The sequence below is a fragment of the Arvicanthis niloticus genome, chromosome X (genome assembly GCF_011762505.2).
Source record: "Arvicanthis niloticus isolate mArvNil1 chromosome X, mArvNil1.pat.X, whole genome shotgun sequence".
NCBI lineage: Eukaryota > Metazoa > Chordata > Mammalia > Rodentia > Muridae > Arvicanthis > Arvicanthis niloticus.
Genome location: NC_047679.1, coordinates 119,709,921 through 119,782,009, shown reverse-complemented (window position 1 = coordinate 119,782,009; position 72,089 = coordinate 119,709,921). Strand labels below are relative to the sequence as shown.

General features: G+C 35.5%; 1 pseudogene; it reads left to right on the top strand.

The window, feature by feature from the left end:
• Positions 1–29,014: 29,014 nt before the first annotated feature.
• LOC117695166 (heat shock cognate 71 kDa protein pseudogene) lies at positions 29,015–62,661 on the top strand (annotated as a pseudogene).
• Positions 62,662–72,089: the final 9,428 nt, after the last annotated feature.

The following is a 72,089-nucleotide window of genomic DNA, read 5'->3' as shown; positions in this document are numbered from 1 at the left end:
GTTTCCCTGTCATACATAAAAGAAACTGTAACAGCAGCAGTCTTGTTACTGTTTCTTAGAGTTTTTCCATTTGTGTGTGTGTGTGTGTGTGTGTGTGTGTGTGTGTGTGATAGTCCCTGAACTGGATATGAAGGGTTTGTTTTGTATGAGTACCAGTCGTGTCCAGAAAGTCCATGGTCACATATTTTCTACATATTGATGAGTTGTATATCTCTATAGTACCTTCCATCTAAGAAGGAGGAAGATGAAGAGGAAAATGAACAGGAAGAGGAGGAGGAGAAGGAAAAGAAGAAGGAAAAGATGGAGAAGAAGGAGAAGGAGGAGGGGGAAAGGAAGAAGATGAAGAGGATGTGGAGGAAGAGGAAACAGAAAAAGAGCAGGGGGAGCAGGAGCAGGAGCCTTATTTGATGAGAGGTGAAAGCTACACTGATTTGTCAGTATAATAATAACTATTTAGACAAAAATTGAGACAAAAAGATCATTTCCCTGATAGTAACTTAAAAGATGATGTGGAGAATGAGCATAGGTATAAGGACAAAATACAGCTTCCACTCAATATATTCTAAATGATCTACACCTTCCAACTCTGCTCAACCTCCAAAATTTTATTAACAATAGCGATATCAAAAATGAATCTATCATTGTATTAATTAATATGGGAAGCAGATATTTATGGTTAAATCACTTTTCAAAAATCCACCTTTAAACTATTTAATAATGATTTAAGCTTTATTGTACAGTCCTTTTGAGAATTACTTCATTTCTAAACCGTTATTTCATTACTCAAGATTGGCAATGTTTTTTACCAATAGTAAATGTTTTTTCCTTACATACACATGAAAATGGTGAATTATATAGTTTTGTTGTTTATTTATTTTTTCTTGTTTTGGGAGTATATTACTAAGTTAAAATAAGTTTATCGCAATTTCCCCCTTCCCTTTCTTCACTCTAGCACCTATGACATATCCTTCTCCCTTCCTGTTATCATATTTCTGTGAATATATATATATATATATATATATATATATATATATATATATATATCATATTTGGATTTGTGTTTTCACATTTTCAAGGCTGGTCATTTGCATTAGCCAGCCAATAATGGGGCTCATCCCTGGGAGAGTCAAATTCTCCCTCTCTCAGCAGTCATTAGATGCTCATAATTTTTTTCTGAGTGTTCAATTTAGTGAAAATTTTCCCCTTCCACAGTAGTATGTTTATGTATATGGCCACTTTCCCCACTTTTTGTAGTTATAACTTAGAGGAAGTTTTTTTCACAGCAGACTTCTTGGTACATGAGCTCTTACTATATTTATATACTCTCTGCCATGATTTCCCATGAATTCTAGATTCAGGAGCTATGATATGTATGTATCCATTGGACCTGGGCATCACCGTATTCAGTTTATTTCTATTTTGTAGCCACTTGTGGGTTTTGTTGATGGCCTCCATTTGCTACAAAGAGATTTTTTTTTGATAAGGAACAGAAGCTACAGCATTTGTCTTTGGGTATAAGAATAAGATTTAGAATGTACTAACAAATTATGATGGTCTAGCAATGTGGCAATAATAGATTATTTTCTAAGGTATACAACTTTACTAGCTTTAAGTAAAGATAAGATTTTACTCTCATTGAGTAGATTTAATTCCAAATAGACAGTTGGTTACTACCAAAATGTGAGGGACACTTGTTGCACCTTTATGAACATCCTGGCATGTTCATAATTTTTGTGGCTACAGGTTTGTTTTTGTTTCTTTGTTTGTTTGATTGTTTTTCCCAGATAAGACTATAAATTGCTTCCTTCCCTTGACAACTTGCATAGATTTTTTTCTGGTGCCATGAAAGCTAGATTGCAGGGTGAAGGCTTTCCAGTTAGGTTTAGGTTGTTCTAATCACTCAAGTCCTGTGTCCTAAGTGTGTGGTTTCTTTGGCATCAGGCACTTACCTCCAACCTCTGATAGTCAGTGAATGGCTCTATCAATAGTATCTATTGTTTTGAGATTCACATTGAGTAGCATGCTCAAGTATTTGAAAGGAAATTTCTCATGACTAGTACTAGGTTTTTTGTTAGTAAGTGTTTCTTGTGGGGAACACTCTCAGCTCTAGTTCCATGACTTCAATGTGTATTTGTGTATGTGTGTGGGGGGTGGGTATGCATGTGCTAGTGTATATTTTATTTGTCTTGTATATAGTTTGGGGTAAATATAAAATAATATGATTTCTTAATTTAGCAAGTAAATTATTTGCCCTTTCGCTGCCTTCTCCTTCAGAATTGACTTCCATCCTTCTTCCTTTAGGGAAAGGCCAGAGCATTAACATAGCTGAGAGCAGAAAAAAATTATAGTGTTTATGTTAATCATGGCACAATCAGATATGTCCTTTAAATAAATTTCTTACAAAAAGGAAAAAGTCAAGATATATATTCATGTAGAAAATCCAATAGATATTATCACTATCATTTGTAATTACTTCCCATATGTAATCTAACACCATATAAACTAAGAATATAGAGAAGTCTTTCAATACTGTGGATATTCAAAGTTCTGACAGTCATAGCGGGTATTCAGAAATTATGTGCAAGAAAATTCAACAGAAGAGACTGTGTTACTACAGGAAACTGTTGTTTGAGATGAAATCAACTCAATTGACAGTAAACAATGGTTAATTTAAGAAATCAAATTTGAAGGACACTATTGATTTTACATGATGGTTTGCATTAAGTTCATAGAGGGATCCAATGGGACTTCAAATAGAAAGGAACAATATTGTATTACTAGTAGATATTCACACATTGAACTACATCATTTTTGACAACCATTAATTTTTCCACAAAAAAGTAATGAGGCTTGGAATTCTAGATTAGACATCTAAATTTAATATCTAAAGAAGAAGGTGAAAAATATCTTTTAAAAGAATTTCATTAAGTATATATTTCAGTTCATAGTTGTATTTATTCTGAAAATGTAGTTTAAGTCTAACACAAAAGAGTTCTTGAAACAAAGCAAAGTAAAATTATAGAACAAAGCAACAATGAACAAAATACAACATTATACAACTTTTTAAGAAATTTTTATACAAGCTTACAAAGAGATGTGGCAATTATAGTCATTTCTTTCTCTTGTTTATTTGGCAAATTGCTTTCAGAAGGAGAGTAAAGCATTTTATCTTGAAACAATTAAAATTTGGAAAATGACCCAAAGTGGGAATATTTTTATATCTTAAAACAACATTTCTTTGCGGCATCTTGTTGCCATTATTATATAGAAAGAATATTCAAGCAGAATTTGAAGAAATGACTTACACAGTAAATTAGTGCTTTATTGCTGTTAATGGATACCATGACCAAGACAACTCTTATAAGAACAAGGTTTAATTGGGTCTGGCTTACAGGTTCAGAGGTTTAGTCCAGTATCATCAAAGCAGGAACATGGTAGCAAACAGGCAGTCATGATACAGGAAGAGCTGAGAGTTTTACATATTCATCTGAAGGCCTCTAGAAGAAGACTTGCATCCAGGCAGCTGGGATTAGGGTATTGAACCCATTCTCACAGTGACACACCTAGTCCATAAAGGCCATACATAAACTATCAAGGAAACACCTCTGAATGGTGTCACTCCCTAAGCAAAGCAAACTACCGTGTACAGCATTACACATTTTCAGACACAGTTTTCAAAATTGCTACAATGTATTTTGAATATTTTTCAAGTATTGTCCTGAAAATGAATTGCCACAAATCATGATGAAAACTTGAAGATAGCTAAACTTACAAAGTTAATAATAGAGGAATTAGAATTTAAACTTGAATTTGGCTACTTTCAGGGATTATGATTTTATTCATAATGATAAAACCTTAACCTATGCTGCACTAACAGGTTCCTGTCATTATCTTCCCTGTTTTATTACTAATTTATTTCAAGACTTTTAGTTATTTCATCATTAATTCAAAAAGTAATTATATTTACATATATAAGCTTTAAAGAATACAAAGAACATATGCAATAACATGTGCCTATAAAATGCATGGGAGAAATATATCAAATACCTCCTCCTCTGTCTTTTTGTAAAACCTATCTACCATCAAGAATGCTTATAGTTTGTCTTCAAACACAATTTGTACAGAAAACATGACATCATATGATACATTGTTTATAGTTAGGTATATGATCTAATTGGAATGGAAATAGAACTAGTTTATTAAATGTACAAAGCATAATATTTCTTGTCTGTAGAATATTATAAGCACATCTCATTACTTTTCATTAGTTTTATAAAAATCTAAATCAACTGAAGATAAATCAAATACACTACACTGACTCTGGGCCTAATCTTTATATATATTTTATTATCTTTTTCTTTACTTACATAACTTTTTGTCTATAATGTAACTAGAAATGTCCTTTAAGATACAGGTCTGATTTAAATTTGGAACCAGGTATCTGTCTAGAAAATTGTCCATTTCATCCAGAATTTCCAGATTTGTTGACTATATGCTTTTATAGAAGGATCTGATGATCTTTTGAAACTCCTCAGTTTCTGTTGTTATGTCACCATTTTCAGTTCTGATTTTGTTAATATGGATACTGTCTCTGTGCTCTCTGGTTAACATGGCTAAGGATTTAACTATCTTGTTGATTTTCTCAAAGAACCAGCCCCTGGTTTTGTTGATACTTTGTATTGTTCTTTTTGTTTCTACTTGGTTGATTTCAGACTTGAGTTTGATTATTTCTGCTTCTCTTGGGTGTATTTGCTTCTTTTTGTTCTAGATCTTAGGTGTTCTGTCAAGTAGCTAGTGTATGCTCTCTCCAGTTTCTTTTTGTAGGCACTTATAGCTATGACTTTTCTTCTTAACACTGCTTTCAATGTGTCCCATAATTCTTGGTATGATGAGTCTTCATTTTCATTAAATTCTAAAAAGTCTTCAATTTCTTTATTTCTTCCTTGACCAAGTCATCATTGAGTAAAGAATTGTTCAGTTTCTATGTGTTTGTGGGTTTTCTACTGTTTTTTTTTTTTTTGTTGTTGTTGTTGTTATTGAAGACCAGCCTTAGTCCATGGTGATCTGATAGGATGCAAGGGATTATTTCAATCTTTTTGTATATGTTGAGGCCTGTTTTGTTAGCAATTATATGGTCTGTTTTGGAGAAGGTACCATGAGTAGCTGAGAAAAAGGTATATTCTTTCATTTTAGGATGAAATGTTCTATAGATATCTGTTAAATCCATTTAGTTCATAACTTCTGTTACTTTCACGGTATCTTTGTTTCTTTTTTATGTATATATCACTTATTTTATTGATTCATTTTTGTGTGAAAATATACTTGAATTGTTCTGCCTGTCTAGCGATTGTCAAGAATACAATATATTGTTTTTTTTTTAATTTTTTATTTGGTGTTTTATTTACATTTCAGATGTAATCCCCTTTCCCCTCCACCCAGGAACCCCCTATCCCACCCCCACTCTTGCTTCTATGAGGATATGGAACCCCCCACCCACAATTTTTCCCATACTGGGGCCTTCAGCCTTCACTGGACCAAAGACTTTCTCACCCACCTATGCCTCACACTGTCATCCTCCCCTACATATACAAGTGGAGCCATGGGCCCCTTTCTATATGCTCCCAGGCTGGTGGTTTAGACCCTGAGAGCTCTGGTTGGTTGTCTATTTTCATGATTTGTCCATTTCTGAGAGTGGGGTGTTGAAGTCCCCCACTATTATTGTATGAGGTTCAATTTGTGCTTTGAGCTTTAGTAAGGTTTTGTTTATGAATGTGGGTGTGCTTGCATTTGGAGCATAGATATTCTGAATTGAGATTTCATCAGGAGCAGATAAACAATCTAAGCAATCCTATATGCCTCAGATAAATAGCAGCAGTCATTAAAAGTCTTCCCATCAAAATGAGACAGAACCAGGTGGTAGTGCAAAATTCTATCAGACCTTCAAGGAAGACCTAATACTAACTGTCTTCAAACTATTCACAAAATAGAAAAAGAAGGAACACTACCCAATTTTTTCTATGAAGCCACAATTACGCTCATACCTAAACTACACAAAGACACAAAGAAGAAAGAAAACTTCAGACCAATCTCCTTTATGAATATAGATGCAAAAATACTCAATAAAATTCTTGTAAGCCATATCTAAGGACACATCAAAACAACATCCATCATGATCAAGTAGGCTTTATCACAAGAATGCAGGGATGGTCCGATATATGAAAATCCATCAACATAATCCATTCTATAAACAAGCTCAATTGAAAAAAATCACATGCTCATCTCACTAGATGCTGACAAAGCATTTGACAAAATTCAACCTCCCTTCATGGTAAAAGTCCTGGAAATATCAGGAATTCACTGCCCATACATAAGCATAGCAAAAGCAATATACAACAAACCAGTAGCCAACATCAAATTAAATAGAGAGAAACCTGAAGCAATTCCACTAAAATCGGGGACTAGACAAGGCTGCCCACTCTCTTCCTACCTATTCAATATAGTACTCAAAGTTCTAGCAAGAGCTATTAGACAATAAAAGGAGGTTAAAGGGATACAAATTTGAAAAGAAGAAGTCAAAATATCACTTTTTGCAGATGATATGATAATATACTTAAGTGACCCTAAAACTTTCACCAGAGAACTTCTAAACCTGAAAAACAGCATCAGCAAAGTTGCTGGATATAAAATTAAGTCAAACAAATCAATAACCTTCTTATACTCAAAAGATAAACAGGCTGAGTAAGAAATTAGAAAAATGACACCCTTCACAATAGTCACAAACAATATACAATGCCTTGGTGTGAATCTAACCAAGCAACTGAAAGATCCACATGATAAGAACATCAAGCCTCTGAAGAAAGAAATCAAAGATCTCAGAAGATGGAAAGATCTCCCATGCTCATGGATTGGAAGGATTAATATAGTAAAAATTACCATCTTGCCAAAAGCAATCTACAGGTTCAATGCAATCTCCCATCAAAATTCTATCTAAATTATTTATAGAGCTAGAAAGTGAAAATAGCAAATTCAATTGGAATAACAAAAAAACCAGGATAGTGAAAACTATTCTCAACAATAAAGAACTTCTGGGGGAATCACAATCTCTAACCTAAAGCTGTACTACAGAGCAATAGTGATAAAAACTGCATGGTATTATTACAGAGACAGACAGGAAGATCAATGGAGTAGAATTGAAGACCCAGAAATGAACCCACACACCTATGGTCACTTGATCTTTGACAAAGGATCTAAAATAATCCAGTAGAAAAAGGACAGCATTTTCAACAAATAGTGCTGGTTCAACTGGAGGTCTGCATGTAGAAGAATACAAATAGATTCATTCTAATCTAGTACAAAGCTTAAGTCCAAGTGGATGAAGGACCTTCACATAAAACCAGATACTCTGAAACTAATAGAAGAGAAGTTGGGGAAGACCCTCAAATACTTGAGCACAGGGGGAAATTTCTTGATCACAACACCAATGACTTATGTTCTAAGATCATGAATCGACAGATGGAACCTCATAAAATTGCAAAGCTTCTGTAAAGCAAAAGACACTGTCAACAGTACAAAACAGCAACCAACAGATTGGGAAAAGATCTTTACCAATTCTACATCCAATAGAGGGCTAATATCCAATATGTACAAAGTGCTCAAGAAGTTAGATTCAAGACAACCAAATAAGCATATTAAAAATGGGGTGCAGAGCTAAACAAAGTATTCTCAACTGAGGAAACTCGAATGGCTGAGAAGCACCTAAAGAAATGTTCAATATCCTTAGTCATCAGGGAAATGCAAATCAAAACAACCCTGAGATTCCACCTCACACCAGTCAGAATGGCTAAGAACAAAAACTCAGGTGACAGCAGATGCTGGTGAGGATGTGGAGAAAAGGAACACTCCACCATTTTTGTTGGAATTGCAAGCTAATATACAGCCATTTTAGAAATCAGTCTGGCTCTTCCTCAGAAAATTGGACATAGCATTATCTGAGTACCCAGCTATAGCACCCCTGGGCATATACCCAGAAGACTCTCCAACTTCTTACCAGGACACATGCTCTACTATGTTCACAGCAGGCTTATTTATAATAGCCAGAAGCTAGAAAGAACCCAGGTGTCCTTCAACAGAGGAATGGATACAGAAAATGTGGTACATTTACACAATGGAATATTACTCAGCTATTAAAAACAATGAGTTCATGAAATTCTTAGGCAAATGGATGGAACTAGAAAGTATCATATTGAGTGAGGTAAACCAATCACAAAAGAATACACATGGTATGCACTCACTGATAAGTGGATATTAGCTCAGAAGCTCACAATACACTAGATACAACTCATAGAGGACATGAAGCTCATGAAGAAGGAAGACAAAAGTATGGGTAATTCGCTACTTCTTAGAAGGAATAACAAAATTCTTATGGGAGCAAATTTGGAGGCAACATGTGGGACAGGAACTAAAGGAGGGGTCCTTCAGAGACTGTTCTACTTGGGTATCCTCCCATGTGCAGTCACCAAAAGCAGACACTGATGTGGATGCCAAGAAGTGCATATATACTGTCAGGAGCCTGATATAGATATCTCCTTAGAGGTCTGCCAGAGCCTGACATATACAGAGGTGGATACTTACAGGTAGCCATTGAACTGATCATAGAGTTCCCAATGGAGAAGTTAGAGAGAAGACTGAAGGAGGTGAAGGAGTTTGTGGCCCCATGGGGAGAGCAACAGTACCAACCAACCATAGCTCCCAGGGTTTAAACAACCAGCCCGAGAGCACTTAGGGAGGGACCCGTGGCTCAAGCTATAAATGTAGGGGAGGATGGCCTTGTTGGTATAAGTGGGGGAGGAGGTCCTTGGTCTGTTGAAGGATGAATGCTCCACTGTGGGGGAATTTGTGGGTGGGGAGGTGGGAGTGGGTGGGTGTTTGGGGGCACATACTCATAGAAGCAGGCTGAGGGGGGATAGGATAGAGGGTTCTGGGTTCAAGGGGGGCAAATGGGGAAAGGGGATAACATCTGAAATATAAATAAAATAGCCAATAATAATTAATTTCCAAAAAATAATAAAATACAGGTCTGATCACTCTATTTAGAAAAAAAATTTCATGTAGTATGCAGTTGCTTTGAATATATTAATAGTAAACTCAAAATTTCCAGTGATTCATTTGTTTCTCATTCTGGAAAGAAAACAAAGCATTAGCTCTTGGTATAATTGAACCAAGAGCAATCCTAGGTTTGAATTCTCTACATCATTTTCCCTGTGACTTCCATCCTCTGTCTATTGTATGAATCTGAAACTGTGCCTGCCTATAAGTTGTTTTGTAAATCTTTTCCTATTTATCTGGTTCTGTCACTGTGGGTCTGTCTTTATGAATGTGTATGTCCCTAACAAAGGGCTTTGTATAATTTTTATCAAGCAGTATAGAAAACATTGTATGGAAGGTAACAACGGATACTTTTGCAGAAATATTTAACATAGTTTTACAAGGTATTATGGATCTTTTTTCCTATTAGTTTGTTTTTCTAAAATCATAATCCAAGTTGAGTTTCCATCATGGTTGGGAAGAATAGTGTAAGAATCTCTGGGACCGTGAGAGGTAGCTTTGTCCGCTGTTGAACTAAAGCTCGAAGCCCTGGAGACCCTGAAGGTACAGGTAGGTACTTTGCCTGTTCTCAGACACCAAGAACCTGTCACTAGCTGCAACCCCATCCCCCCATAGATTTGTGGCTATCAGTCATGTAAGGGCAACACTCCAAACCCCTCCACATGTAGAAGACGTGACCTGTGGTCATGTATGCTCAAGACAGATCTCCATTTTAATGAGGTACCTTGAGGTCTGGAGGATATAGCCAATAGGCTTTCCTTTGCAGATATTCCTCCCTGAAAATGGTATTTATCCTTAAGCCCACTCTGAAATGTGGGGTATGGTATTACACATCCACTGTTTACCATGAAAACAAATGCCTTAAAAATTTGAACTGCCTCTTTTCAATCCTGTGTAAGATTCAGCCTTCATGCCCTCACTCTATTTTCAGCTCTTCCATAGCTTCCAGGGGTGCCTGGATGTCCAAGAGCCCAAGAACTAGATGGCCCCAGCCTTGTTGTATGTCCGGGGATCACCCGAACAAGCTGTGGCTGTCCAGTACCTCAGACTATGCTTTCTATTGGAGTGATGTTACTGGGCTTAACTACAGCCCAACACTAGCTCAGCAATGGAGTGGAGTAAGCACTGTCACTTCCTGCATCCTGCCACCCCAAGCGGCAGAGCCCTGTTGCAGAGCAGACATGGAACCCACAACCCCATAGGAATTAGACATGATAGTAGCAACATGAGGCTGAGAGTTAAGCTCTACAACTTCAAACATAAAACAGAGAAAGCAAACTGGAAATTGGATAAGGCTATAAACTCTCAAATTTCACCCTCAGTGATGTATTTCCTCCAGCAATGCTACACCTATCTATAATCTTCACAAATTGTGTAGTCAGCAAGATACCCAATGTTCGAACGTTGGTTCTTATGAAGCATTCCCACTAAGCCATCATATACCACATTGAAAATCACTGGCAAATATAGTAGCATTAAAAAGAAATTATATGGTCTACACAGCATGAATGTATGTGCTGGCTGGGGATCATGTTGATCTAATCTAGGCTCATTTCTATGGCTGAATTTGGTTGAACTTAGGCTCAACTATGAAGACTGAATTCACTTGATCTTATTTGTAGTATTGCATCTTTGAGAGTAGTACATCTAGGCAATGTCAGTACCACTAAAGCATGTTTAATACTAAATTAGCACTAGAAATTGTAATATATACTCATAGAAACAAAGATAATTATGCAATATATTTGTATTAATAACCTTTACATAGATAGGACTAAAATACTTGGAAGGGAGCAACTTTAAATTGAAAGTATTTCTATTTACTCATATTCTGAAAGGTTGGAGTTTATGGTGCTTAGCTCCATATTCTTGAGCTGAACATTATGGTAGTGGAACATGTGATAGCAAAATTTCTTCACTTCATGGAGTACAGCAAACAGAGAGCAAGCAAAGAAGCATAAGACCTCACATTTAAAGGCATGCCTTTTAATACTTTCTTCTTCCAGCTGACCCCACTTCATAAAAATTGTATGTCTTCCAAAAATAGAAGCACCAAGTGAGGACTAAATATTGAAACACATGAGCCTTTCAAATTCAAGTCATAACAACAGTAATTTGCAAATAAAAATGACTTGGAATTTCTAAGAGGACTTGGGAAACTCAAGTTTGTTGGCCAATATCTCTAAAGATGTTTATTTAGTGCCGGGCGGTGGTGGCGCACGCCTTTAATCCCAGCACTTGGGAGGCAGAGACAGGCGGATTTCTGAGTTCGAGGCCAGCTTGGTCTACAGAGTGAGTTCCAGGATAGCCAGGACTACACAGAGAAACCCTGTCTCGAAAAACAACAACAACAACAAAAAACAACAACAACAAAAAAAAAACAAAACAAAACAAGATGTTTATTTAGTGCATTTACTGTGGGGCCAAATTTTGTCTTTCTGACATGTTCCTTGGTATATCTGTTGATTCTGAGTTGTGAATTTCACTTTCAGAACTTCTGAAGTACCAAATTACATTTTTCTGAATAAATACAAAAGACTTTATTTGGTGCCCTTGTACCAACTCAAGCAACATATTTCAAGCCCTATGTACCCAAGTGAAAATTCTGCTATTCACATAATTGAAAGGACATAAATACAAAAAGAGATAAGCTAATTAGCAAAAAGGGAAATAATGTATTTTTGTGTGTGCATATATGTGTTATATGTTTTCATTCACATGTGTTTATGAGTTAGATAACAAAGATGACAAAAGTTTCACATCACCTACATTACATTGATTATTAAAATTAACTCCCTTGAGTATATCCTCTTAATAGCCAGGGAAATTGTAGTCAGTTGCCTCAATGCTTATACATTCCTTTTTGGAAGCTTCTCCATGAACAAAACCAAATCCTGTAGTTGTGGAAGAACTAGTTAACTAAAAGAAGTGTTTGGAAGAACAACTGGACAGCATACACTTAATGACTGGAGTATGCTCAGGTGGAATTTATTATAATTCAAAGTACACTTATTCTGCCTACAAGTAATAATAAAGAAAACATCTGTGAAGTCTTTCCCTGTGATAGGAAATTCTAAACTCTAGTGATTTAGAATGTAAAGTTGCCACCCAACTCATTGTAGGACAAGGAGAAGAATCCCACAATGTTTGTCCATGCTCCCTGACAAAAACTCTTTCTTCGCATACATCATTGTATACATGACTACTTATTCACTAGAATATTTATCAATTGATAAATCTAGTTTTGTAAGCACAGAGTTAGCAGAGCATATTTTTTTATAAAATGGGTTTGGAGGTAGAGTGGACAGTGTTCTGTTTGGATCAAATTTCTGTCACTCATTTAAACTGTCCTAGAATGTCAAATTGTTTTCTCTTCTCTCCTTTTCACTTTATTTAAGACAGTTCATATTCTTATTTCATTATTAGCATTCTGGCTGGATGAGTTCTTTCAACTGTCATTTTAAAATGCATAAAGCTAAATTAAAAGTTGCAAAGGCCTTGGGAATGATAATTAGGTAATCATCTGAGTGAGATGTGATTAAAATCCTTAATCATAACATATTTTCATTATATTTTTGCTAGATATAAAAACCAAATGAATACTATGATCTATGACATTTACTGCTACTACATTATTATCTACAAATAGCATTTTACCAAGAAAATATATACATTTATATATGAAAAATAAACATTAATTTAAAAATATTACTACTATGCACTGACCTGTTTAATGAAACATAATCTTAAAAACTTAGTCCAAAATAAAATTATGATGTGTTCAGTAGTAAACTAAAACACAGCTTAAATTAAATATTTCCTCTTTTTTTCAAAAACAGAAAGAGAAGATGCTGGGTGAAGCTTTTCTGATAGTGACTATGTGAACACAGAGTTCACAGAGCATGTTTTCTTATGAAATGGGTTTGGAGATAGAGCGGACAGTGTTCTATGTGTAAGTATATCAGAATAACATTAGAGATCATTTCACTGATGTTTTGTTTGTTTGTTTATTTGGTTGGTTGGTTCTATTCTAGATATCTAGGTTATCTAGTCTTGTTCTTAGGGAGCCTTCCAGGGTCTGACCTAAGTCCTCTGCATATATGTCATGGTTGTTTACCTTGGTCTTCTTGTGGATCTCCTACCAGCGGGAGTAGTGACTGTCTCTGACTCATTTATCTGTTTGGGGGACCCCTTGTATTCCTACTGGGTTGCCTCATTCAGCCTTAATATGAGGGGAGGTGCCTAGTCTTCTTGAAACTTGATATGACATGCTTGGTTGGTATCCCTGGGACGACTTCCCTTTCTTTAAGGGAAATATTAGATCTAAATAATATGCTTTGTACATACCTCAGATACAGTATCACTATGAAAACAACCCAACTACTTTGTTACTAGCATCTTAGTTATCGTTAATTCCTTATGAAAATTTTACAGACTCCCTGATCCATGTAATGTTCCAAGTGTAAGCAGTATGGTGTAGAAAAATACACTACATCCTTTTCTCAATTTTTTGAATTTTGTGGCTAAGAGACAATGAATCATAATGAGACAGGAAGAATAGGAAACAGATTAGAAACTTAGAATTACACTTTGTTTGTTTTAACCACTTTCCAACCATACTACAGGGAAATATTGGCTATTATAAAAATTATACAATGACACAACAGGAATCTTCGCAGAAACCCAATTAGAGTCTAATCACAAGTTTTATTTGATAACTTACATGAATTTGGTAGACATAATCGTTGACCATAGATGATACTATTTTCACAGCACTCATCCTACTAATCAAGGATTCTGTTTTAGTCTAAACTACTCAGGAATAAATGTTGAATTTGTCTATGAATATGTATTGTCCTAGATTTTTCTTTGTTTCAAGGATTTTATTATTGATTCAATCTTCTTCTTTTTTTTTTCAATAATACTGGTTTATTATATGGTCCATGGCAAAATATATAGATTATTTCAACCCAGCTCTTAATGAGTTCCAGATTTAGCTGCAGGTAGTGAGTGGGATTCAGCAGGAAAGAGGTAGTGAAAGTTGACTCAAAGTAAAAACTGACTCTAACACTGGGGTTAAAATCTCAATTTTAAAAGGCATGGAAACAGAAGGAGACACCAAACCTACTGGAAGTCATCCAACAGTGAGATTTCAAAGAAACATTGCACAGCCTTTTCATCTTAGTCCCTAGAGTGTAGGGTTAGAGATGACAAAATGGCTTAAGAGACTGAGACAGTTAGGCAACAAGATACACATGTTACTGTATAGAGAATACCATCAGTATTAGCTATTATACCATTAGTGTTAGCTACTAGTAGCATAACACTTGCACAGTAACCACAAGGTACTCTACTGACTGCCTCCATGCTATCACAGCCCCAACTCCTTAAAAGTAGGTGCCACAGTTGCCTCACAGATCAGAATACAAACAACGCAGCCAGTCTCAGGGCGTACAGTTCATTAGTGGGAAATCTGGACTTAAGCCAGAAAGCCTAGTTCTATATTCAATATGTACAACCCAAAGCAAATGCTTTAAAACCTAACAGCCAACCACATATGTAAAATGTCTATCTAAAGTAGAATGGAAATTACAAACATTCACAGTTACTTAAATCATATGAAAATAGTTTCTCTGACTTTATGGCTCAATATAACTACAGGAGTCATGACTGTTGAGATTAATGTATTTCTCTTCATCCAGTTAGAACCATAAAAATTCAGTGCTATAATTGGATAATCTGAATTTAATATTACATGAAAAAACACAAAGAAGTATAAACATCACTCATTTCTGAACATGCCATTACATTAAAATTAAATTATTAAAACTCGTATTTAAACAGAATAAATCAATATTAAAATGTTTTTCATATGTTTATTGAATTAATTTCTCTACTAATGTGTCTCACAAGAACCTACCGGATGGACACTTTCTTCCTCCGTTTATGTTTTGGGGTTATAGATTGTAGGAGACTACTTAGGATAGCAAAAAGCAAGCTGGCAAGATTGTGAAGATGATGGGAAATGAGTGCTAACACAAGACACCGAGAAACATGTCCTGTTTTTATAGTTTACAATAAAAGGCCCGCCCTTTTGACTCTTTTTTCCCACTTAGTTCTTGATTGTTTTCAGTTACTTTAAATTGGGGATTTTGTTTATAAAATTTGTGTTTAGACAGTTTTTATATTGCGGTTGAGATTTCACATTTGATTCAATCTTCTTAATATTGTTCTATCTGGAGTTTCTATTTCTTCATGATTGAATCATTAGAGGGTGTTTATTTTCAGGGATGTATGTATATTTTCTGTCATACTTATTGGCGTATACATATGTTCATCATGCATAGTTACAAATACATGCAACCTATATATGAACAGGAAACAAAATATCTCTTTTCTATATTTAGAACATTTTCTGGAACCTCAGCCAATATTATCACATTCCACACCAGTCTACATATGGCTTATCAATATTTGGAAACAGAAAATCCAATTAAATTAGAATTTCAGATAAATAATTGACTTGTTAACAAAATAGTATCTCACTGTCCAATATTATTTAAAGTTGTTGTTTCCTCTGTTGTATCAGTTAACCCAATTAATCCATAGAGACTACCTTTAAAATTTTTAGTTCATTCTTTGGGAATAATCTTCTGAAACCCTTGTTCTAAAGTTGCAGAATCAGATTCATAGGCCAATATGTACTTTCATACTAGCCTTTAAAAATACCAATCAATAATCCTGCACCATTTGCTTATAAAGAAAGGCTAATACTGGGAAAATGCAGAAAATGGGTGTGTCTGGTCATTAGTTTATTATTTTTACTGTGTTGGAAGCTTAATGCTTTTTTCACATTCTGGTTATTTGAGAAATTTTGGTGTTAATATTTTTATTTTATATGTATAGGCATTTTCCCTGCATATATGTCTGTATATCACTTTTATGCTCTTGGAAGCAAGAAAAGAGCATTGGATTTCTTAGAAGTGTATTTATAGATGGTTGTAAACTACCATGTGGATGCTGGGAATTGAACCTGGGTCTTCTAGATGAGCACCCAGTGCTCTTAAACACTGAAACATCCTGAAACATCTCTCAAGTTCTATTTGTTTGTGTCTTGTTTTTGTTTAAGTTTTGTGTGTTTGTGTGTGTGTGTGTGTGTGTTTCTTTCTTTTTGGGGGGCTACTTAATGCTTTATTTACTGGATGGACTAAAACATTGGTGTTTCTGGTCACTTCCTTAATTTCCTCCTAGCATACAAAATAAAATGGTCTATCTTGTTTTCTGTGTCTCTGACATAAAACATACTTGCTTGAATTTTCTATAAAATGAAATAAACCATGACTCAGTTTTTCTCACTTCAAAATTTACATAATAGTGGTTTGAAGGACTAAGTGTATACAAAAAGGATAGAAACTACTTTAAATTATTTTAACTCAAGTTTTAAAATAGTTTATCTTTTTATGATTTTAACTCTTTGATATTATGATCTTTCATTTTCATTGTTTTTTTATAGATTTTGGAAAGTTATTTTTATAATATCACTTAATTTAATTATAACATTAAACACCTCAGTTTACATTTAAATATTGATTCATTACCAAGATCATCACTATAGTATATAGTATATAGAATATAATTTTTATAGTATATAGTATATAGGATATAATTTTTGCTTTGTTCAGAGGTCCTAAATAATCAAGTTCATTCTATCCTCTAAATTCTGTGAAAGCTAACAGTTTTCTTTCAATGGATTGCCATTTGTTACATGGAAGCCATATCAATGTTACATCCACAGACAACATAATTTTAAAGATAGTGTTATTTCTGTGAATCATACTCAGTGTATCCTGAATCTGACACCACATAATATTGCTTAATAACTTTAACTTCCTTGTTCTGCTTCGTTTTTGATTCCTTGTGTTCTGAAAGGACATGGTTGACAATCACTTTTGCAAAAGTCTAACTATCATGCAGACTCCTTCTAGGAAATCTCAAGTGAAGACACCATTTATAGTGACAATATATTATTTACCTGATGTTGAATTCGTTGAAATGATGACAACAGGATATTAAACTTTTGGTGCACTTTTAGGGACAGGGATCTGAAAACAGCAGCTCTATAATAGTACTCATCTTCAGTCAGAAGCCAAAATTGGTTTTGGTTTTTTCATGCCAAGGTCAGTAATGTAGAAAGGACATCTTATTACTTCTGTCTCTTCTTAAATGAATAACCCTGTGCTCTACATGAAGGTGTGACTAAAACTCCAGCCCCTGGATCTGTCCCTCATGGTAGGTTTTAGATCTCATTTCTCCTGCTTATTTCATAACACTAGAAAGGTAAATCTAACATTTGCCATTCCTGATCTACTGACCAGTGAGACCTTCTGACCAAAATAAAGGATTAACTCTGTCCCAAATCAAAGATATGACATTCTGATATACTAGGAAGTATAAAATATTACATACTCATAATCCAGGTAAGCCCATCAATCACCTGGCCAAAAGATCTTAGAATTACTGATCCATCTAAAGTCATGCTAAATAGATGAGAGAATAAATTATACTCTTAGTGTGATAATACATTTATCCATCCCAGAACTTCATCTTATGGACATTCCTCTATGTTACATGATGAAACAAAACTTCTTTTCTGTCTTTCTACAAGTTTTTCTCTCATATAAGGACCAAAATCTTAAGCATGCTTTCCTTGACACTGGTCTCTCTTACTCTTTCTCTGATACACTCCCTCTATTTCTACTTTTTAGCTGTTTGTCAACACCTATGTTGAAATTTTTTGCTTTCATTGAGCTTATTGCCAAAAGCATAATTATTACTATTTTTCTTTTCTCCGTGCTCCTCCACCCTCTTAAAAGCTGCCAAAATGTGTAGCTTGCCCACTCTGTTGCTTTCCTCTTAAACTTTAAAATTGCCCTCAAGCTTCCTCGCAAATCAGTTTCTAAATTACTTTAATAACTAAACAAAGGACCTTTACTGGAGCCCCAAATTTCTTAGCAATAGTCTTTCTGGGTATGTTTTATCATCCCCATATTAAAGGAAACAGCCATGAATCTAGCTCATAGCATTTTTTGCACTACTAAATAGAAGAATTAGTTATACATCAGTTAACCCTAATATTAGAACAGAGAATGGGAGGAATGTTATTTCTACCCTTAAAAAGACTATATCCAAATAATCAAATGGCTTTTTAAATTTTTTGTCTAACTGGTAGACACAGTTGAATCACACTTTATACAGAAGAAAAATAGTTTGAAGATTTTAATTTGATTGTGTTTGACCCAATTTCTGAGTTCTCATAGTCCTATTTTGAAAGTCTATGTTCACCACTTCAACATAATCTGATCCCTAAAATTATGTTTAAATACTCATTTATATTTTCATACTACCTTTATAATCAGCTGGTTGAGAACCCTTTTTAAATGCCTGCTATGATTTTATTAGCATTTCACCTAAAGAAATACTCTAATCAGAGAGAGTTTTATTTGTTGGCTATTTTATTCTTATTTAGAATTTCTTAGCATGTAGAATTGGTTAATATTTGTAAAAATAAATACCAAAATTAGGCAGGTATCATTGCAGTTTTGTATGTATAGTTTAAGCTTTTAAATTTTCAGTTTTTATTTTTAAGTGTGTAGTCTTTCAGGTCTATATGGGGTCATACACATATGAATGCTGTTGCTTTTCTGCTGATGCCAGAAGAAAGTATCAAAATCCCTAATGCTAATGTTATGAGGAAATCTTGAGCCAAAAGTGTGTTTGTAAAACTGAACTTGGGTTTTCCCCGAGAGTAGCACAGGCTTTTAACCACTGAACTATTTCTTCAGCTCCCAATTTTTAATGTTTACTTATTTATTTTTGAACTGCTAGAGAAAGCTGAACCTAGAGCTTTGCATGTAATAGACAGTCTGTTATACTGAGATATACCTACATGCCTCTACATTTGTCATTAAAAGAAAGTCATAATTAGTCATTACTGGAAAAATCACAGTTAATATGTACATTTTGATTTTATGTTTTATGTCATTAAACTAATAAAAAACACCACTTTCCTCATTCTAAAAATGTTAAAGTTTCTGTGTTTATATTTTTTAAAATTTCCCTATTCTTTTCCTCAGTGAGGTTTAATTTAGTGGTGTTGTTCACATTTTACTTTTTCATTTTATTCTCCCCTATGGCTTGTCTTTCCTTTATTGAAATTGCGTACTTTCTACATTAGACATTTCAGCACATTAGTTATAATAATATAAAATTCTCTTTCAAATACTGTCAAAATATGTGCTTCAAGATTTAATAATTTATTGTTCTTCTGATATTATGTGTCTATTTTATGCTTTCTTTATTTTTGAGAAGCACTTTCACTCAGAAGAATGAAAACTGAGGTGACTCTTTTCTCTTCATAATGCTGGAAAATGGGAAATGCATTCTCTTTGGAGAGGCTTTTATTGTGAGTACTTGAAATCATCTAAAAGAATTTGGGGTTTATTATACTTATAGCACCACATATTTGTAATATGTTTTTCAAAAGTCATAATTGATGTCATGATTAGTTTTCCAGAGAGTTTAGTTTTTAATGTTTAATTCAATCTTTAATTCTTAACTTTTGTCTTTGATTTGTGACTTAATGACTTTTTCTTACTTTAAAGTTACTTGCCCCTTGATATTTACCTTGGAAATCCAAAAGGCATTGAATTTGGTTTAGTTTTATCTTGGTTTTCTCATAAGTATTAGGCTGGGATAGGCATTTATTTTCACTTGGTACTTAATTTTAGGTTTTGATTAGGTGAATTAGTGCTGTCTTTAACAGAAATTGAATTTTTTTTATAAAGATGCATGTTAGTAAATACTTGTCAGTTTTCTAAGCCAGGGATATCCTGTGGCAAGTACTATTTTTAAATAAAAGCAGAGAAGCAGCCACTGTCAATGAAAAATTCCATACAACATTATGAACAAATACAGATGGTTGGCTGGATTAGACACAAGGAAATTCCTTTGCCTACTCTGGCTTTAGAGGATGGTTTTTACACCTAAAGTTTAGATTTCATGGTGTCTGAACACAGCCTCCACGTACCACTGATGCTTATCTTTTTAGTGTAGGTCTGAAGTCATTACAACCAATCCTATTCTACCTCTCCATTCTTTGTTACACTAATAATCCCATTGTAGAATTGTTCCTGTAAAGCACAGAGAAACTCATCCTCTGAATCTAAAGGTCAGCTTTTGGCTGCAACATAAACAGAGAGACTTATGGACTTCTTTTTTATTGAATATTTTATTTATTTACACTTCAGATGTCATCCCCTTTCCCTGTTTCCCCTCCCTAGAACCCCTCTATCCCATCCCCCTCCTCCTTTTGCTTTTATACCATTTTAATTACCCATGCTTATGTCCTGCATATCCTTTTTCTTCCTGCTATTTTTAACTCTTTATTTTTTGTTTTGTTTTGTTTTTTCAGGACAGGGTTTCTCTGTGTAGCCCTGACTGTCCTGGAATTCACTCTGTAGACCAGGCTGGCCTCGAACTCAGAAATCCTCCTGCCTCTGCCTCCCAAGTACTGAGATTAAGGGCATGCACCACCACTGCCTGGCTTTTTCACTCTTAATACTAATTTAATTTCTTTATTTTATTTATGGTTTGTATAATTTTATTGGAGTGTATTCATTATAAACAATACTTGGTGTCACACAAATATGTTCATATAAGTAAATAAAATGATATAACTGTGTTCTGTTTATTTCTTTAAACTCCTATGAAACTTCTACATTCTGTTAGCCACATAGTTCCTCTAGATATTCTTGCTTCTATTTTCATGGCATGAATATAAATTATGTACAGCTACTAAGTAACTGTTCTAGTTAGCTTTAATTGTCAACTTGACACAGCTTAGATTTATTTGAGAGGAATGTCATAACTGAAGAATTTTCTAGATCAAATTGACATATGGGCATATTTGTAGGACGTTGTCTTCATTGTTTATTAATGTAGAGAACTCTACCTCACTGTTAGTGGTATCATTAAAAGGCATGCAATTCCTATTGTATAAGAGAGCCAGTTAAGCATGAGCTCCTAACTGAGACAGAGTGATTACCTTCTCTAAACTGATTTTTGATGTATGCATAGTACATTAAACTCCATCTTCTAAATTTTAAAGTATATTTTCTATTTACTATCTTATGCCAGTGTATGGCTGGAAGTGCTTATGAGTGGAATCAGATGTATCATGGAAAACAATATGAACAGTAGAAAAAAGATTACATAACTTAAGACTTCAAATACTGCCCACTGTTCATCTCTTAGTAACCAATTCTTCATCCTGGACTCTGTAAGAGAAAACTCCAAACCATAGCTAATGCCCTGGGTCATCATCCTCAAAGAGCCCTCTGTTTGCTGAAAGTATATTTGATCACTGTGGGGCAGTGGGCTATGAGAGGCATCTAGGAGCCTCGTTGAGCACAGGCCTCAAACCCTGGACCCTAATCAGACAGCAGGGCCCTGGTTCCTTTCATTTAGCTTCAGCCCTCCACTGCCTATCCCACAGATAGGTCTATGGCCATCAGTCATGAAGAACAGTACCTCAGGCTCTCCCACATGTAGATGAGGTATCTTCAAGCTCTCAGATGAAGCCAATAGGCGTTATCTGCTGCCAGACAGTGACCCACCCCAAAACTGTCTAAAAGAGCCCTATTTGGGAGAAGTAAAAGTGTGCGAGAATCATCCAGTTGTCTGATAATTTCTGTTGCAAGAGCTGTAACACTTGGGAAGTGATCTACTCTCCCAAAGAGCCTTCAGGGCCTTCTCCTCCTTGCTACCTAGCTGGCTTCTTACCAGCCCAGCCCAGGCCAGCTCAGCACAGAGACAAGTGAAGCACCTGGGAGTAACTGGGTAGTGACAGTAGAGAAGTGGGCAGAGGCAGCAGTGGAGGCAGCGAAGAAAATTCCCCTGCCCTACTTGCACTCTATTCCACTGGCTCAGACCTCCCCCCCTCCCCTCACCCGGCCAGGCCAGAGATCTTCCTGGGATGCCCTGTGGAACAGGGACCCATAGGTGGCAACTAACTTTAGGCTCAAACAATGACACAGCTGCAGGAACTGATATCTCTGAAAATTGAGCCCCCCAACTTTGTAGACAAACAACCTTTCCTTTCCTGCTGTGCTTTCAGTTAGAGCCATCCCATGGATTTAGATAAGCTGATGGGGCAACTGAAACCTCCTGGCCAGAGCTACTCTCTGGTGCTGGCTGAAGGTCCCTTTGGCCTCCGATTAAATCCTGACAGCCCACAATGGGCATTGGCAAAGACTCTGTATCTAGACTCTCTTTAAAGCAAAAAGAAAAACCCGGTAACACAGCAGCCACTTAAAAGCCACAGGGCAGCTGTCATTTCTTAAATCTGTGGGAAGCCGTAGTATTTTGGACCTTTGTGGAATCCACCAAAGCCAATAGGCCAAGGGAATGTTTCCATTGGTAAAATGTTTCTTTTCTTTTCTATCATGGGAAACTCAACATCACATAAAAAAATGCCCCAGGCCAGGGAAATATGTACTCTACTAAAATCCCACAGGATAAAAATAACCAAAAACAAGCCTCCTTGTTTTAGGAGGAAGTCCTTCAGATAGCACCATGCATGACTAATGACAATATTTACAGTCTAGACTCATGGAGAGGAGTAGCTTCCCTCATCAAAACCATAGATACTCAAGAAGGGAAAAAAAACCTTGTGGTTTTCTGCCAGTCTTATCTGCAAATCAGCAATGTATAGGGCTATATAAAATAGGACAGACTGAGAACAACACAGCTCCTGACCCCCTCAGTCAAACAAACCCAAAGATTAAGGTCCCAAAAATCACTCTATTTCAGACCTCATAGCCCTCACCCAAATAATAAGAGAAATAAGATCCATCTACCCACCTCTCTCACCTTATGCCTTGGAGGAAATGCCAAACAAACTTTCTGCTCCTCCTGCCCCTCCATCCCCCACCCAAAGGCAAGGCTCCATTAAAATACCCAAGGAGCTCTCACCTGCCTAGCCCCTTACTCCACCAACTCTCATCCAACCAAAGCGAGATAACCCTCCCCCTACTCCAAGCTGGAAAAGTGAGAGACCTTCAAAACTCATAGATAAAACCCTGACAAATTCCATAGTCCCTTACACTCAACCATCTACAACCCAACAACTCTGCAATTTTCAGGACTCTCTTGCCAAAACTAACCACTCCTCCATACTACTCAGGAATATGATACAGAACGCGAAACCCAAACTGCTCGAGCATTCCCAGTTAATATCAACCCTACTTGAGTTAAACCACTTAACTGGTACCCACTCCAAGCCTCAGACCTAAAAGAACTCAGGCAAGCAGTGAAGGAAGATGGCATTCATGCACCGTAGACAAAAATCTCTCCTACAGAGCCATATTGCCAACTTAAACACCCCCCAAGATTGAAGAGATATTTGTAGTTCTGCTCTTCTTGGCCTAATGTTTCTAGAGTGAGAAGATTTCTTTTGTGACTAATGTCAGGTAAAACCAGGAGAGAGGCAACAGCACCCCATGTAGTTTTAATGAACTCTTTGGCCAGGAAGATTTCTCTACTGGAGCACAGCAGAAAACTCAGCCAGCAGGATACTATGAGCAGGTCCGCCTCTGTGCAACCCAAGCTTGGGATAGGCTTACTCCACTCACAGGGTCACAAGACCCTGACTGATCTCGGCTCTCTCTCCGTCAGAAGCCTAGAGAATCCCTATCTGATTTTATTCTCAGAACTAAAATGAGCTTAATCTCCAACCACACAGCCAGGGACCTTCTTCTTAAAACTATTGTTTGGGAAAACACGACTTCTGAGTCTGGACTAGCTTGCCAGGGTCTCCAGAAAGAGCATCATGATAGGTGGATTGTGGCAACCTGAGAAATAAGAACTTCATCACACCAAATTGCATCCATAGCTCAGGCATTTGTAGCAGCAGTAAAAACAGAAGGAATCTGCTTCAAATGTGGAGAGGCAGGACATTGGAAGAATGAATGTCCACAAAACTCTTCTCCCATAACAGACTCTAATCCTCCTAAGGCAATCTGTCCCCAGTGCAGAAAAGGTTTCCACTGGAGGAGGCATTGTACCGCTCAATATGATAAGAATGGTAAGCCACTAGAGCCTTTAAACTTTAAATGGGGCAACCCTCAGCCCCAACAGTAAGAGGGACAACTACTCCCATAAAAGTCTTGTGGGTGTCCAGCATCTCAGAAGGTTCACACCCAAAGTTAACCATTAAAATAGATAATAAACCATTCAAGTGTCTTATTAATTCTGGAGCAGTTAGGACAATTTTAAGACAGCAAAAGGTCCCACAAAACTGGCAACTGATCCCTGAGCCCCAGCTCCTAGGCATAGATGGTACCTCTCACACATTCATCACCAAACAGACCTACAGGTAGGATGACCTGGATGGAGCTACCGGTCTCATATGCCCCTTGCAGCTCAAGTAGCCACCAATATTTTATGGAGAGATATCTTATAAGCCTTAGACTTGGTTCTTACCACCCAACCAGAAAGAGACCACAATAAGATAGAGGATATTAATTATGAAGAAAATAGTACCCAAGGAGACCCAAAAAGCCCTCCTCCAAATCACCCCAATTCTAGGGGCAACTGTTACATTTAGTACTCCCTGCCTTGATTGGCTCTTCAAAGAAGCCATCTGGGTCCCACAGTGGCCTCTATCAAGGGAGAAGTTGGAGCCCTCAGAGAACTAGTAAAGGAACAGCTGTCTCTACAACAAATCTACCCCTCCTGCAGTCCCTGGAACACCCCTGTGTTTGCTATGAAAAAGAGCTCAGGGGGATGGAGTCTATTGCAAGATTTGAGAGCAATTAACAAATCCATGAGAATCTTGGGCTCCCCACAAAGAGGGTTACTCCACATCTCAGCCATTCCTGCCAATGATCCCCTATTAGCAATAGACATAAAAGACAGCTTTTCTTCCCATCCCTCTCCACCCTTGGGACTGTGACTGTTTTGTATTCTCAATGTCCTCCATTAACAACTCTGGCCCAGCCTCTTGATATGAGTGGACTGTTCTTCCCCAGGGAATGGCTAACAGTCCTACCATTTGTCAGGAAGTTGAAGCCACTTCATTAAAACCCTATTTAGACAAAGGACTCAACATCTATCATTACATGGATGATATCTTAGTATAGGGAGACACTTCTACCTCTCCCTCACAACTTAAGGATGAGCTAATACCTTCCCTATCTGCCCTAGGATTCAAAATAGCCCCTCACAAAATCCAACTTATTCTTCCCATTGAATTTTTAGGAATAGAGATCTCCCTTACTTTAATACACCCCCTCAACCCTATCCTTTCCTTCCCTCAAAAATTAACTCTTGCCTTCCTCCAGAGCTTTTTGGGCAACCTCAGTTGGCTCCAACCCTGGCTCCACCTTCCTACAAGCACCCTTCAACCCCTCTTTAACCTCCTGAAAGGAGATAAAAGTCTCTCCTCCCCAAGAACTCTGTCCCCAGAAACAGTCCAAGCCCAAAATTTTGTCAATTCAGCCCTAAAAGATATGGCTCTTGCTAGGTATGACACAACCATACCTGTACATATCCTTATCTTTAACTCCTCCCCTAGGCTTGTACGAGCCCTTTACCAATCTCAGGGGGTGCTAGAATGGCTACATACCACAATGGGTAGTGCACCTCAATTTTAAATGAAGTGGATGCACTTGCTAGCATGATTAAAAATGGCAGGCATAGAGCCCTACAAACCCTAGGAAAAGAAGCTGACGTTCTTGTCACACCCTTCTCCCTCTCTGATGTTCAGTGGCTAATCAAAAATCATTCCCACTTTGCTATCAGCTTAATAGGATTCCAAGGACAAATTGACAACCATTATCCTGAGGAAAAATGGGCCTCTGCCCTCCCTCTGTTGTGATGACTACCCCCCCCCAAACTATTCTCAAGAGAGCCCAGAGCAAGACCCACCTCAATATTTACCAATGGGGGAAGAGGGAAGCTGCAGCAATAATATGCTTACTATTTTCCCGAGGATGAACCCCCTATTCTCCAACTCAAAGAGCTTCCCCACGACTCCCCCCAATATAAGAAACTATATGCCATTTATCTAGCTCTAAAAGAAGTCAAGGGCCCCCTTAACCTCTTTTAAGACATATATATGCTGTCAATTTGCTCCCCTGGTTGTCAAGATTATTTGTCAAACTAGATGACAACCCACTTTCCCCTCTACTCATATAGGTTTCCACCCTCCTACAGGAGAAAGCCTCCCTCATCTATATCCAGTACATCCTTTTTCACAGTCCCCTGCCAGGTCCTATACCTGAGGGAAATGCACTTGCTGACCAAACTGCCTCAACAGGAACGTTCATAGCCTCCACTGAGCAGGCAGATGAATTTTATTCATGCACACACACAAATATAAAGAGGCTTCATGCTCTCTTTCCTCACATTCCTCTTGCTCAGCTCTAAAGGATAACAAAAACATGTGCCCCTTGTGCATCCCTCATTACCACTCCAGCTTTACAAACCGTGGGCACCAATCCCTGAGGCCTCAAATCCAATGCCTTATGGTAAATTAATGTCACCCACATTCCCAAATTCGGTAGACAAAGATATGTTTTTGTTACCATAGATACTTACTGACATTTTATATGGGCTATAGCCCAGACAGGTAAAAATTCAAAAAGGTTAATTTACCATATGCTCTCTACTTTCGCCATCATGGGCATTTCTCAACAGATAAACACTGAGAATGGCCCTGCCTTCACTAGCTCTCAATTTAAAACTTTCTGCACAAGCTGGGAAATTGCCCATCATACCGAAATTCTCCACAACCCTCAGGACCAAGGAATAATAGAAAGAACACTTCAGACCCTGAAAGCCCAACTCTTGAAACAAAAAACAACTACTTACATTCCTAATGTACAGTTAATGATGGCCCTGACTACCCTAAACATATTTAACATCTATAAAAACTCCAAACACCCTCCTATTTTCTTCCATCGGCACACTCCAAAATTAGATCCCCGTATCCTTGAATGATGGCAAAATCCTTTGGATAAAATTTGCAAGGGAACAGACCCCCTCCTTACAATAGGGAGGGGTTTCATTTGTGTTTTTCCACAGGACCAGCCTAAGCCTATCTGGGTCTTTACCAGAAATGTCTGACACCACCCCACCAACCAAGAAAATGGTCTGCCTCTCACTAACAAATCAAGAACCACAGAGGGGGAAGGGAAGGTGGAAGAGACACCACGTCCAGAGGAATAGCAGGATCTCCTGGAAGGACATTCATGACCTGGTGACGGCTGCCCAGGCCATGTGCCCTCCACAAGTCCCACCTCCTCTATTCTCTTGGCTGTTTTTGTCATCCTTCATGCTAACTCTGCTACTACCCAGCCTCTCCCTAGCCTTCCCAACACCTACCATTGGAGATTCTATGCTAGGGAAACCTACAACGGACACAATAGAGTTATAGGAACCCAGGACTGCCCACTTGAAGGAGGTTGAACCAAGATTGAGATTCCTCTACACCAGGAATCCATCTCCACTATCTCCAGCCTTTTTCTCTGCTTTCCTTACTGAAACACAGGTGACTGTCTCCAGGAGGTCTCCACATATGGAGGTTGCAAATATTGGGTCTGCAAGATGGAATTCACCAGTCTCGGTGGCACCATGCTCATCAAACTTAAAACTCATTTCCATCAGTGATCCATGGAATGAATGTTGGTGAATTGGAGTCATGGGTAAACTCTATCCCAGTGGCTATGCCAGATACCCCGTAGCTGACCTGCATGTCTCCAGTAAACTTGTCCCTGCCCCCAAATCAGCCTTTACCCATGCTAATATTATCCAACAGAAAAACCAGTCTCAGAAGGAACTACAAGCTGACTTCTCCTGGCTACAGTACATCCAATATTCAGTGGATCTCCTTCCCTTAATGACCCACCCCAATTCCTCCCAATTCTTTTTCTGTGTTTTTCTCTCCCAACCATTATTAACAGCCATTCCCATTAGCTTTCCCTTTACAACCTCCATGGGCCCCTGTCCATGAGGAAAGCACAGGACATTCATCTCTTTGACCTACCCCCACCTCTTTGCCTTGTAAGGCCCTCCTCAAAACCCCATCTCACATGTGCCTATGACATCACCATTGTAGGACCATGAAAGGATGATTTGGTCTGTGATAGAGCACTGGTTTGAGATAGCTGGAGACCCAACAGGTGTCCATTGCCTGGGTAGGGACAGCACATATTTCACCATGCTCCCAGATTCCATACTCCTGACAAGTGGTCTATGATCTATATTTGATCTGCTCCTTGCAGTCTTGTAGGATGCAGCCTCTCCCAAAGGGCACAGGCAGAGGGCATGACTACAGGCTTCAGCCTCAAGAGATTTACATACTAATGAGATTCCTGAAGGCCAGAGGACAAAGCCTATTAAGCATTCTTCCCCAGCCCCTCCCTCCTTCCCTTTCCCCCTCCCTCCCTCCCTTCCTATTTAACTCAGGTTTGCCCTGAGTTTCACAGGGGTGCATCCAGATCCATCTACCATGCACCATGGTAGTGCCTCAGGCTCTCCTACATGTAGATGAGGTATCTCCAAGCTCTCAGATGAAGCCAATAAGTGTTATCTGCGGCCAGACCCTGACCTACCCCAAAACTGTATATAAGCTCTATTCAGGAAAAGTAAAGGTATGTGAGAATCATCCCATTGTCTGAGAGTTTCTGTTGCAAGAGCTGTAACACTTGGGAAGAGATCTGCTCTCCTGAAGAGCCTTCAGGACCCTCCCCTTCTTGATAGCTAGCCGGCTTCTTACCAGCCCAGCCCAAGCCAGCTCAGCACAGAGACAGGTGCAGCACCTGGGAGTAACTGGGTAGTGACAGTGGAGATGCGAGCAGAGGCAGCAGTGGAGGCAGAGAAGGCAATTCCCCTGCCCTGCTCTCACTCTATCCCCTTGGCCTGGAACCCTGCACCCACCTGGGCTGGAGATCTTCATGGGACACCCTCCAGTACAGGTACCCACAGATCACTACTGTCAGTCTGCTTCCTCATTGCAATCTAGGTGCGGTACAACAATCCCTGAAGAAAACAAACCAAACCAAGCAAACAAACACAAAATACCAAGAATCTGGACTTTTGCTCCACAGAAACCTCTGGGGAACAGTGATAACTCAGCATTACTCTTTATTTTTACAATTATTTTGGGAATTCAGAAGAATTTTATTTACTTGTTTCTTTTCTTATTTTCTCGGTTGTTTTCATTTGCTTGTTTTAGTATTTTTGTCCCCACCCTCATTTTTCTACTTCTGTGAATACTGTTATTGGAATTTGTATGAAGATTATCTTGAAACTGTAGATTACTTTTGGCAACATAGCCGTTGTCACACTATTTAGTCTATTGGATATTGATGTAAAAACACAGATATCACCTAAGCATGGGGTAAGAAAACATAATAGGAGTGACTAAATATGAACACAGATTTAGACTACTCCAAACACCATGTTTCAACATGAGTACAGTCTTCTGAAGTTTTTATAGTAATAATTCAGGAGAAACATGAGGTAGGAGTGGTATGCAAACACCTCTATCATGTTGCTGATATTATCTGATGAGATTTTTATTGTTTTAATAGATTAAAGCTAGGAGGTTTGTCCGTATATTTTAATGTACAAAATCTTATCATCTATAAATAAGGATATTTCTGCCTTTCCTGTTTGTATTCCCTTTATCTCCTTGAGTTATTTTGTTGCCCTAGCTGAGGCTTCAAGTACTATATTAAATAGGTACGGAGAATCTTTGCCTTATATGTGCTTTGAGTGGATGTACTTTGACTTCCTCTCCATTTTTGCATAATGTTGTTAAAGGCTTTCTGTAAACTGTGATTTGTTATGGTTAAGTATGTTCCTTGCATCCTTAGTATCTCAAAGATATTTATATCAAGGTCTGATTATTTATTTGTTGCTCTTAATAGCTTACTTTTGATAGGACTCAGACTTAGAAGAAGAAGCTCTCAGCAAGGACAGCATATGTCTCTTTGCAATGTGTCCCTGATATTTTCTTTGACATTCTTCATACATTTAACCAAAAATTTAGTGCATCTGTAGCTTATTCATTACACATCTTAGTGCATTATTCATCCAAAGTAATGCAATGGCATCTTTGTTACAGGCCATGTGGAGAAACAATATGCTGAACCTTGTGCACTTTGGTCCAGGGTTTCTTTCTTTTTTGAGGACTTTCTGACAACATACTAGCAAACATCAACATCTTTAGAAAGATTGAAAGCTGTTTGGGACTCAACTGCAGAGGCATAGTAGCAACTGTTAGTCTAGGTATATCCCTCTCTTCTAGCTCTGCTTGTTTTAATTTTTTCACAATGACCAAGATGAGGACAGTTATATTGGTATCCATAATATATTCATGAAAAGGCATTCACTCCTTTCTCTAGTTTTCCTTCAGCAACAACAAGAATGTCCCTTTATTAATAGAAAGCACTCACAAACAGGTAAGTTCTCCAAGCCCCAAACCCATATCTCCTGGGTACCCAGAAAGCCTAGCAGCCATGAGGTCTGTCCCATGCCCTCTTCTCTCCATATCATAATCTAAATTCCTTCAGCCATCAGCAACCACCAGGTATGACCCCCTGTTCCACTTCCCATTTTTCTGACCCTTCTCTGTGAACTCAGCATCAGTGATCTCTGCTTTGTTCTCTCTACACTCCAGTTCCCAGGCCAAAGTTTTGTCTGCATGCTTGGCAGCATGCTGTCTCCCAGAAAATAAAACAGGCCTGCATCATCAAGGATCATCAGCAATACCTGTATCCATGGAGGCCTGGTCCTACTAGGGAAACATAATTTTAACTGAAATTCAAGTGGCCAGATGACATCCAGAACTACCATCTCTCTCTGCAGTCCCATAGGCCTGTTCCCAATAGAGTCTCCCAGGCCTGCCAATACAGATACAACCAGATAGTTAAAGTCCAGTGTAAAAATATAATCAACAAAAGCCAAGGCAAAATGGTACCATTGTAACCCAGCTACCCTATCACAGCAATCCCTGAATATATAAATATATATATATATATATGATTAAATAATAATAATAATAATAATAATAATAATAATAAACATATTTAAATCAATACAAAGAAAGAAAGATTAAGAAGGAAGGAAAGAAAGAAATGATGGAAGAAAGAAATTGAGGAGATCTTAAAGTATCAACTTAACAGAACACCTGAATGCTCTAGCAGAAAAGGAAGCAAACACACCCAAGAGAAGTAGAAGGGAGGAAATGGTAAAATTCAGAGCTGAAACCAATCAATTAAAATCAAAGAGAACAATACAAAGAATCAATGAAACTAAGAGTTGGTTCTTTGAGAAAAATCAACAAAATAGACAAATCTTTAGCCTAACTAACTAAACTGCAGTGAGACAGTACACAAATTTATAAAATCAGAAATGAAAAGGGGGACATAACAATGGAAACTGAGCAAGTTCAAAGAATCATTAGGTCTTACTTCAAAAGTCTATACTTCACAAAAATTGGAAAATCTCAACAAAATGGGTGATTTCAGGTAAATTATTTAAATAGTCTTATATGCTTTTTGAGACTTTTCTTGTGTTTTAGTATATGGTCAGTTTTGGATCGAGTTCTCTGAGCTGCTGAGAAGAAAATATATTCTTAGTATTTAGGTACAATGTTCTGTGGAGGTATGCTAGGTTGTTTTGGTTTATGGTGTTATTTAATGCAAGAATTTCACCTTTTAGTTTTTGTCTGGTCTATTGGCAAAAGTTTTATATTGAAGTTGCCCTACCCTCATCTTGTTAGGAGAAATGTATGGCTTTAGTTGAAATAATATTTTTTATGAACTTGTGTGCCTTAGTGTTGGTGAGCAATATTTAAAATTGTAGTATCCTGTTGGACATTTTTTGCTTAATATTTGCATCGTGTCTCTCTAAAGCTCTTTTGCTTAGTTTTGGTTTAAAGCCTGTCTGTAAGTTTGTATAGTTTAAATAGTATTTATTTGGGCTGGAGAGATGGGTCATTGGTTAAGAGCCCTGACAGCTCTTCCAGAGGTCCTGAGTTCACTTTCCAGCAACCACATGGTGGCTCACAACCATCTGCAGTGGATTCTGATGCCTCTCATCTGGTTTGTCTGAAGAAAGCAATGACAATCTCATTTACATAAAATAAACAAATTATTTAAAAAGTACTTATTTAATAGATACATTAATGTTAGGTCAAATATACAGGTAGTATTGTACATTTGATGTTTTGACTATTATATGGCAGGGAGTATTTCTTTTCTGGTCTAAACTATTTGGAGTTCTGTAGGCTTCTTGTATATTTATGGACATCTCTTTCTTTAGGTTAGGGAAGTTTTCCTCTATAATTTTGCTGAGGATATTTACTGGTCCTTTACGTTGGGAGTCTTCCCGCTCATCTATACCTATTATCCTTAGATTTGGCCTTCTCATTGTGTCTTGGATTTCTTGTATACTTCGGGTTAGTAGCTTTTTGTATTTTGCATTTTCTTTGACAGTTGTGTCAATGTTTTCCATGGTATCTTCTGCACATGAGATTCTCTCTTCCATCTCTTGTATTCTGTTGGTGATACTTGTGTCTATGACTCCTGATGTTTTCTTTAGGTTTTCTATCTCCATGGTATTGTCCCTTTGTGATTTCTTTATTGTTTCTACTTCCATTTTTAGATCCTGTATGGTTTTGTTTAATTCCTTCTCCCGTTTGGTTGCATTTTCTTGCAATTCCTTAAGGGATTTTTGTGTTTCCTCTTTAAGGGTTTCTATCTGTCTACTCGTGCTCTCCTTAATTTCTTTGAGAGTGTTATTTATGTCTTTCTTAAAGTCCTCTATCATAATCATGAGAAGTGATTTTAATTCTGAATCCTGCTTTTCTGGTGTGATGGGGTGTTCAGGGCTTGCTCTGATGGGGGAGCTGGGTTCTGATGATGCCATGTAACTTTGGTTTCTGCTGCTTACGTTCTTGCGCTTGCCTTTTGCCATCTGGTTAACTCTAGTGCTGCCTGTACTTACTGTCTCTGACTGAAGCCTGCCTTTCCAGTTACCTAGCTTGTATCTGATCTTCTAGGGGTCCAGATGTCTCTGTGATCTTTTCCAGCTGAGCTGATTACAGTGGTATCTCTAGGATGCCTCAGGATATGGTGTCTCCAAGGTAGCAGTCCAGCTAGGTGTCTGCTGATCTGGGTGCAGTGTCTCTTCTAGATTATCTCAGGATATGTTGTCTGATGCTCTGAGTTCAGTTGTTCCTCTGTGGCTCTGGGTTGAGTGGACCTTCCAGTATGTCTCAGGTGGAATCCAGGGTCCACCCAACAGCAGACCTGGCAGAGGTCTGGTCCAGGCCTCAGATCCAAGAACTAGTTTCTAAGACACTGTCCCAGTTAGAGTGACCGGGATCCCCACTTCCTCTGGGTTCTTGAAGGTTGGGGGCAGAGCTGCCACCCAAGATCTGCTCAGTGCCCTGGCCCAGACCGGAAGGAACCAGTGTTCTGGGCCAGGAGTGACTTCCTGAATCCTCAGTGAGTCCCGGTTACTCCCTGTTTAGGGCAGGCCCTGCTGTCTGCTTACCTAAGATACTGCCCGAGTTAGAGCGCCTGGGATCCCTGCTTCCTCTGGGTTCTTAAAGGTTGGGGGGCAGAGCTGCCACCCCAGATCTGCTCAGTGCACTGGCCCAGACCGGAAGGAACCAGTGTTCCGGGCCAGGAGTGACTTCCTGAGTCCTCGGTGGGTCCTGGTTACTCCCTGTTTAGGGCAGGCCCTGCTGTCTGCTTACCTAAGATACTGCCCGAGTTAGAGCGCCTGGGATCCCTGCTTCCTCTGGGTTCTTGAAGGTTGGGGGGCAGAGCTGCCACCCAAGATCTGCTCAGTGCACTGACCCAGACCGGAAGCTACAGGTAGTATTAAGGGCTATTTCTGAACCTAAAGATACACAGACAATTTGGCTCCAGGCCTATAATATTCCAGTTCTCTACAATTACAGACAAGTTATAATTAGTCACTCAGCTGTGTATAAACTTTAACACAGGTGTGACTTTATGTTATTTTTAATTTTTTATTTTGGTAATTTTAGTTGGTAATTTTAGGAAACATTGGTTTCCTTTAGTACCTCTTGCAGTCTTTTCACAGTTGCTTAAAGTTTTCAATGTAGGGATTTTTTATCTCTTTAGATTTAGTTTATTCCTAGGTATTTTTATTAGTTCTTAGAGAGTTTATTATAACAGTCTCAATTGGAAGCACACAAAAATAACCAACTTGCACTTGAATTTGATAGGGAAAATGCACTTCTACAACTCTTTGCAAAGATGTCATCAGAAGAAACTAGCTAGATTTCTATTATAGCTCAGAAGCAGTGAGTGTACACCTAAAGTATTCTCAGTGAAGAATGAATAAAGAGAAATAAAATCCCCAGGGATATATCTATACAGACCCCTGAGTTAGCTAACATCACCTGTACATCTTGCAGATGACAATGGAGATCAAGTGAGAATCTGAATTGCATCCCTCTTCCCATTCTAGGGACAAATCAGGAGAAAAAATAAGTCCAGCTGAAATGAAGGTATAAATAAAACCTATTGTAAAACTGATTGTGTATATACTTCAATTCAGAGATCCTTTGAAACTCTGTAGATCTGCAAGTCAGACTTGACATGAAATATTTTCTTTTTGGAAGAAAAGATTTGTCAGCCTCTCTTTGATTCACAGCAACTAGATTCAGCTTCACCTATCACCCTGAAGTCAGTCTTCCAACAATTGCAGGCACTAATAGCACTTGGTTCTTTCATTGATTTTTCAAACTGAAAGTAGAACCTTTTTCTGAGTGGCATATGCTATTGTACCTTGCTGCAGCTCTCCTTAGCCCCTTCCATTACCCTGTTATGCTGCTCAAATGACTAATTACCCTCTGGATACTGCTATGACAGCTAACAGATACTTCTCTGACTTCCATGGTTCTCCAATAGCTCCACATTCTTTCACTGTTATGTCAGTTTTTACATTATTTTAGTCTCCTGTTTGTTGTCTCTACTATTTAACTATTCATTGTTCTCTTTTGTGCTTTAGTAGTATTTTAGCTGAACTTATTTCTAAATGTGAATTCAGTTGAAGTGACACATTGAGATAACTAAACTTTGATGAGTTTCCATGATACCTTTGTAAAAGTACTTCAATTCAGGTTGAACAAGTATTCTGTATATGGTTTAATTATATTAAACAGATATGTTAGGTCTGTGGTTCTGTTTGTGTGTGTGTGTGTGTGTGTGTGTGTGTGTGTGTGTGTGTGTGCAATCGAATAAAACCAAACATTGATAATGGTAAATTAAGTGGAAAATTTTTTTTTAACATCTCAGTTCTACACAAGTTATTTTTTTCTGGAAGCTGTCTTGTGAGAAGGCATACAATGTTTTGCTGAAAACAAACACTTGAGAGGGCATGTGATATTTAGAGAGAATATAAATGGAAGCTCACAAACAGTGAGAGAACACTCTTTTGTTGCTATGCCATGTAACACTTCACTGGTCTTCATTTCGTAGAGAGAAATGCACCAAAAAAACTCAGTATTCAGTATGGTTCTGGCTGATTATGTCTGCTTCTGATGACTGGTGCAGATTCTGTGGAGCCTTGCTGTTTCTGGTGGATCATGCTGCCGATACTGATTTCACATTTAACATGTGCTATTGGACTTGACTGCTGGTATCCTGACAGTGAAGAGTGGAATTTCCCTGAGGAACTATTTCTAAACAGGTCCACATTTCCCTTTTCCTATTACCCTTCTTTCTTCCCTACCTTTTCTCAGTGGGCTAGAAGGAAGGGGGAAGTGTTGAAAAACCCTAAATAAGTAGGTTTTGAAAAAAATTAAGATTTATCTAGATCAATCTAGATAATGAAGAGCTGTGAAATATCAGTATATGTTTTAGACTTAATGGCCCTATCAGCATTTTAAATACACTACTAACTTGATTTGGGAGATCAATATTAATATATTAGTGTTCCTTGTGGTGTGTGTGTGTGTGTCTGTTTGTGAGTGTATGTGTGTGTGTGTAGACAAAATGTTTGAAATATTGAACGTTTTTCTTAATCATTCACCACATTATTTAATTACTTACTTATTTTTTTTATCTATTGTCTTATACTAAGCCCAAAATTGGCAATAGGCTGGAATGGGCAACAAGAGTCCTATATACTCCTGTCTCTGATCGGTTAGCACTGGGATTTTTTTTTGGTGTTCTTTCAGTGTAAATTTTTCTTTATTAATTTATTCTGTATAATGTTATTTGATAATATTCATACCTCTCATATTTTCCTAGATCCACAGCCCTTTATCAACCTATTGTGTTTTATGTCTGTCCTTGTTTTCTTTTTTATTTTATTTTTAATTTATTCATTTATTCATTTTACATCCCTATACTGGTGCCCCATTTTTCCCCTCAAGCAGATTCTCCCATTTCCCCGTTTCCCTCTCCTTCTCCTCTGAGAAGGAGGCACACCCCACTAGGTATCACAGCCCTTGCCAGTATGAAGTTACTGTAGGACTAGAGACATCCTCTCCCACTGAGGCCAGACGAGGTGGCCCAGTTATGGGTACAGGATCCATATACTGGCAACAGATTCATGGGTAGCTCATGCTCCAGTTGTTAGGGGACCTTCATGAAGACCAACTATACTTCTGCTACACAGGTGCAGGAGGGCCATGCTTGCTCAGTAAAATTTTCAGGTTCCAAGTACAAGGAAGCAAAAGCTACGTGGAGCTACGTGGAAAGACATATTTCTAAATGTTATCATGGTTTAAAATTCATCTAATTTAAAATGAATATTACCTGAAACACTAAATGACACACATTATGTAAGATCATAAGTATATAGAGTGTAAGTAATTAAACACTAAAGGAATTATCTATTAGAATTCTCTAACATAAAACATAACTTTTTTGAAAACATTTCACAAAATAAATAAATTCAACAATATGGACTAGTAAGAGAATGTTTAAAATTATCATGACTGCTTGAAATAGCTCCTATTTGTTTAATAGGAACTATAAAACAAATCCAATGCATAAGTGCTAAAATTATAGGTAATCCTAGAAATAGATTTTATTGTATTTGGGGATAATGTCACATGTTGCAGATTGATCCTGAACTTTATATTTTCAAGGATAACTCTGACTTCTGAAACTCTCATATTCACCTTCTGAGTTCAAGGATTAGAGGCATGCTTGATTTTTGTCTCACTCAGAAGAGTTTAACTGGTAGATTAGATACAACAAAAGAGAAAAATAATTGATTTTGAATAAATATCTGAAAAAATTTCAAAGTACAGAAAGATGAAAAAATTATATGTCAGATTAAATAATAAAATGCCTAATAAAAGTCTAACTATAGTTAAAACCAGACTAACTAACATATTGAAAAGCACAAAATACAAGGAATATATTGAGTTTTCCAGATCTGATGAAATATATAAAAGTAAAGAATCAATGTGCACAGAACAGAATGAATAGAACTAATTGAAAGCAATTTACAACTAGACATTTGTCAGTGAAATGAGACATAAAAGTCAAAGAAAGGAAGCTAAATAAGACATATGTCTTACCAAGGAATTAAAATAGACTGACAACAAGGTTTTTAACAGCAATGCTGTATTACAAAATATAGTCGAATAATATTAGAGAAACATTTAGAAAAAATATCAAGCACATACAGATATGTCAAGTATTGTGTTTAGATTAACTCATTGTGTATTTAATCCTTCCAGTGACCTTGTATAATTAGTATTTTCCAAAATTATGTAATAATTGAGAAAATGATTCTCCAAGAAATTGTTCTAATGATAGAGTTGAAGGTTACCTACAACTCTGTTCATTCGATGCAAGCGTTTTTGTTTAAAATTATATTCCATCATAAAGTTTCAGTACAATTAATTTTATTTTGAGTAAGGAGTAACATTACATAAATATTAGATGTAAACCTATTCTTTAATATAACTTATTTTCCTTAATATTTATATACTTAATGGCTAGTTTTATGTATGAAAATGTGAATAGAAATGAAATTTTGGTATGGGGTGATATAAGAAAAGTAAATGAGTTGAGAAGTGGAAATGAGAACAGGTACAAAGCTAACAAAATGTCCATATACTGTAGACTATGTTGATAATGGAAGATAGATAGATAGATAGATAGATAGATAGATAGATAGATAGATAGATATTAGTTAGAAATCACTGTGTACTTCATGATCTTAGTAAAGATTTATGTCATTTTGAAATAAAATACAGTTCTCATGCTTCTGGTTGTTTAGTATAGCTATTACATTTAGCATGGCCTAGTAATATCTAAAAAAATGACTATTTTTTTTCTCTAGATGGATGTTATAAAAGAGTATTGAATTAAGGGTTCATCAGTGCATAAAAGCTGTAGAGAGAAGGGTCATTGGAAGATAAGATAGATAGATAGATAGATAGATAGATAGATAGATAGATAGAATAAAAGTAGCTACTAATACTGTATAATTTTTTTTCCCTTAAAAGCCATTAAGGAGATGGTTCCTGTGAATTTGTATATTTACACATTTTGATATTGTGTGAGGTATGAGAGGAAGAGTCACATTGATTTTCTGCAATTATGAAAGAAACAGAATTAATAGACTGTTCTTTTTGCTTGAGATCAAACAATATACTATGTAAATACTAAAAGTATTCATTTTTTATTGGAACCTAAAAACCATACTGCTATTATCTTCCTAGATTTACTCATCTTTCATTAACCTATGCAAGGAATCACATATAACTGGGTTATTCAGATAACTCAAAAATTATGGTAAAATGTAAATTGTTCATGAAATCATATTAAATTCTAACAAAAATATTTAATAAAGTGTTAGTAGCACTGTCTATCCAAACCTCAGGGAAAAAGAATCTTTTTTTTAAGTATCCTGACCTCATTAATGATAAAACAAATATTACTTATTTTTTGGCAAATTGTGTTTTTGATTAATGTTAATGATTTTGACTCAGTTTATCTAAATTTAACCATCTATTGTTTTAGGCTATACATTTTATATATACACAACACAAAGGAGTTTAGAGCACATACAGTTAAGATTAGCTGGAATCACTGAAGGTACTTTACATTAGCAATTGTCCATTAATAATTTAAAAGTGATAGGAAAATTCTCTGAATACATTTTTATCCTGTACTTAAGTCAGCATTTATCTCGAAGGCTAGAAAACATGATTTACAGCAAGACTGAAAGTCTTATAGTTGGATTAGTTTTGAATACAAACTAACTGTTCATATCCATAAAGTCTTAGTCACACTGTATAATTTAATATTAATTTAATTTAGGAGAATATATCTAGGTTTTTTCATAAAAATGAAAAAGTTATAGAAAATTATTTATTTTATTAGTTATATGGTCTAGAATAACAGCAAATGTTACCATTTATATGGACAAGCATATAATACAAGCCTTTATAATGAAAATATTTTTTATAAAGTTAATCTCCCAGATATTTGAATTGATTTATTATTTCAGTAACCTTTGAATATAGACTTAAGTTCCTGAGCATATCTTTGTAAACTTACCTGATTTGTGAAATGAAATCTCAAGTGTTTAATTATTTTAAATGGACAAGAGTGAAATTGTGATGGTTACTGTTACAAGTAAATGAGAGTATGAAACAAATGTATTTTTTAAATTTAATTGTATTTTTTACTTTATATCGCACTTGTGACCCCATTTTAGATTCCTGAGTGGAAAATTCTTTGTTTAGCTCTGTACCCCAGTTTTAATAGGGTTACTTGTTTCTGTGCAGTCTAATTTATTGAGTTCTTTGTATACTTTGGATATTAGCCCTCTATCGGATGTACAGTTGGTAAAGATCTTTTCCCAATCTGTTGGTTGCTGTTTTGTCCTATTAACAATGCCCTTTGCCTTACAAAAGCTTTGCAATTCTATTAGGTCCCATTTTTCTATTGTTGATCTTAGAGCATGAGGCATTGGAATTTAGTTCAGGATTTTTTTCCCTGTGCCAATGTGTTTTTTGGCTCTTCCCTACTTTCTCTTCTATTAGTTTCAGTTTATCTGGTTTTATGTGGAGGACCTTGTCCGCGTGGACTTGAGCTTTGTACAAAGAGATAAGAATGGATCAATGTGCATTCTTCTACATGAAAACTGCAAATTGAACCAGTACCATATGTTGAAAATGCTGTCTTTTTTTCCACTGGATGTTTTTGGCTTCTTTGTCAAAGATCAAGTGTCCATAGGTGTGTAGGCTCATTTCTGGTTCTTTAATTCTGTGTAATCTGATCTACCTTCCTGTCTCTGTACCAATGCTATACATTTTTTTAATACTCTTGCTCTGTAGTGTAGGTCGGGGAGGGTGATTCCCAAAGAAGTTCTTTTATTGTTGAGAATGGTTTTCCCTATCCTGGGTTTTTTGTTATTCCAGATGAATTTAAAATTTTCTCTTTCTATCTTTGTAAAAAAATTGAGTTGGAATTTTGATGGGGGTTGCATTGAATCTGTAGATTGCTTTTGGTAAAATGGCCATTTTTACAATGTTAAGCCTGGCATTTCATGAGCCTGGGAGATATTTCCATCTTCTGAGATCTTCTTCAATTTCTATCTTCAGAGATTTGCATTTCTTGTCATACAGATCGTTCACTTGCATAGTTAGATTCACTCCAAGGTATTTTATAATATTTTTGACTATTATGAGGGGGGTGTTTCCCTAATTTCTTCCTCAACCCATTTATACTTTGAGTAGGGGAAGGCTACTGATTTGTTTGAGTTAATTTTGTAACCCTCCACTTTGTTGAAATTGCTTATCAGCTGTAGGAGTTCTCTGGTAGAATTTTTAGGGTTGCTTATGATATACTATTATATTGTCTGCAAATAGTGACGTCTTGACTTTCTTCTTTCCAAATTGTATCTTTTTGATCTCATTATGTTGCCTAAGTACTCTGGCTAGAACTTCCTAGGCTTGCATCTATGGTCTCTTAGAGTCTGTAGGATAATTTCTTCAGACCCTTCTGGGTTTTTGAGCTTTTGCTAAGAAAAGTTTTAGGTGCAATTCTAATAGCTCTAGCTTTATATGTTACCTGTATTTTTCTCTTGCTTTGTATATTATTTTATGTTGTGTTTATTATTTTGCTTCTTGTGTGCAGGATCTACTAGCTCTGGTCCAGCTTATTTGGTATTCTATAAACTTCTTTTACATTGTAGGCATGTCCTTCTTAAGGTTAGAAAAAATATCTTCCATGATTTTGTTTAAATATTTTCTGTGCCTTTGAGCTGAGATTCTTCTCCTTATTCTATGATGATGATGATGATGATGATAAAGTTTGTTCATAATGTGTCAGATTTTATGTATGTTCTATATTAGGAATTTTTAGACTTAACATTTTCTCTCACTGGTGTATCAATTTCTTCCATTATATCTTCTATGCCTGAGATTCTTTCTTCCATCTCTTATATTCTCTTGGTGATGCTAGCATCTCCAGTTCCTGTTTGTTTACCTATATTTTCCATACCCTGCATTCCATCAGTTAGTATTTTTTATTGGTTTTATTTCCATGTTCATGTCTTGAAGAATTTTGTTCATTTCTCTCATATGTTTATATTTTTCTTGGCTTTCTTTTAACTTATTTCCTCTCATTGCATATCCTGGATTTCTCTAAGGAATTTATTTCTTTTTAAGGACCACTATCATCCTCATAAAGTTGATCATAAGATTGTGGGGGGTTTTTTGTGCTTCAGCAGTGTTTGAATAATTTAGACTTTGTGTAGTAGGGTATCTGGGCTCTAATAATGGCACATTGCTCTGGCTGCTGCTTATTGTGTTCTTATTGTAACTTCTAGGCATCTGGCTTTGGGGTACTTATAGGTTCAGGTGCTTATTTCTGAGTTTTTATTTATTGGGTGAATGTTTTACCCCTTGGTTTCTGTTTCCCTCTGGTCTTCTGGCTTTAGAGGCCTGCAGTTCTGGTTATGGTGCCTCTGTTCGAGTTTTGGTGGCCTGTATGACTTCTGGGGTGCTGGATGCTGAACTTGACTCCGGAGTTTTGGGATTTGGGATATTGTTGTAGCCTTTGGAAAAGAAGGTGCTTCTTCTGGATTTGTAGGCCAGGTATCTCTATTATGATATTTTGAGCCTATTTTTGTATAATTGGTACATTGTTAAAAAAAGTTCTGTTATATGGCTATGACTATATCTGTTTATTTTGACTTCATATACAATTTATAGATAGATATGTTAATTTGTTGTTATAATTTAGAATTTACATTTCTACATGAGAATATTGGTGAGCATATAAAAGATCAAATTTCCTTCATTACAAAGGTGCATAGTACTGAATCACTGTGCTTACTACCTTATTTCAGTGGTTCTTGTTTAAATATTAAAATTTGTGAACTTAGAATTATAAATTTCCCCATGTGACTGTTTTTAATGTGGGTCAGAGGTTCTGTTATTATTTTTATTTATTTATCAGAATTCTTTATTTTTTCATAAACCAATCCATCATTCAGTATTAAGTTGTTTAACCTCCAGGATTTTGTGTATTTACTAAAATTTGTTCCTTGACAATTTTAAGTTTTATTGAATTGAAGTTATTTTAATCTTTTTGACTTTTAAAGATTTGTTTTGCATCTCAAGATGAGTTTCATGTCAGAAATCCTATCATGTGCTGCTGAGTATAATATGTATTCCTTGTTGTTTGAGTTGAATATCTTACAGATTTCTGATAAGTCTTTTATGAATAACGTTAATTCAGTTTGATGTTTCTGTTTCCAATTTTTCAAGATAACCTGTATATGAAAGAAAGAATATTGTAGTCATCCACTATTAATGTGTCATTTGTAATCTATGTCTCTAAATCCAGAAGTACGTTTTTACAAGACTGATCATATATGGTGTATATATTTTTAGTATAGTAATGCCTTTGGGTTATCTCTCCCATTAATTAGAATTAAATATGCCTCTTTATTTCTTCTGATGAGTTTTATTTTAAAGTCTATTTTTCCAAAAATTAAAATATCCTTGTAAATGGTTAACTATGAGCATCCACCTCTGAATATGTCAGACTCTGGCAGACCCCTGAAGAGATAGCTATATCAGGCTCTTGTCAGCATGCTCTTCCTGACATCCACATCAGCGTCTACCTTTGGTGACTGTACATGGGATAGATACCCAGGTGGAATGGTCTCCAGACAGCCCCACCTTCAGTTTCTGTCCCACACTTTGTCTCCATATTTGCTCCCTTGAGTATTTTGATCTGATCAAGGGGTTCCCAATGGAGGAGTTAGAGAGAAGACTGAAGGAGCTGAAAGGATTTGTGGCCCCATGATGAGAGCAACAATACCAACCAACCAGAGCTCCCCAGGGTCTAAACCACCAGCCTGGGAGCACATAGGGAGGGACCCATGACTCCATCTGTATACTAGGGGAGGATAGCCTTGCTGGGCATAAGATAGGAGATCCTTGGTACCATGAAGTCTGGACACCCAGTGTGGGGAAATTCGAGGGTGGGAAGGTGGGAGTGGGGTGGTAGTTGGGGGCACATCCTCATAGAAGCAGGAGGAGGGGGAATGGGATAAGGGGTTCCTGGGTGGGTCGAGGTATAAGGCAGGGGGATAAAATCTGAAATGTAAATATAATATCAAATACAAAATCAAAAAAATTCTCATCTACTTGCTTCTTGGTCCCATTTGATTAGAACAATTTTGACTTTTTTTTTTTTTTTTTTACTTTAAGATTGTGCCAATCTTTACAGCTATGTTGTATGGATATATAGGTAATGTTTTTGAGCTATTCAGTCAGCTTGTGTCTTTTGACTAGAGAAATAAAGCCATTGGTATGTAAAGTTGTTACTAAAATGTATGTGCATATTTGTAGTCATTGTGCTGTTGATTGTTGGTGCCAATGTTGTGTTCTTAATGCTATCTTGTGTTTTAATGACTGTGTCTTCATATTTCTTTCCACAGTGTCTCTGTTATGTCCATTTATCTCTTCAACCTGCAATGATACTTCTCAAATTTTCTTTGTTTTCATTTGTTGATTATAATTGGTTAGGCTATTTCTATCACAGAATGTTTATTTTATTTCTCCTTCAATTATAATCATTCACTTTATGGGATATATTAGTCTCTGCTCTGGAATCTTATAGTTTTCAAAGGTTTCATTGAGAAATCAGCTGTTTTTCTGATAGGTTTTTGTGTGATTTGCTTTTTTCTCTTGTAGTATTTGATTCACTTTTTCATATTTTAATAATAATATGCCATTGATATTTCTTTTTTTCCCTAGTATTGTAAATGTGGTTTTTTATGTGCTTCTTGGATCTATATGGCCTTGTTTTTTCTTAATTTGCAGAGGCTCAGGGGTATCAGTCTCTTCTATGATCTTGTTGAAAATCTTTTCTATGTCATTGTGCCATTGACTTGGCAATTTTCTCCTTCATATATGCCTAGGATTCAAAGGTCTTTTTTTTTTTTTTTCATTTTGCCATACATTTCCTGCTCTTTTTTTTTGTTTTTTTTTCTTTTTTTCTTTTTTTTTTTTTTTTTAGTTTTTGTATTCATCAGTCTAGATTCTCTACTTTTTTGAATCATGATTTTCTATCTTCTTGATTTATTCTAATTGTTAGGATTTCCTTTGAGTTTTCTAGTTGGGTTACTTCTGTCATCTTCAGAACTTCTGCTGTCATATTGAATTTAATTCTCAACTCTTGGCATCTTCATTTCCATCAGCCTTATGTTTCAATGTTTTTTGGGTATCATACAGTGTTTACTTTTCTTACATACTTTCCCCTTGATTTCTTTGAGTTATTTCTTTGTGTCTTCATTAAACTGAATTTCTCTATAGTTTCCTTGATTTCCCACTTTTTCAAAGATAAACATGTGTAACTAAAGGTTTAAAATAAGGAATGATATATAAGAGAAATAGACATTTTTTTTTTTTTTTTTTTTTTTTTTTTTTGCTGAGCAGGTCACCCCAGTTCGTAAAATTTCTTCCAGTTTCACATATTTACCTGCAAATTTATTATTTTCTATTTAAGTGGAAAATGCCATTTTGTTTCACATTTTAATTGTCTACTTATTAGTTTGATGACAACTAGGATGTTTGTATTTTCTATCTATTGTGCATAGAGCAGCAATGAATATGCATATGTATTTTTTTATGTACAAAGTGATATATTCCTTTGTGTATTTGCCTATGAGTGGTACATCTTGGTCAGGTGTTAATTCTATTTCTAGTTTTTGAGGAAGTTTCAGACTGAGCTAATGTTGCTAAACTGATGTACATACACACTGAAAGTATATAAGGATTCCCCCTTTCCCATTTCTATGTCAGAACTTGCTGTCATTTAATTTTAAATTATGATAATTCTGGCTTAGCTGTGGAGATGTTTTAAAGTTTTAATCAGAATGTTTCTGTTGCTTAAGATTGTCAAACATTTTAAAGATGTTCACTTGGCATTACCAGTATTTATTTTTCTTTTGAAATCTCCCAGTTCAGTGCCATTGCCTATTTTTAATTGAGTTGGTCAAATTCTGTTTTAGGTTTAATCAGAGAAATTGCAGTGAAAGGTGGCAAATGTCATGACTCACGGCTTCTCAAGGTGCTGAGAACATTTAACTGAGACATTTATACTACCCTCTATAAAGTTTAGGTGATGTTGAAAAGGAGATAATAGAAAAAATGTTAAGAGTTAAAACATAAGCAGAAAGGCTTCAAATTTTTTATGTTCTGGGCATGACACAACAGTTATAGGAATGCACTGGTAGCACCTGTAACCTCTGAACTGGTCGTGCACAACACCTGGAATGTCACAATCAGTCTTGGTTAACAGAGGGATGTACTGAGTCCTACTTTTCCTTGGAGAATTATTTACCACTGATGTATACTTTTAAAAGGTCAATCATTGACGTCAGCTGCATGCTCAATGGCAAACTTGGTTGAATCCAGTTATACACCTATGGCCACACAACCACACCTGATGAAACTCAATGAACCACAAAATAAAGAGACAATATTGTAGGAAAGGGAATTTTGAGAAAGCTGTGGGGTTCACAGGGGATGAAGGGAAAAAAGGATGGTTGGGAATGGGAGTAATAAAAATCTATTGCATACATGTATAAAACTGGTGGAGAAGAAATTCAATTAATCCAAAACAGGAAGAAATGAAAGAAAAACAAATAAGCCCACAAATGTATGATCATAGTATTAAAAAAGAAAAGAATGAGAACCAATTGGAAATTATGCCACATAATCTGCTTTACTGCTTTAGTCAGAAAGAGCTTTCTGCCTTCTATGTTTCTCTTGAATCTTTGCCAGTTCCCTTAATAAATGTGCTTCTTTGTTATATGGCTTGTTGTACAAACATTTTTTTTCTTTTTTCATAGATGACACTTTAATTGAGGGCAGAAATACAAATTAAATAGGAGATACTGAATAATTTTAGATGTATTTTTGAACACTGGTAAATGTACCTTACTTTATTTACTAGCATCTGTAGACATTCTGTGCTAGCATATTTTATTCAATATAAAAAGAGTCATGGAATATTATTGCTGCAAGGGTCACTACAGTTCATGAAACATTTTTCCTACTCTTTAGATGAGGAAACTCAAGTCCATAGAGGATAAGTTACTTATGCAAGGTCACAAAGCAAGTTACAAATCCTCTCACAGTGAACTGCCAATAAATTGTATTCCCATAAGTTTTCCTCCTTCTTAAAGCTCTGGCAATGGAAAAATGCTAGTGTTCTTGTTTGGTACTCTAAACTTTAATTTTTAATAACCTTTATTTATAATATATTTATACTATCAGTCTTCATCCATTGATAATATATTCAAATGTGATCTGAATTTAGATGAATTCATTTTTTATGTTATTGTTATGTTTAAGTTATTTTATAATAGGACAGTTTTGAATAATTATACATTTAAAGGTAAATACTAAAACCACTAAAACCCACTAGGGTGTGAATTGGTACAATATACTTGGGGAAACAGTTTAATACATTGTGCAAAGAAATACATCCTCTGACATTCATATGATATTATGAAAACCTATTTCAGAACATAGAAAAAACATAACTTTAGAAATATTTTAAACTGTGAAAAAAGCAGTAAAAAATAAATAAATCTAACATTAACAAGAATCATATGAAATTTTCATAAATCACATTTTATAACCTTTAATAATGTTAAACTAAGTCTTGGGGTTTTTAATTAGATTTCAATCCAGTACTATGCTTTTCAAGCAGTGTGAAATGTGGCATATTTTTTCTATCATGTACAGTTTAAAATTATTAAGCTTGTAAAATATGACTTCTTCAGAGGTGATCTGTCCAATATGATCTATAGTAAGCAAGATGAGACACAATCCTATTTTTCCTCATATCTATATCATATTATTTTTATTTCTCTCATAAAGTATTATTTCCAAGCAAACTGAATAAAAGTCTTGATCCTAGCTTAAAAGTAAGTGGGCATGTAGGCTTTAATCTTTGCTTGAGTAAACAATTGGGAAATATCTAATGTTTCTTTTCCCTCAGTACATTAGTTTTCTGAAATAATACTTCTCTCAGATTCTTTCAAGTGCTCTCTCTCTGACATTCTGGAACAGGTTGCACTGTCTCCTATGGGCTATGGTACAACATCTAAAGAGACTTTTGCTGTAGTGGAAGCTCTTCAATTGAATGATTCTGGTTTTACAGTGGAAATATAAAATAGAGATTACAGGGTGACCTTGTACTACAAAATTATTACATATTTTCAGAGCTATCTTTTGGATTTGAAATCTGAAGATGCTCCAGAACTCCTTTATTTTTAGTTTTATTTAAGTAGCTGCAATTTTAGACAAATAGATTGGCAATGGAGACAGGCCAACAAAGAAACAGCTTCTTCCCTGAACAGTTAGTAGCAAATTATCAGCTTTTAAAGAAAATTGACTCGTTCACCCTGCATTAAAAATACAGTCTTTGTTTATAGTGAATTTAATCCTTAATGCTGTAAAGTATTATTATTTGCATCCCTCTACATTGATTTTAAAGCATAGCACAAAGCATTAACGAAATGATGCTCACTTTAAAATAGTTTCTATTTACTTATAGGCTAAATTAGCATTCTGTGCTTTAGATAAGCTGCACAGGTGATGAAAAGGGCAAGGGTTAACACCATTCTTATAGCAAAGTCAATAGTAATTTTCAGGAGAATAAGCATACAGAAAGTCAAATATGCTTATATTTGCCAGTATGCATGCAGGAAATTGATTTATTGGTATATAGTCAAAGTAGATTCTATTCAAAGTAATGCAACTAAATAAGGAGAAACCTGGAAATCATATACCAAAATAAATACTTGAAGAAACTGAACACAGTGTTTTCCTGTAGGACCTGTTGACATGATCAAGATAATTTAACTATGAAGTACCTTCATTGTAAAGGAACTTCCCAGAATAAAAGTGGGAATAATAGCCCTCTGTTGGGGGGGGGGCGGGGAATCAGGACTTTGTAGTAGTGTTCATCTTGCATAGGATGCTCTTATTTTCTGTGTGACTGATAAAATGGCTAACTCATTGAACACATTTTCCCCTATGGAAAATAAAAATGATAAATAGTAGCACATAACTGTTGCACATATGAATATCAGTCATTTAGTGCATAGAAGAACATTTAGCAGTAAGTGAGTAACAGTTAATTTCTGAACAGTTTGTTCTTGAAAATGTTGCATTACCTCTCTCTCTCATATTTTTGTGATAAGAGCTCATGTATCTCAGGTAGTCTTGAACTGTTTATATAGTAAGAAATGATATTTACATTCATTCTAATCCTCATATTTCTAACTTCAAAATGCTGAGGTTAAAGGCATATCCTACCTAACCCAGTTTATGTAATATTGACTATTGAGCCCTGGGCTTTCTGGATTTCATGACATCACTCTACCATCTGAACTATAGTCACAGCACATTAATTTCATTTTAGAATAAGGGAAAAGTTTTTCTTGGATTGGGAATAGAATTAAAGGATAAAAATAAATTCTGGGGCCATGACAGATGTGAGTTAGGCCTAGAAGCTGGGCATGAGATCAACATGGCTTAGGGAAGCTTTAAAATACAATTGAAAAAAAAAACCCAAAAACCTAGGGATTAAGTCAAAGCAACACATAAAAAGACAAGATAGAAAATCTGTAGCACCAAGGAGAGTAAAAATTTGAAAAAAACAAAGTAATGCAAAGTTTGAGAGAATAAACAAGGTAGGAAGATTCTGTGGATTGATGGTAGCCACCATCAAGAGGAAGAATTCATAGGGATGTTGTGCCTCATAAGGGTGTACCATGAAAACTACTATGAACCTAAAATATGTTCATATGTTCAATTAATGTCCTGTACCATACACATCTGGATAACAATTATTAATAGTCAAACAACAAAATACATATTGTAGGGTCATGTATGTGGTTGAAACATAAGTGACTATATTGTTTATATAAATTGTTTGAAGTATGTGCCACACACATATACACATAAACATATATATATTCCTGTTGTGCAGGCCTCTAGAATCCAATAAAAACATGGATGGTTATCTGTCTCTGTCTCTGTCTCTGTCTCTGTCTCTGTCTCTCTCTCTCTCTCTCTCTCTGTGTGTGTGTGTGTGTGTGTGTGTGTGTTTGTGTGTGTATATGTGTGTGTGCATGTGTGTGTGTTTATGAGTATCAATTCTAGGTGACAAATAGAAGAGTAATAGTAGTAGTATTTCAATTCTTTCTTATCCAGATTCACTGTCCATGTTTTCTTCTTTGTGCCTCTTTTCATGGTGCTCAGTTATGATTTGGTGAATGGTGGCTTATTAAACCAAAATATAGTTTAATCATTCACTAAATTGAAGCCAGTATCTCAAACTATTAGTTATGATATTATGAGAAGTTTGAATAATGTGGATAACATTATTTTGAGAAAGGGTAGGCAAGTGTGTTTGACTGGCCAAGTTTATAACTATTACTGACTCCACCATCCTAAAGACACTGATATCTGACTTATGAGCTCCTTTCTGACTCTTTTGCATTAGATTCATATGAAAAATATTTTCTGTGACAAATTTTCTTCTGTACCTTGTCAGATCACTCCCTTTAATGCGTTCTACTTTTACTATGGAAATGTTAAAATGTTTCCACTAAGTTTTTAATGTGATCATGATTAGTAAATGAGACCAAATTACACGGTCATATTGCCATGTGCTCTTATCCACAGAACGGTTGCCATGACCCAGATCAGATTTACTTATAAATCTGTGCACTATTTATTTATTCATTAAGACACAGTTGGATTTTATTAAGAATAGGCTTTCTTATTGATTTAATTATAGTCATTAAAATAATTGGAGAGAGACCTATAAGAGAGAGCACAAGCAACTGAGTTCATACTAGCTTCTCTCTTTTTTTTTTTTTTCAGAGCTGAGGACCAAACCCAGGGCCTTGCAATTACTAGGCAAGCGCTCTACCACTGAGCTAAATCCCTAACCCCCATACTAGCTTCTCAAGAGAGTCATTGCAAAATAGTTTAAATCAACTATGATTGAATTTTAACAAACTATTCACCTGGTCTGTAATATCTTCTTCCTCTTTGCTCAAGTGACATTTATTAATTCTTTTTAAATTGATGTTACATCAACTGCCATTCAAAAAGGCACTCATTTTTGTGTGGAGTCCTAGTTCTATTTCTTCAAATCGAGAGAATGTTTTCTGAAACTTTATTACCACATATACATTTTCTGCTTTGTGGATTAAACACATTATATATCTCTGAATCCTTAGATAGATGTCAAGGTCCAAGATATGGGGGTTAGTAACTTAATATTTATATTTACAAAGGTATTTTTTTTACATATAAACCATAAATGTTTCCCATGTAGAAAATCATTTTAATATATTTGGTGTTCCTTATTTAGCTTTTTTATATTTCATATATGGTCACATCAATTATTTTTTACTTTTAAAAAGAATATAAAATATTTCTAAATGATTTTCACTAAAGCTCTGTATTTATTAAATAAACTAAAGAAGAAAATTCAAAGTACATTATGAAATAAAGAGGAATAAATGCAACAGTTGTTAAATGGTTCAGCATAGACACAGGCATTAAGTGGGCCCACATTATAATATGAATCTGCTTTATACTTGCTCTGTCACTTAGATAACATCACTATGCTTCTCTGAATTTTATTCAAAAAATATAGGTACAAATTCTGACTTTGACATGACTTTGTGAATAAATTGTATCTTTGTATGTACTAATACATCTCAGTTATTATTGGTTACTAGAAACTTTGACATTTATTTATTTTACCCCAAGCCTTTGACACAAGGAGCATAGACTTTCATCTCCTCATTTTTCTACAGATAAAGGGTATTCACAGAACAAAGAAAAATACAAAGGTAAGTAAGTAGAATAATTTAATTTTATGATGAATTTATTCTATCTAGATCCCTAGAAATGATGAAAGCCCTGCTATCTATTTTAGCATGGTTTGAGTAAGTCCCTAAAACCCTGTGTACTGAAAAACTAGTCCCTAGTATAACTTACTGTAGGGAACCAGTTTTGGCTGGATACAACTAGGCAATTGAATATATAAAATCACAATAGTTGTGATAGCAAATCAGAGTCAATTACAAAGTTCTAACTCTATTCCCCATGTTATTGATAATTTATAACTGCTAGGAGAGAGAAAGTTAACTGGCTTTAAGTGTATGAATACTCATAAGTCAGACATGCTCAGTGGATCACCACATATCCTAGAGTTCATACAATGGGAGTTATACTAATGGGACTGGATGTATTTTTAACAGAAACTTGAAGTTGCATGAGTAGAGACTGGAGGTGGATCTTGAAGGGGATGAATGTGATCAAAATATGATTAAACTCTCAAATAATTAGTAAAATACTAAAAAGAAAAAACTTTAATCTATATAGTGGATATAGTTTGTAATGTTTCTAAGTTTAGAAGTTTTTCAGAATACAGTATGAACATATATGTATACTTTAATGCATTCATTTCTGTTTATTATTTTGTATGAACCCTTTTAAATGTCCAACTAATTTTCTATAAGCATTCTATAAGTATATTATTTGTGTTCTCTGAGAAAGATTTCAGACATGTTATCAGTTTACAAGCTATGAAAATAAAATGAAGCTGTATTATGACTCTGTAGCTGATATCAAATTGATTCACAATATATAAAAGGAGCTCAACTTGAAATAGAGAAGACACATATCCTGGTTTTATAATAGTTAAAGCAACCAAGGAGACATTTCTCAAAAGAAGATATAAAAGTAGCCAACAAATACATGAAAAAAGTTTTCAGAATAACTATTCTTCAAGGATAAGAATATCAAAAACCATTAGGATCCATCACTGTGCATATCAAGCCCTGTGATTGTCTCTATTCTCTGTGAGCTCCATGAGCTGTCCCTTTGGCCTAGTCTTGGGACTCTTTCTTCCTACTCGGTTTCCTTACCCCATGAGAGTCTGTGACTAGTCTTATTGTAACTTGTTATGCAATGTTTGCTTGATATCCATGGGAGGACTGCTCCTTTCAGAAGAGAAATAGAGGAGTAGTGGATCTGAGGGAAATGCGGCAGGGTTCATTGGAAGGTGCGAAGGGAGGGAAAAGTGCCAGCAGAATATAATGTAACTGAGAAGAATACATTTTAAAATTTATAAGAAAGAAAAGAATAGAAGATGACAATGTCAGTTATGGTGTTAAGAAATAGAAATCTTGGTACATGTACTGTTCATATAAGGGTGTAGAAAATAGTATGAAGTTTTGTCAGATTAAAGCCAGAACTAACACCTAAGAAGTTAAAATATTCTGAAAAAAATATATATATATGGAATTATAAGCAGCATCTTTCTACAGCTTCTATATTCTCCAGGTTTCTGCCCCATTTGAATTACTGTCCTGATTTCCTCCCATGATACACTATGGTCTCGATGTATAAGCTAAATAAACTCTTTCCTACTGAACTTGTATTTTGTTATGGTATTTGTTACAGTTTTCATTTGGTCATGGTGTTTGTTATAGTTTTTTTTTTTTTTTTTTTTTTTTTTTTTTTTTTTTTTTTTTTTTTTTTTTACAAAACTAAGACATGTATGTATAAAGAAATATAAAGGAAAACAAGCTGTTATTTGTGATAACATGAATGGTTCTAGAAAGCATTATGATACATAAAATAACACAGATAAAAAATATATAATCACACATAAAGAAGCAAAAATCTGAGCTCATAAATGTAGAGATTGTTGAAATAAGGGACATACTTATTAAAGTGTAAAATAAGAAAATAGGTTTGCAGAACTATTTCAAACAAGGACAAAAATAAAAATGTATAAAGTTTGTAATAATCTTAAATTTATAACACATTATCATGAAATAGAAATAACAGGATGGATTATTAGTATCAGTTACTAAGTCACATAGATTAAAATATCACATTTTAAATTATACTTATAAATAATAAGTGTTTATGAATCTGTAAATGTTCATTTTACCATGAAGCTTCATTTTTTCTACAGTTTTTAAATCCTTGTGTAAACTGTTTCTCGGAAAACAGAGAAGAACATAATTTTAGTTATTAACATTCTGTGTTAGTGCCAATTGTACTTTGAAATTCCAATGAGACACGATAAGATAGTCTAGATAAGCACTGCAGTTTAGAAGGACTGATTTCATGGGTGAACAATAGTCAGTGGAATGATGCATGATGTACATACAATATACATGGGGTTCAGTGGCTTCCAAAAATATAGCTTAAACATAAGGAAAGAAAACTGTCAGCAATTGATAGGCATCTTGGAACCTTACGTCAAATTTTAGCTTGAAAAGTCAGGTATGTTTTGCTTCCTAGTAGAGAGATACTTTCCAATTCCCATTTTTTTTTTTTTTCGGGTTTTCCTCTGATGATTGTAGAATAATCTGTACTTCTCAGGAGAATCCCTGGGATGAAATAGTATGTGGGGAATCATCTGATATACACAAAATACATGACTTTTTTCATTTTTCATTATTGTGGATAGACACTGGGGAATACAATATTATTGTAAGCAAACTTTACTGGCAGGGCAAATGTACATGTGTGTGTGCATGTGCATGTGCATGCGTGTGTATGTGAGTGCATGTGTGTGTGCATGCATGCTTTCTGGCTCTAGAAGTAAGTGTTAAAAAATTCACAGATTGAAACTGTCAAAATTTTAGAATCTGAATATGCTTCTCATGTTCCAACAACTATAAGCACTACCTTGTCTTAGCAAATTGCCTTAATAAAAGCAGACTCAGGATGAGCTATAATTTGCTAAGTAATTCAGCAGATATTAAGAATATATAGTTCAAGCCTAAATTTAGCACTTGGAACAATTTTCCATGTGTGAATGCAAAGTAACAAATTAGCCATTTTTAAGAAATAGGGAGAAAGGTATATATTTTAGTGTATAACCCTATTGTATGATGTTTTATAACAAGGGATTTTAAACATATTATAAATAAAAGTAAAGAAGAGAAAATTACATTCAAAATATCAAAAAAATAAATTACTAAAAAGCCATATATTTAACCAAATGTTTCCAGGAAATCTCAAACTTTAAGCCATGAGATCCCACAATGACTTAGTGCAACAACATGAGGGAATCATATAAATCTCTAAGATTGAAAGAATTTGACACCAAAAGTTAAAAGCAGATACAAAACACACTATCAACAACAACAAATTATGGGAAAAAATGGAATATGTATTAAACATCTCCATTTTTAGATATTTATTTTACTTTTAATTATATATACTTTTATATGTTGTTATGTGTATATGAGTGTAGTGCCTATGGTGGAATGAAAATAATGTCAGATCTTTTGGCTCTGGAGTCACAGTCAGCTGTGAGCTACCTATGTGATTGCTGAATAGTAAACTCTTAGTCATCTGCAAGAATAATACACGATTTTAACACCTGAGCAAATTCTCTAGCCTCAATAATCTCAATTGTTATACCATGTGATCAAATAATTCAATGTATAGAAAAGCACACTGACATTAAAATCAGAAATATATAGAATTTTTATTTGCTGTAGTCTTGAATATCACATTGTGTATAATATCAAATTTAGCTATGATGAATGTTAAACAGAACTGATAAACTATACTAGTCAAATATTTCATAAGCATCACAAGTCTACATATTCATCATCATATCATTCAGAAAATATCTTCAGTGGTATGAAAAATCCTCATGATATTGTACTGTACCCCAGAAAGCAAGTGGTGATATTTTTATAAGTGTATATTATCTGTATTATATGGGCATATTTTTTGAATATTATAAATGAAATCTTCAATAAGTTCTACAATTCAAGAGTTACCTCTTATTGATAACTATAAATATAAATTACTATTTTACAATTAATATCTACTATATTTATGCTATGGAGAAACATAATTGTAAATTCAATGTAATAATTATAATGATACCTTATGAAGTTCTACATCATTATTTAATCATGTATGGGAGATATCAGCTCAGAACAAATATAAAAAATAATTATGTATGGAAATCTAACTGAAAGTACCTTGCAGTTATTTGCTAGTAGTTTGTATAATATCAGAGCAAAATTTCATTCTGGTTAAATATGCTTTGGTCTGGAGAAATTCAGTAATTCTTATTCATTCTGATAGCTAGTGAGCAACTTCTTAACACCTAGCTCAGTGGTCTTCATGCTTCTAAGACTCCAGTACAAAAACTAACTTATAGACTTAGGTCATAACATAAAAACAAAAAAAAATTGAAAAAACATAAAACAACATGTGCATCATCATAAGAAAGCATTATTTTGAATGTAATAACTGACTCTCATTATAGCCCAAATCACCTTATCAAAATGAAAAAAAATGAAACAAAACAAAAACAAAAGATTTACGCATTGGTGGCAGTTTGGCCATGCTTCAGAGAAGCCCAGTAGGAGCCTGTAAATAAAGATTTTATTGCTTCCACAAACAAATCATGTATTTGGTTAAATTTATTATAAATATATATATATATATATATATATATATATATATATATGTATAAATATTATATATATGTATATATGTAATATTTGTATGTAAATTGGTAAGTTAAAGTACCTTGTTTGCTTCAATTTAATTTATTTTAAATAATAAATGCAAATATGATGTTTTGCATACTTATGTGGTACAATATGGTGTTTCACTACATCTATAAGTTTCTATATATTTTAATCAAGGAAACAAACCATTTGAAACATTTTTTCCTTTATTATGGTGAAACCACAGAAAATACTGTCTTCTAGCTTTTTGAAACCTACAGAATATAGTCATATAATGTCACCCTTCTCTGTGATACTGTATGAAAATACTGCTTTCCTTTGAGCCATTTTTCTTATCTAGAAAATACAAATTGATGACCATAATTGCTAATTACTTCTCTTTCTTAGCTATGTTCTAGCCTAGATAATATTTTAAGGCTCAAAAATTTGAGATTAGGGATCCAATATTTCTTGTTTCATAAAAGGATCATAAATGAAAATGTTCATTTCATATTAAAAACAAGCTGATTACTCTAAATCAAGGATCAAAATGAGATGTGAACAAAGAATTTGACTCGGGGATACTTCATCTAAATGCAAGATAAGCTTCAAAGCTTCAATAGCTAATTTTCATGAATTAATCAAGAAGTATATTCATAGTCATCCATGTATGCCTTTTGAAGGTGATTTTATTCTGGTGTTTCTGAAAGACATTATTATTGCTCACTGGTGAAACCCACATGGTTTTCCTTGGGCCTAAACACATACATTTTGTACAGCAACCAAGGAAACGTAGTTTTCTCGAGAAAAAATGTCGTTCATTAAAAGGATAATTTCTTTCCTAAAACAAGTGTCTGTAGACATAGATTTGCCTGTCACATTTTTTTCAGTATTGCCCATTGATTTTTAAGTTGAGAAAAAATATGTAGAGGTAAAGACAAAGTATGTTCTCCTTCTCAGTATGAATGAAGCTGGGATATTTTTATAGTGTCTTATGTATTATGTATGAAGAAATGGGGTAAAACCTTTTTTCTACTTTTTATTGCTTAATAGTTTCATACATTTGTACAATGAATTTTATTTCTCATTCTACCTTGAGTATCCTTCTTCTCCAGTATCCTTTTTAACTCTTTACTATCAATTGCAGAGAAAGACACTAATGTAATGAGACACATTATAAATAATGAGGATAAATATATGTTAATCCAAATTATTCCATGAACATATAAATGCCTTCATAGGATAGGTGAACACTATTCATATCTGTGAGGAAATCTGTGGCATAATAACTTATATAAGAACATGGTAGTTATTTATCAAATTTCTACCTGATATATAGTGCCTCTGTAATCTGTTATAATCCATAAACTATTTGGATTGTGTAGCAATAAATCATTTGCATATTTCTAGAATTAAAATGTGTTGTATTTGTTATCATTTGAAGATATCAGCAAGATTAATAAGACTATCTTTGAAAGTGTACCTAATCTACTGATCATTATAATTTAGCTGCACACTATCTGTAATGAGCCTCTTGTTTGTGACTCTTTACTGGCTCTTGCTTGCTGCTACCTCTTAGAAGTACTAGAAAGGAAAGAAATGCCATATATTGATAGTCCAGAAGAAGATCTAAATGACATTCAGTAAAAGGACATTTTCTGATGAGTGCATGAGATCTTAGAGTAAAAGCATAAATCTTCTCTATGTATATTTGGAACTACCATCTTTCTCACTTCAATACTTCCTATTAGAGTAATCCATCAAGGATATAAAATTATAGTGCAAATTTAATGAGCAGTTGTTCAAAAAAATATCTAGACAATCCATACTGTGTGGCTAAAGAGCTGAGAATAATTTACTGGTGAGTGCTCAGCATTAAGTGAGACATCCATATCACCCCCTCAGTCTGAGGAAGCAACTCAGTAGAGGGAGCAAGAAGAATCCAGTAGTTGGAGGCAAGTGTGGGGTACTGTGGAACACTATCTTGTGAAAGATACAAATGTTGCATATTTCAACTCTTAGCAGCTGAAATGATATACAGATGATTTGTACACATCCAGTACATCAACCTTCATTAAAGAGTGCCATGCTTATGAGTACACATTTCTCCCAAATGATTGAGACATCATTTATTCAGTGGTGCAGCCACTAAGTTTTCTATTTTCCATACTCACATATGTAACAATGATTAAACTCAGTAGCCACATTAAACTCAGACTGCTCCCAGCAACCCCAGCATCCCTGAGATCATGCAAGTCCCCTTGTCCCCTCTACTTCATCTTTCAGTATACACCATGCATACCATTACTTCCAATCCCATATCTGCACTCTACTCTCCTGACCACAGGTCTGCATGCCTCCCTGGTGGCCTGCTTCCACATGAGAAACCAACCTGAGATACCCACAACCTAAGCCCTAACTGAATGGTCTCCTGCAATCCCAGCAGCCTTGTGGACTGCCTCTTTCCTGTTGGGTTCCATCTTCAGATTCATTCATTTACTACCAATCTCAGAGCCACAGTTCTGCCTGGCTTCCTGTAGGACAGTTGCCACCATGGACAACATGAGGCCTGCTGACATTAGTGACTACTATCTCTAACTGTAGTCCCAGAGACCTGCTACCACCAGGGACTACCAAGCTAGTGAACACCAGAGAAAAACAGATGGTTAAGGCCAGAGAAAGAACACAGTCAAGAAAATTCAGTGTAATATGACATATTCAGAACCCAGCTCTCCTACTACAGCAAGCCCTAGAAATCCAAAAACATCTGAAGAGCAAGACAATGACCATAAATCTCATGTTATAAAGATAATAGAAACATTAAAAGAGAAACAAAGCCCTTAAAGAAACACGGTAAAATACACTCAAAGAATTAGAAGCTGTTAAGAGTAAATGAATAAATATAAAAAAAATAGGAAAATACAATACAACAGATAAAGAAAATTAATAAAACTGTTCAGGACCTTAAAATAGAAATATAATCAATAAAGAAAGCAAAAACAGGGGCAACCCTAGAGATTAAAAACCTATAAAAATTGAACTCTAGAAGCAAGAATCAACAGTGGAATACAAGCAATGGAAGAGAGAGTCTCAAACAAAGAAGATACAATAACAGAAGTGGATACATAGGTTAAAGAAAATGCAAAATCTAAAGAAGTATCTAACACAAAATATCAAGGAAATTTGGAACACTATGAAAAGACCAAACTAAGTATAATAGGAATGAGAGAAAGAAAGGATTCCCAAATCAAAGACCCCCAAAAATATCTTCAACAAAATCATAAAAGAACATTCCTAACCTAGAAAAAGAGATGACTATAAACATACAAGAAGCTTATAGAACAGCACATAGAATGGACAAGAAAAGAAAATCCTCCCATCACACAATATTCAAAACATGAAATGTACAGAAAAAAGAAATAATATTAAAAGCTTCAAGGAATAAAGGGGGAAAGGTCAAGTAATATATAAAGGCTGACTGATCAGAATTACCTCTGATTTCTAAACAGAATTGAAAAGCCAGAAGAGCTGGACAGATGTACTGCAGACCCTAAGAGAACACAGATATCAGACAAGTCTACTATACTTACCAAGTTTTGCGATCATCACAGATGAAGAGACCAATATATTCCATAACAAAACCAAATTTAAATAATAGCTTTCCACCAATGAAGCCCGACAGAGGATATTAGAAGCAAAACTCCACAACATGAAAAGTAACTACATCTAAGGAAACACAAGAGCTCATTGAACTCAGAGGCAGCTCTCAGGGATTTGTGTGATCTTGTCAGTACAGCTGGGCCTATATGCGAACAACCATTTCCAATGGACCTGCAGTTAGCATTGATCTTGGCACCACCTCCTCTTGTGTGGGTGTCTTCCAGCATGGAAAGGTAGAAATAACTGCCAATGACAGGGTAACCACACCACACTGAGTTTTAACTGACACAGAACTATTAATTGGGAATGCTGCAAAGAATCAGGTTGCAATGAACCCCACCAACACAGTTTTTGATGCCAAACATCTGATTGGATATAAGTTTGATGATGCTATAGTTCAGTATGATAGGAAGCACTGGCTCTTCATGGTGATGAATGATGCAAGCAGGCTCAAATTCCATATCAAATACAAAGGGGAGACAAAAAGTTTCTACTTGAGGACTTGTTGTCTATTGAGTACAGAGGAAATGTTCTCAATTGTTCTGACAAATATGAAAGAAATTACAGAAGCTTTCCTTGAAAAAAAACTGTTACCAATACCATGGTCACAGTGCCAGCTTACTTTAATGGCTCTTAGCTGCAGGTAACAACAGATGCTGGAACTATTGCTGCCCTCAATGTACTTTGAATTATCAATGAACCAACTGCTTTTGCTATTGCTTATGGTTTAGATAAGAAGCTCAGAGCTGAATAGAATGTGCTGATTCTTGACTTGGGAGGTGGCATTTTTGATGTGGCAATCCTCACTATTGAAGATTAAATTTTTGAAGTCAAATCAACAGCTGGAGACACCCACTTGGGTGGAGAAGACTTTGACAACTGACTGGTCAACAATTTCATGGCTGAGTTTAATCGAAAGCACAAGAAGGACATAAGTGTGTTGGGGGCCAACTTTTAGCAGAAAGTGGCTATCAGCTTTGCAGCCATCTTGAGCCATATACCCTGACATGAGACTTGGATTACAATAGCCTACAACAGCTGAGCACACTCTGATAATCTTGGTTTAGATACCTTGGGTGTGTGAGATTAAAAGTGTGTGAGATTAAAGGTGTGTAACTTAAGAGTGTGACTTAGAAGTGTAGAGATCAGATTTAGAGACAAGACCTAAGGGCATGATTAAAGGTGTGACCAAAAGGCATGGCTTAGATGTGAGACATATAAAAAGCAGAGGCAGGTGGTAGAGAATCAGACTCTTTAGATATACTCTTTAGGGAGACTCTTTAGAGAGTACAGCTAGACTTGGGACTTGGACTAGGAAGAGAGACTGAAGAATAAACGGGATTAAATCACACTCTGTCTGGTCTCCATTCTTTGAGTCCGTCCTCACTCTCTCTCTTGCTGAACCCTGACCCGTGGACTGGAGCAGCAGCTTGGGCCGGGATACATCGGCCGCCCAAACGTGAGGCAGCCCGGGCCTCAACATTTTGCTCGGGCTGCAACATTTTTTGGCCACCCGAACGTGGGGCTAGTGTGGTTCTCAACATAAGTGAGAACAAGAGAGCTGTTCAGCATCTTGGCACTGCCTATGAGCAGGCCAGGACATCCTATCCTTCAGCACCAGGCCAGAATTGAGATTGATTCTCTCTATGAGGGAACTGATGTTTATACCTCCATTACTGGGCTCAATTTGAGGAATTGAATGCTGACCTATTCCATAGCACACTGGACCCTGTAGACAAGGCCCTTTGAGATGCCAAACTATACAAGTCACAGATCCATGATATTGTCCTAGTGGGTTATTCTACCAGAATCCCCAAGATTCAGAAACTTCTGCAAGACTTTAACAGAAAAGAACTGAATAAGAGCATTAACCCCAATGAAGCTGTTACTTATGGTGCAGCTGTCCAGGCAGCCATTCTATCTGGAGACAAGTCTGAAAATGTTCAGGATTTGCTGCTTGTGGATGTCATTCCTCTTTCCCTTGGTATTGAAACTTTGTTGGAGTCATGACTATCCTCATTAAGTGCAATACCACTGTTTCCACCAAGCAGACACAGAGTTCACCACCTACTCTGACAACCAGTCATGTGTACTTATGTGTACACATATATGTATACATATACATATGATGTATGAAGGTAAGAGGGCCATGATCAAGGGTAACAACCTACTGGGAAAGTTCGGGCTCACGGGCATACCTCCAGCATCCCATGGGGTTCCTCAGATTGAAGTTACTTTTGACATTGACACTAATGGAATCCTCAGTGTTTCTGCTGTAGATAAGAGCACAGGAAGAGAGAACAAGATCATCTTCACCAATGACAAGGGTTTCCTTCAAATAAGGAGAATATTGAGCACATGGTCCAAGAAACTGAGAAATACAAAGCTGAGGATGACAAGCAGAGAGATAAGGTTTCCTCCAAAAATTCACTGGAATCTTATGCCTTCAACATGAAAGCTACTATTGAAGATGAGAAACTTCAAAGAAAGATCAATGATGAGGACAAATAGAAAATTCTCGACAAGTGCAATGAGATCATCAGCTGACTGGATAAGAACCAGACTGCAGAGAAAGAAGAATTTGAACATCAGCAGAAAGAACTAGAGAAAGTCTGCAAACCTATCATTACCAAGCTGTACCAGAGTATTGGTGGCATGCCTGGAGGAATGCCTGGTGGCTTTGCTGGTGGAGGAGCTCCTTCGTCTGGTGGTGCTTCTTCAGGCCCCACCATTGAGGAGGTGAATTAAGTCAATCCAAGTAGAGAATGTAGCATTGTTCCACAGGGACCCAAATTTAGAACTGCTAATTACAAGTAACATGGAATTTCCAATAAAACTATTTAAATTGACATAAAAATAAAAAGAAAACAGAAGAAATTAATAATTTCACTGCAACACAAAAAGAAGAGAAACACACATACAAACACACACACACACACACCAACACTACCAACATTTAAATAACAGAAAATAACAATCACTGGTCATTAATAACTATCTGTATCAATGGGTTCAATCTACCAATAAAATGGCACAGGCTAACACAGTGGATGAGTAAACAGTATCCATTGTTCTGCTACATACAAGAAACACACCTCAACAAAAATGATAGACAATACCTCTGAGTAATGGGCTAGTAAAAGGGTTTTCAAGCAAACAGGCCCAAGAACCAAGCTGGGGTAGCCATTATAATTTTAAATAAAATAGAGTTTCAACTAAAAGTAATCAAAAGAGATGGGAAAGGACACTTCACACTCATTAAAGGAAAACTCTACCAAGATGATGTCCCAATTCTCAACATCTATGCCCCAAATACAAGGGCAACAACATTTGTAAAAGAAACATTACTAAAGCTTGAATCACATATTTAACCTTAAACCTTAATAGTGAGCAACTTTAACACACTATTCTCACCAATAGACATGTTATTGAAACTAAAACAAAAAACTCAACAGACCATTAATTAAACAAACAGTTGTTATGAATCAAATGGGCTTAACACATAACTACAGAATATTTCACTCAAACATAAAAGAATAGACTTTCTTTTCAGCACCTCATGGAACCTTCTCCAAAATTGTGCATGCACTCAGTCACAAAGCTTAACCCTGTGCCTCATATCAGATTACCCAGGATTAAAGCTGGACTTCAACAACAGAAATAACAGAAAGCCTATAATCTCATGGACATGAAATAACTGTATAATCTGTGACTACTGGGTCAAAAAAGAAATAAAGAAAGAAATAAAACACTTTCTAGAATTAAATGAAAATGAAGGTACAACATAACCAAACTCATGGTACACAACAAAAGTGGTGCTAAGAGGAACATTTATAGCACTAAGTCCCTTCATAATAAATTGAAGCGGTCTCAGCTCTCATACTAACAACTTAGCGGAATACCTGAAAACTCTAGAACAAAAAAAGCAAACATACCCAAGAAGAGTAGATAGTTGGAAATAATCAAATTCAAGGCTAAAATCAGTTAGAAACAAAGAGAACAATACAAAGAAAAACAAAACCAACAACAGGTTCTTTGAGAATATCAACTAGACAGATAAAGACTTAGCCAAACTAACTAAAAGATGGAATGACAATATTCAGATTAATAAAATCAGAAATGAAAAGGGAGACAAAAACAACAGACACTGAGGAAAATTTAAGAATAATTAGGTCTCATTTCAAAGTGTGTACTCCACCAAATTGGAAAATCTAAACAAAATAGATGATTTTCTAGATAAATACCCCTTACCAAATTTAAACCAAGATCATGCAAACTATGTAAATAGTCCCATAACCACTTAGGAAATAGAAACATTCATTAAAAGTATCCTAACCAAAACAAAACCAAACAAAAATCCAAATAAAAAATAATAAAAAGCAAGCAAGCAAACAAACAAACAAAACTGCACAGGACCAGATAGTTTTAGAGCAGAATTTCACCCATTTTTCAAAGATGGACTAATATCATTATTCCCCCAAACTATTGCACAAAATAGAAACATAAGGAACATTGCCAACCTCATTCTATGAGGCCACAGTCACCCTGATACCTAAACAAACAACATTGTTGTGGAAAATAATTAATAATCTTGAATAGCATTGGAGCTGTGCTGATATTCACCTTCTATGTTACTTTGTCTACGTTCCTATCAATAACCCTAAGATTTAACTTGTTATGTTCTCTCTGGGCTGTTCTTATTCTGCTTGGCTAGCCCTCATGAACAGTTCTCCATGATCTCTTACTGTATAGTGTCTTTTCCTTTTCTTCCTCTTCTTCTTCATCCTCCTCCCTCTTTCCCTACCTCTTTCCCCTACCCCTTCCTCTTTCTCTCTCTCTCAGTGTGCCTGTTCAACCTCCAAGTCCCAGAACCCAAATCCTCACTTCTACCCAACTATATACTGTAGACATCTTTATACAACCAATACTTTTAAATTAATGAGCAAGGTTTACATTGAATTATTTGGTGTACATGAGGAGTTCCTTTTCCCCAAGGCTACCAGATCTTGGCAGCCAGTATTTACCTTACAATATGTAGCAGCAGATCAAACCTCTACACCACAGAGAGACTCACCAAAGAAAGATACTTTTCAGACTAGTTTCCCTTATGAACACTGATGCTAAAATTCTCAATAAAATACTCACAAAGTGAATTCAAAAGTACACTGAAAGATCATCACTCAAACCAATATACAGAAAGTCAATAGCTAACATCAAGTTAAAAACAGAGAAACTTAAAGCAATTCCACTAAAATCACGGACAAGACAAAGCTACCTACTCTTGTCCTATCTACTCAATATAATATTTGAAGTTCTAGCTTGAGCAACAAGAAAATTAAAGGAGATCAAGACAACATGAATTAGAAAGGCAGAAGTCAAAGTGTTGCTAATCAGAAATGATGTAATAATACTCATAAGTAACACCAAAACTCTACCAACAAGCTCCAACAGCTGATAAATACTTTCTTCAACATGGCTGGATACAAACTAAACTCAAATAAAATCAGTAGCCCTTCTTTATACAAATGATAAGCAAGTCTAGATAGAAATTAGAGAAGCAAGACATTTTACAATAGCCACAAATAATATAAAATAACTTGGTGTAAATCTAATCAAGCAAGTGAAAGACCTATATGACAATAATTTCAAGTTGCTGAAAAAATAAATTGAGGAAGATATCAGAAGATGGAAACATTTCCCATATTCATGAATCCAGAGGATTAGTATAATGAAAATAGTCATCTTTCCAAAAGCAATCTACAAATTGAATTCAATTCCCATAAAAACCCCAACACAATTTTTAGATGTTGAAAGAATGATTCTCAACTTCCTATGGAAAAACATAAATTCCACTATAGCTAAAACAATCCTGAACAATAAAAGAAAATATGAAAGAATCACCATCCCTGAACTCAAGCTTTACTACAGAGCAATAGTGATAAAAATTACATGGTATTGTTACAGAGACAGACAGGTTGATCAATAGAATCAAATACAAGACCCAAAAATAACCCCATACACTTGTGGTTACTTGATTTTGATAAAGAATCCAAAACCATAAAATGCATAAAAGAGAGCATCTTAAACAAAATGTGCTAGTCTAACTATATCAGCAGGTAGGATAATGCAAATATATCTATACTAATAACCCTGCACAAAACTCAAAACCAAGTAGATCAAGGACCTCAACATAAAACCAGATACACTGAATCTAATAAAAAAGAAAGTGGGAAATAACCTCAAACTCATTGAAACAGGGAGACATTTTCTGAATAGAATAACAATGGCTCAAGCTCTAAGATCAACTATTAATAAATGGGACCTCATGAAATTTAAAAGATTCTGTAAGGCAAAGAAAACTGTCAATAAGACAAAATGACAGACTACAGATTAGGAAAAGATCTTTACAAACCCTAGATTTTACAGAGGGCTAATATCCAAAATATTTAAAGAACTCAAGAAATTAAACACCAACAACCCAGATAAACCAATTAAAAATGCGGTAGAGAGCTAAAGAGTAAATTATCAGCACAGGAATTTCAATGGCTGAGAAGCACCTAAAGAAATGTTCAGAGTACTTAGTCCTCAGAGAACTTCAAATCAAAATGACCCTGTGATTCTACTTACACCCATCAGCATGGATAAGATAAAAATCTCAAGTGATAGTACATGCTGAAAGGATGTGGAGCCAGGGGAACCTCTTCCATTGCTGCTACAAGTACAATCTATTTTTTAATTTTATTTTTTAAATGTTCACTTTATATCATTTTCATTACCCCTTCCCAGTCACACCTCCCACATTCCTTCCCCTATCCTGGTTTCTTTCTCCTCTGTGCACATACAACACCCTCCCCCCAGGGTGTTCCCCAACCTGACACTTAAAGTCACTGTGAGGCTATGTGCTTCCTCTCCCACTGAGGCCAGACAAGGCAGCACAACTAGTAAAACATATCCCACATACAGGCAACAGCTCTTTTGATGGCCCCATTACAGTTGTTCAGGACCCACAAGGAGACTAAACTGCACATCTGCTACATATGAGTGGGGAGGCCTATGTCCAGACTGTGTATGTTCTACAACAACTTAAGAAATCACATTATGTTTTATCAGAAAACTGGGAATAGTTCTAACTCAAGATTGAGCAATATCACTCCTTGTCATACACCCAAAAGATTCTACACTATACCAGAGGGACACTTGCTCAACTATGTTCACTATACCACAGGGACACTTGCTCAACTATGTTCACAACAGCTTTATTTGTAATACCTGAAAACTGGAACAAACCCAGATGCCATGCAAATGCAGAATAGATACAGAGAATGTGGTCCATTTACACAATGGAGTACTACTCAGCTATTAAAAATCAAGACATCATAAATTTTGCAGACCTTCTCACCTTATATTCTCCTTGTATATTTTATTACTTATTGTCCTATATTACCCCTATTTTAATTGGATATTTTTTTACATTTCAAATGTTGTATACTTTTTCGATCCACCCCATGACATTCACTATCCCATCCCCCTTCCCCCTGCTTCTATGAGGATATTCCCTCACCCACCCTCACATTCCCCTACACTGAGGCATCGAGCCCTCACAGGACCAAGGGCCTCTCCTCCCATCAATGTCCAACAAGGCTATTTTCTGCTACATATGCTGCTGGAGCCATGGGTACTCCTTCATTAGTGGTTTAGTACCTGGGAGCTCTGGAGGGTCTGGTTGGTTGGTTAATAATTGTTCTTCCTATGGGGTTGCAAACTCATTCAGCTCCTTCAGTCCTTTCTCTAACTCCTCCATTGGGAATCCCATGCTCAGTCCAATGGTTAACTGCAACCATTCATATCTGCATTTGTCAGGCTCTGGCAGAGCCTCTTAGGAGACAGATATATCATGCTCTTGTCAGCATGCACTTCTGGCATCCACAGTATTGTCTGGGTTTGGTGATAGTATATGGTATGGATCCCCTGGTGGGGCAGTCTTTGGATGGATTTTCCTTCAGTCTCTGCTCCACACTTTGTTTCCATATTTCTTCCCGTGAATATTTTTTCTCCCTTCTAAGAAGGACTGAAAGACCTACACTTTGGCCTTCCTTCTTGAGCTTCATGTGGTCTGTGAATTGTATCTTGGGTAATCCAAGATTTTGGGCTAATATTCACTTATCAGTGAGTACATACCATGTGTTTTCTTTTGTAATTGGGTTACCTCACTCAGGATAATATTTTCTGGTTCCATCGATTTGCTTAAGAATTTCATAAATTCATTCTTTTTAATAGCTGAGTAGTACTCCATTATGTAAATGTATCACATTTTCTGTATCCATTCCTCTGTTGAAGGACATCCAGGTTCTTTCTGGCTTCTGGATATTTTAAATATATAATATATAAGTTTGCTTAACACCTGTAGCTAAGAGTAGAGCTGAACTGGAAAAGCCTTTGTAACAGTTGATTGTCCTTATAAGCTACTTTTAAAAGGACTTTTTGGATTCAATAAGGAAGCTAAGAGTTGTTTGTCATAGAAAAATCTCTGTGACAAGGTGCTTCTCTCTTGAAATTACAGCTAGAAAGAGCAAGACATTTTGTTTGGTCTAAATATATAAGATGTGTTATTACTTCATTTTGTTTCTAATTGGTTTTAAGGTGTAAATATGTTCTACATGCCTTGGTTATAAATTATTGGCCTAAAGTTATTGTGTATGATTAAAAAGTTACAATCTTGGTAACAAAAGTTGGCTTAAGATTGGTAACTCAGGGTTAGAGTCATTCAGAAACCAGATGTATAAAAATAAGATTTAAAAACAATGTCTCTTTAGTGAGATATTAAAAGATACACTATCATGTATTCATATATAAGAATTGGCAGCAAAACTTTGTAACATAAAGGTAATCTACTTAGTGTTGATTTTAGAGAAATAGATTGCTTACATTGTTAAAAATTGGTTTTGTTTCTCAGAATTATGGTTATACTCTAATGTTACAAAAGAGGCTTAAAAACATAGTTAAGCGGCCAATATTCCATTGGCTACAGTTGGCAGTTCAATCGAGAGTTTGAGATTTTTTGAAACTCTCAAACTTATAAAAAAAAAAAAAAAAGATACAACACAAATTTTTAAAGTTTAAACTTAAGGTTTAAAAAAATTTGCTCAGTTCAGGCCTAGCCAGGCCTCAGAGAACATTTGCATTTGAATTAAGACAATGCAGACTGAGCTCTGTAGAAGCTCAGGGGCCAAGCATTCCTGTTGTCCTGGGCCTACCAGACCAGGTCCTAGAAATGTGTTTACTGGAATTTGTCTTTTGCCTTGCTTGTTTCTGCAGTGGAGGAGGAATAAATCTAAGACACAAAGACTTTACAACAGTCTGTGGGCCGAGAGTTATAATTATGCTGGAGACATTAAAATTATGCCTACTTCCCTCTATGAGTTATAACTATACCTGCTGACAAAATATTGTTCAATTTGTTTTTGTTTCTTTACATCTACTTCCTTCCAAAGTTGTTAAAAATGAGATGCTTTTGGTTCCTCTAATATATGTAACAATTATTAGAGGATAAGGTTGGCCTTTATCTGATAACTTCACTCGGCTAAAAAAGATTGGTTATTAAATTAATCCAAAAGAAAGTTCAAACTTAATAATTATGAAACTAATGGGGCATTACAGCCTAACTTGCCTACTCCAGCTGCCATTCCAATAAATACTTATAGAATTATTATAGATATAAAATATGTTTTTATACCATTCCTTTACATTTCTGGTAAAGGTGGGAGGTTTGCAGTCAGTAAATTTATTCATAATTTTTGAGAACACATGGAGTAATATCATTAAAAAATTTTGCCTCAAGGAATGGTTAATTGCTTTAATATATATATATATATATATATATATATATATATATAATTGATCTGTTGCTTTGATACTAGAAATTAAGAATTTAAATCTTTTAGTATATATTATTCATTGTGTGATACTTTATTAGCATATTTCTCTAAAGGGGTTTTTCTGCAGGCCTTTGCTCCAATATAGTGAGCTTTAAAAATTTTGGAGTATTTGTTGCTCCAGGGATGGTATCTTTTCAGTGTTTGAGACCTCAGTTGTATCCTGAACAGATTGTGGCACAGAAAATTCCAACAAAAAGATAGTTGGGGCTAGAGAGATGGCTCAGCCATTAAAGTCTAGACTTATAATTAAAAGTATAAAAATTGAATTCCCAGCAACCACATGGTGGCTCACAGCCATTTGTGGTGGGATCTAGCGCCCTCTTCTGGTTTGCAAGTGTACATGCAAAAAGAAAATGGTTTGCTTTTAATCTTAATTTATGTTTAATAATCTTTAAAAGTTGTTAAGAGATATTAATTGGCTAAAACCTCATCTTGAGTTTACCATAGGAGGATTTAAACCTCTGTTTGATATTTTCAAAGGGATGCAAGTCCTAATTCCCCTTGACAATTAACTAATAAAGGAGAGATAGCTTTGCTAAAAATAGAGTAAGCTGTTAGTTATCAACAGATAAATTATATAGACTATAAAAATTGTTGGCTGTTTGTGTTATTACTACTCATATGCCCACAGCAGCCCTTTGACAAAGAAAGCATTAAGGTGGATTCATCTTTCTTCATTTACAAATAAAGTTTAAACGTCCTATAATAAAACTATAATTGTGTTAATACAAGATTATATGATAAAATCCTAAAAGCATTTTGGATAAAAGGTTTATTCCTTATTCCAAATAGCAATTAAATTGGTTATTAAAAATAATAATAATGATATTTGGCCTGTTACATGACAAACGTTTTAGACAAATTTGATAATCATTTCTTATAGTTTTTCTCTATGCATGCATTTATATTTCCTAAAATTTACTATACATGCAGCCCATAGAAAAGATGTTTGCTGTATTTACTGTACTTACAGATGTCTCATCTATTGAGAAGACAGTATATGTAATTAAATCACATGTTTATTTTCTTGAGTTTCCCCTGCTTCAACACAAATAATTAAATTATGTGTTGTAACCACTGTTTGAATGCTGAAATAAATCAAGCTTTCAATTTATATACTCATGGCCAGTATATGGCTCATGATTTATAATTGCTTAAAATTGTTTCTTTTTAAGATATAGCTAATTCTCAAATTTTATAGTTATTTATAAAAATACAGCTTAATTTACAAAACGCGTACTGTTTCTTAACTTTATAAGACATTTAAAAGCTCATTGGATTGCCTGAACACCAGGGCAATACCAGTGCAGATTTATATACTAGACATATTCTAGGCCTTTCAAAAATAATTGGCCATACAACCTTCTTCTTTACAACATCAAAATAGTAATAGCTTAAGACAAATAATTTGGCATTTCTAAAAAGTGTGCAAGTTAAATTGCAAAAACTTGTTCTCAATATTTTCAATTTTTTCATAATGGTATTAAGCCTTGAAGACTTATACATAATCAATTTTGACAAATAGATGTTACTTATTTTTTATTTTAAAAAATTAAAATATGTACATGTGACTTGCACCTTTTAGACATTTTAGTTGCAACTACTTTAACAAGAGAGCAACTAAAAATATAATTAGTTATTGACTATATTATTTTCCTGTGCTTGGTGTTCCATATCAGACTAAGATAGATAATGGAACTGGCTATTACAGTTATTTGGCTACAGTAAAACATTTGAGATATTTTGTTGACAATTTAATATTACTGATATATCCTTATTATCCTCAAGGACAAGAAATTATAAAAGAGAAATTATGAAATTTTAAAATAATATTTTCATAACTCTCTAAATATGGGAAAAGCAGCTAATGGTGCTCCTTCCCTGGTTTTACAAATAATTCTAAAAAATTGTTGTTGTTTTTTTTAACTAAAAAGGGGGAATTATACATCACAAGGTCACCAAAAGCACACCTTGCTTTTGTCTTGTTTTAAATTTTCTGCAAACTGATGCTATAGGTCAGTCTGCAGTGAATTGCCACTGGCATCCAGTTACTTCTGGATCATTTGCCAGGGTCTTGTGGAGAGACCCCTTAACTAATACTTGGTGTGGTCCTGATCCTGTTTTAATTTGGGGTCATGGGTCAGTCTACACTTTTCAGAAAAAGAAATTGGAGCCTGATGGCTGCCTGAAAGACCAGTCCATCAAGTGGACACAGATCTTGAGCCTAATAATTATGATTCT